General features: G+C 38.0%; 1 protein-coding gene across 1 annotated transcript; it reads left to right on the top strand.

The window, feature by feature from the left end:
* The first annotated feature begins 31,581 nt into the window (after window positions 1-31,581).
* On the top strand, window positions 31,582-48,107 carry LOC149777675 (DNA repair protein SWI5 homolog). The gene is made up of 5 exons (XM_089938721.1): window positions 31,582-31,653; window positions 34,724-34,778; window positions 35,364-35,503; window positions 42,018-42,112; window positions 47,932-48,107. The coding sequence occupies exons 1-5, from the start codon at window positions 31,634-31,636 to the stop codon at window positions 47,994-47,996; spliced, it is 375 nt and encodes a 124-aa protein (XP_089794847.1). The 5' UTR covers window positions 31,582-31,633; the 3' UTR covers window positions 47,997-48,107.
* The last annotated feature ends 23,982 nt before the right edge of the window (window positions 48,108-72,089 follow it).

The following is a 72,089-nucleotide window of genomic DNA, read 5'->3' as shown; positions in this document are numbered from 1 at the left end:
AAGTGATAAAGTAGGTTGGTGTGGATAGTAGATTAAAATGATGTTTGTTTGTTTTTTTTTTTTTTTGGGGTGCTTGAGGTGTATATTTGGGGTTAGATTGGATTGCTTTGAGTATGTGGATAGTCTATTGAAGTGATGGGTAGCATAAAAAAGTGAGCAAGTGTTTCTTTTAGGTCCGCGCGTTGTTGTTGTTTCTTGGTCATGATCTAGGTAAGATGGATTTTATGTTTTTAGGGGATGTTTTAGTTCACGTCCGCGCTTTCAGTATAAATTGAAACTCGTTCGGCAGTCCAGCTACCCTTGTTGATTGATCAACACCAAAAATGAACACGAGACTTGAGAAACTGTTGGAGCTTCATGTGCATCTGGAATATGCCAGGCGCATATTAAATGAACTGGCCGCGGAAGCCATTGTCGAGGAGGGAAGGATAAGAGAGGAGGAAAGAAGAAACAAAGAAGAAGAAGAAAGAAGATATAAAGAGGAAAGAAGAAACAAAGAAGAGGAGGAGGAAAAGGAGAGAAGAAATTTCAAAATCCCAGAGAGTGAAAATTGGGATTCTGAAGCGACATATCCTGCCTCTGCTCTCTCCCCCAAAAAGGTAAAAAGTAACTGGGGGATAAGATGTGTATGTGGCGCCAGGCCTGGAAGGTGCCACCATTAACCAGGTGCCCATGAAGTTCCAAACAAAACAGCCCTTTTCAGGGCTACCCAATACTCTAGAAAAGAAATAACTATCGATTTGCCAATGTGTGTAGGTAGAGTAGTGTGAAAATAAACACTAACTCTTTATTAATAGTGGAAGTGTATGTGTTTGTGAGTTTGTGTTTGTAAATGATGAAGTAGGTTGGTGTGAATAGTAGATTATGGGTTTCTTTATTGTTTCTTAGAGTATGTGGAGAGTATAGTTTGGGTTTGATTATATGAAATGAGAAAAGTGGGGATGTTTTCCTTCACGTCCACGCGATGTTAGGTTATGATCTAGGTAAGATCAATTTTATGTTTTAGGGGATGTTTTCCATCACGTCCGCGCTTTTTGTATAAGAACCCACAGTATTCGTGGTTCAAACCATTCTGCAAAGAATAAAAAAGAAGATGGCTTCAAACCACCTTAACAAAATGGAAAAATTGCAAAACGTCATGGACAATTTAGGAATGTTTGAGCAAATGTTGGTTAACCTAAACGAGGATCACTACTCATATAGTCCCCATAGAGTGAAGATGGAGATAAACAATTTACGAAAAATGAAGGTAATCATCAGTGATCTGTTAAAAGAAATAAAGGAGGAAAAGGAGGATGAAGAGGAAAGGATAAGGATGAGAGAATGGAATGAAAAAATTGAAAAAGAAGAAGAAAATGAAAAGAGGAAGAAAGAAGAGGAGGAAGAGAAGAAGAAAGAAGAGGAGGAGAAGAAAAAAAAGAAAGAGAAGAAGAGTGTAGGAGATAAAATAAGAACTTGGTGGAGGAAAAGAAGAAATTAGAAGAAGAAGAAGAAGAAAACCCAAAGGCCCTTTTCAGGGCCAGCCATATTTCTCGAAAAGAGATAGTCTTTGAATTGCCTACCCCTTTTTTATTTTAAAAAAAAAAAAATCCCATGTTCCATTTCCCTTGACGCTATACAGTCCCACCCTGTTTAAATTCCTTTGACGCTATACAGTCCCCTATTCCCATGTTCAAATCCCCTTGACGCTCAACAGTCCCACGATTTTTCTCCATGTTAATTTCCCTTGACGCTATATGTTCCCACGATTTTTCTCCATGTTAAATTTCCCTTGACGCTATATGTTCCCAAGGGGGTCTGTAATGCTAATTCCCATTGACGCTATAAGATCCCCCTTAACTACTGACGTCACATTCCCCATTGAACTAGCGTCTGTGCGCAGTGAATCAATGCGACAGAGTTTTCAAACATGTCGGAAACTAAGAAGACGATGAATAGGGGTACACCGACTGTGGAGACAAGAAGCGATGGTATAGCAGCGGCTACCGAAGTCAAAACGGTCCTGCTTCCAGAGGAGGCCGATTTTAGTTGGGATTTAGTCGATTTTCTTTCTTCTTCGCAAGAATTTATTCCGGTACCAGTACCTTTGCCACCTTCTCTTTCTTTACCACACGTCGAGGATTTAAAACAGAGACAGAAATAAGAATTGGAGAAATTTTTACAGCAGCAGAAAGAAGCAGAACAAGCATTTCTCCTTCAACAACAACATCAGCAGCGTGAATAAGAGGCGAGAAGAAGGAAACGACAGGAAGAAGAAGAAGCAGCAGAGAAGAAACAAGGTCTAGGAGAGAAGGAGGACAGTGAAAGTCAAACAGTGAGGTACTCTTAGACATTTTAGCAGAGTTAAGGAGTCTGAAACAAATGTATCAAACTTCTTTAATACGACCCTAAGAGAAAAAGACCTTCCCGAGCCAAACAACCCAACCCTGTTACTATGCCTGCGATACCATCCCTAGTGATTTCTACCAAATCATTGACAGGAGTAAGTCCAGAAGTAGGCATCGGCCGTGGCAAAGGCTTAAGGCAGTTAATGCTGATAGGCCTCGGCCGTGGCAAAGGCTTAAGGCAGTTAACGCTGATAGGCCTCGGCCGTTGCAAAGGCTTAAGGCAGTTAACGCTGATAGGCCTCGGCCGTTGCAAAGGCTTAAGGCAGTTAACGCTGATTACGTCCAGTTTCTTAGTTTGTTTTTTAAAAACAAACACCCAACGGTCCTTTTCAGGGCCACCCTCCTCTCTCGAAAAGATATAGCATTTATTTGTCAAAAATCAATTAAAACTAAAAATCCCGTTTTTGTGCCCCATGATGAACGTGTGTTTGTGAGTGAGTGTAGGTTCTTGTTATGATTATAAAAATCACAACCAAGAGACACTTACGTTTTCTGTCTGGTCTATTCTGGTCCAAATTGTACAATCCAATTCACAACACAGCACTTTAAAAAGTTCATAGGCTTCTTATGTGTCTTTTTTTCATTCCCTCTGTTTTTGAATTTCTTTACTTTCACAGGTTTTTCCTCCTCTTCTTCCCAACTGTCTTCTCGTCTTCTTTTCTTCTCTTTTTCTCTTTCTGTACGTGTCTGAGTTCTTCCTTTGGGGAGGGTACCTCTTCTTCCGGTTCGGAACCCCTCTCTTCCTCTGGGTCCTTTTGTTTCGTAGGGCTTTCTGAAGACCGATGTCCTTTATCTTGACAATGACAACATGTATCTTGAAGTTCTGATACCTATCTTTATGGACTGGACATTCTATAGTCCAATGCCCTTTCTTCTTACAGATATAGCACGTATTTTGACTTTCATCTTGAAAGAAGGGGGAGTAGTCCTTCGGCTTGTCTGAAATTAAAAATTTCGTATGACACTTCGCAAAGCTCTGATCAGAAGTTAGATCTGTGTGGGCTCTTCCATCGGTGTGGTCGGTTTGAGAGTAAAATAAATACTGGGAGGGAAGACACTGACCCTTTATATAGGAAGACCATAGTTTGAAATGGATAAAGTGAAACAAGTCGTTTAAAATGTAGTAATGTGACCTTTTGCAGTCAAGATGAAACGATCGCATAATTTCGTGGAGAAAGGAGAAGAAAGTAAGAGGTAGAAACATGATGTAATGCCTTGCACAGCAGCTGAAGTCTTGGCTCATATTCATGCCAGCTATTATCAAGATGACATGAGTGAGCCAGAATCCAGACCCAGAGAGTTTACACCCAACCAAAGTCAACCATTAACCCCTCAAAAGTACTACCACACTCGAAAGATGGAAATGCGCTCCTCTAGAAAAGTTAGAACTACGGCGTACACGGTGAAGTTTAAAGATTTCAGGTCCGACATACAGTTGCAGAAAGCAGAGGGGTTCATCACCGGGGTGTGAGATTCCTTGTTAACCACAACGAAACAGCAATGTGAAGCCTTGTTGGATTGTTGCACGTGTTGGCCGAATCCGAGACGCGAACCCACACAGACAGAGGTGAGATGTCAGTAATCCGTAACGGAGAGCGCTTTAGACCACTCGGCCACTCGGGGCCCCGCAATGTGAAACCAAAGAAGACGATAGCTTGAGACTTTCCATTCATCACGACAGTTTGAAGTTCCCCGTTTGGATCGAGTTTAGCCGCTCAGCAGAATTGACACCTTCTAAAGTCTTCGACAAGATTCAACACGTGCAACAATCCAACGACACGTTTCACATCACCGATGGAAAATGACACTATTCATGACCCACGTTTCTCTTCCCCAAGGGACAGGACGCAAAAATGTGTTATTGGTGACGAACTTCCCAATACCAAAAAAAGATCCTCGTTCAAATTAACAATACTCAAGACAAGACGTGTTTAGCCCGTGCTATCGTGGTGGAACGAACGTATGCCGACAAGAACGACACAGCAGAATGGAAAAGAGACAGGGCGACCTTTCAACAAACGGACTTAGCCAAACAACAAAGAGAAGCAGAACTAATGTTAAAGCAAGCGGGTTTATCCAAAGACACACCCTGTATCATTCCTGTATCATTCCTGAAATGCAAAAATTGCAAGAGGCCGTGGCTCCACGCTACACATTGAAAGTACACTCTCATAAAGTGCGTGGACCTTTGTTGTTTCGAGGCAAAGATTTCAAAGACGGAAAATACATTCACGTCTATCATCGCGATGAACATTTCGATGCCATCACCAGTATCGCTGCATTCCAGAGATACAGTTATTATTGTGAGAAATGTGACTATGTCTATAATAATCGAGAGCAACACAAGCATTGTGGATCGAAATGATCAGGATGTTTGGCCTCTCAACCCTGTCTGGACGAAGGACAAGAACGAGTGCATTGCCCTTCTTGTCAGCGCACGTTTGTCAGACTGCCTGTTACCAGCAACATCTTAAGACGCAAGGTTCACAGCAGAAAAGTGCTTGTCAACTCCTGAGATTGTGCTCTACTTGTTAACAAGGCATACGTACCAATAATGCCAAGGCACACGTATGTTCAGGAAAGAAACGATGTCACATTTGTCACCAAATCGTAGGCTTTGAACAAAAGAAAAAGAATTTCATCTTTTTCAATTTCGAATTCATGCAAGAGACGGGCATTCACATTCCTAATTGCTGTGCGCGCGAGAAGTGTATCCAAGAGCACATCTTTAGTCATTGCCCTCACTGCAGCAAGATTCCTGGAGGACGTGAAAAAAATCTTTCGGGAACCTAACACGCTGATCGATTTCGCCCAATGGATCTTGGACCTCATCGACAAGACACGGAGCCAAGAGGGCATCGAACGTGACGGAGATAGTTACAACCATGCCATGGTAATGGCTCACAATTTTTCGGGATACGATGGACAGATTCTTTTGATATACTATTTGGAGGAAAGTACCGAACGTCCTAAAGTGACTCTGAACGGAGCGAAAATCATTTCCATGCAAGCGGGAAAAGTACATATTCAATATTCGATGAGCTACTTGGCCATGCCTTTGAGCCGAATGCCTAAAACGTTTGGAATGACAGAAATGGCCAAAGGCTATTTTCCGCACTTTTTCAATACCGAAGCCAGTCAAGATGCCATTCTACCTCATTTGTCTGAGGCTAACTTCTACGACCCAACAACATGCGTACCGAAGAACGAGAAGCTTCCTACACTTGGTACCACTCACCACACTCACACCTCGGACTCCTTCGACTTTCAGGAAGAAATATTAAAGTATTTTCGTTCCGACGTGGACTTGTTACGGTGTTGCTGTGGAAAAGTTCGAGAACTGTACATGGTACACAGAGGGATCAATACTTTGAAAGAAGCCTACACCATTTCCAAAGCGTATTCCTTAGTGTGCCGCCAACGATTCATGCCTGAAAACACACTGGCTGTCATCAGCTTTCATACGACGAACTTTGTCAAACGTCACAACTCGGTCAAATTCCAACCCTGGCTACATTACTTGTACGACAAGGAAGACAAATGGATCCAACACTCCTGCAACGGAAGATGAGAAAATAACATCGGAACGTATTCGATAGGTGGCTGAGACTTTGAAAACCCCAAGATCGTGTACAAGTTTAATGGATGCTTATTTCACGGATGTCCCTTTTCCTAGCCTCAACGTGACACCAACAATCAGTTTTTACAACGGACCATGGAAAATTTGTACGAAGCCACATGTCAACGGTGGTTGAAGTTAGAACAGCAAGGATACCAAGTGGTGGAAATGTGGGAACACGCGTACGATCACAGTTTAAAAACCGATCCCGAGTTTAAACGCAACGTGGAAAGTTACAGGTTGGTGGACGCACTGAACCCGAGGATCAGTATGTACGGAGTCCTAACGAATTACACCTGTTTGCTGTACCAAGCCTACGAGGAGAAAAGAGAAGAAATCAAAAACTTGGACGTGTGTTCGCTTTATCCATACGTGTGCAAATATTGTTGCTTTCCCACAGAGCATCCGCAATTGATGACGGAAGACATCGACCTGAACAACATTCGACAATACGAATGATTGATCAAGTGCAAAGTCTTGCCTCCTACGAGCTTGTACCATCCCGTTTTACCTCACCATTGCCAAGGAAAAATGATGTTTCCCTTGTGCCGTACTTGTGCCGAAACGTGCAACCAAGACCAACTTTGTCAGCACACCCAGTAAGAACGCACCTTGACGGGAACGTGGGTCAGAGTGGAATTGTTTAAAGCTCTGGACATGAGATTCCAATTATTGGAAGTTTACGAAATTTACCACTTTCCCAATACAGGACATTACCATAAGGGTGACGAGACTCAGAAAAGCATTTTTATAGAATACCTGGCTGCATTTTTTAAACTGACACAATAATCAAGCGGCTATGATTCCTGGTGTCACACTCCCGAAAACCAAATGAAATTCAAAGAGAAATACTGAGAGCAGGAAGGTATCACTTTATACCACGTAGAGAAAAATGAAGGCAGGCGATCATATGCCAAATTTATGTTGAATTGCTTGTGGGGCAAAATGGCACAGCGACCTTGTTTACCCAAGACGAAGTATTTGAAAGAACCTTCCCGCTACTTCCAGATGATTCGCGACAAAACCAAATATATGAAACACGTGGACGTAGTTTGTGAGAATTTGATCCTGGTCAATTACAAAGAAGAATTGGACTTTGTAGAAGCTTACGAATTTGGAAATGTCATCACTGCGGCTTACGTGAGAGACCATGCTCGCTTAAAATTTACAAAGTTTTAGAACTGTTAGGAGATCGTGTCCTGTACTTTGACACAGACAGTTGCATCTACATCGATCGCCTGGAGCACTGTTACCCTAAAATCGAAGGAGCCCGAACGGACCAGCACCCTGACCACAATATAGAAGTGCACACGGAGTGTAAAGTGAAAGGATTGACTCTCAGTTATCGCACCAGTTGAGTGGTGAACATTGGTGTACTGAAAGAAGCATTGCAGTCTGGACAGGATGGAAACTTAAAAGTGACCACCTACGAACCACACAAGATTGTATGTTTAGCCTCACGCGAAATCGTCAGTCGGCCTTTGGAAAAAGTGTATCAAATCGTGAACCAGAAGCGTGTGCGGCTTACCAACCACTTCACTTTGGCGTACGGACATGTCAAAAGTGGTCAGCATATAAAAAGGGACAACATCCAAGACCGATAGTTCATTGTAACTACCAAGATAAGCGAGAAAGATGAATGCATTTAAACAGACATCATTCAAGTTCGGTTATTCTCAAGTGGAGTGCGATGCTGTGCCCTGCGACGAGAGCGATGCCGTACGCTGTGACCTCATAGATTCATTACCACATCACGGGCACTTTTTTATGACTACTACTACTACTACATCTACCATGGAAAGTGATGATGGGCGTGTCAAATATGATGGACGCAAAAGCTATGATACTCGTTATCGTGGACACTTTACTGGTTTTCATAGTGGATTTCCACCCTACATATGTAAGCCTAAACTGAGCAAATTCCTCCAGATTTCACCGTGCCCTCATCGAAATGACCCTGTGAACGACAAATATTCGTTCCATGTGCTTTTGCCTGAATACTGCAGCTATGAAAGTCATGCTCGAACCTTCCAAGGAAAATGACCTAAATATCTGGGAGGACCTACCCTCAAAGCAATAGCCAGAGCCGGATTTTTCTACTTGGGCGAAGGGGATAAAGTCAAGTGCTTCAGTGCGGTGTGTCACTTCACGAGTGGGAGCAGAAGTATTCGGCTTACATAGAACATGTTCAATGGTCTCCGCATTGTCACTTACGAGATTTATTGGGACTCTAGTCATTGAAGTGGCATACCATGGATTAAGAAACCATCTTGGCTAGGAGTCAAACTTTGGACAACACCAAGCCTAGTATTTAAACCCCATTTTAAAAGTAATATTTAAAAATTACCAAACAAACTGCAAGAGAAGATCTACACGGATGGTTGGCACGGACGTGTCAGAGCAAGATCTCTGAAGAATATTTTTTTCGAGAAATTTACAAGAGGAAAGTGAAAAAGTCAACAAACTCGTCAGATTTCTCTGGATCAAGTCTGCGTTCATCCTATTATTCCGCTTTAGACCGCTTACATTAGACTATTTTATTAACATTCTTGACCTTTGCCCTGAATGGCAGTGGTCAGAAATTACTCACTGTGTCCATTACGTTAGGTCTAGGAGAAGATTTTAAATAAAAAAAGGACAATTAGAAGCGACCCTTAACGTGGATATAAATACTGACTGACATGGTCATGGATACTTTACAAGAGAACATTCGTGGTTTGCCTCTGGAGTTGAGAGATCGCATATACCGAGAGCTGGTCAAAATACAAGTGAAACGCAAAGAACAATTGCATCCGTTACGTCACCGATGTATTAACCACTGGTACCTGAATGCTATAAGAGGACTGATTCAGATGAAAATGTTCCTGTGGTCAGACATTGTTAAACTGGAATTGGGCGAGAAGGACTGGCTTGTTGTGACTCATTGTTTTCACTACAAGGTAGACATAATGCAACGAATTCCAGAAGAAGAGTTAGACGGTTACCAAAATCTTTTACACAACGTACACTTAGTTTAAGAGAAAACTCCTGAAGGGCGTGTTGTGATGTACAAGTTAGTGCCTATGCCATTTAGATTCGACACTGGAGTATGATCATCTCCGTGCAGAAAGTACACTTATTGCCTCCAACAAAAGAGCTATAAAAACAACCTACCATGCCACGACCTTTATCAGTGACGATACAACACATTCCGCGGTAGAAAATAAATGAGAGTGCTCAAACAGTGGAGGATTACCAACACTTATTACGAGAACAGTGTCCCATTTATTGGGGTCGACGTGTGGTGTGTGTCTTAGTGACTTGCTTTCTGGAACTTCGTTTACCAGTCGATTCATTGTGGACTCTTTACGAACAGTACTTATCACCAAATAAAACACGAAAGTGGTCCCTTTAAGTGTCCACGAGAGACTCATTTTGTAAACGCCTTGCGTTTTCATCTGGATACTTCTATACCTCTACAGGAAAAAATGATTCGTCAACTTTTAGGTACTGAAGATGTGTACGACGATGTGTGTAGCTTGTGACTTACACCCTCACTTAACAGATATAAGTGATTAGAAAAATTGGGGTTTCGAGGCTTGGACCAAGGAAGTAGACAATTATGCCCAAGATGTTTTATCCTAAATTCAAACGTCCAGTGAAAAAATCAACTTTTAAACCTGTATTAGTCACAGTGCCAGAAGACGAACTTTACACCAAGGACAAGCGCCATCTTCAAGACAGGACTGTCATGGACATTCCCGAAATGCCATTCCAGGAGGACACGTGTGTGACTGTCCCCAATGTAGAGACTCTAAGAACATTACACATTGTCCCAAGATCACTTTTGTTACCATAAACATGTTGTACAGTGACTTCTTTAGATTCCACTTTGATCGGTGTGATGTGTAATTTATCGCTGTACTCAGCCATTTGACTTTTATGTATTGTTGTGTTTCGTGTTGTTCCATTTTAGAAAAATAAACGTGTCCTGAAAAAAGAATTGAAACTCTTGTATTGTCTGTCATCGTGTCAAAAGTGTCCTTCCCTACACTATGGCTACCTCTCCTGTTCTGCTGACTCTTTCTCCACTTTCAAAGTCATCGACAACACTTAGATCGTACTAATTCGTAGGACATGTTTCTTCGCCATCCCTTTAACATGTTACTTTCCGGACCTAGCGGTTCAGGAAAAAATCGAATTTGTCAAACGTTTGATCGAACAGAAAAACATCATTTGATTGATCGTCCACCTCAACGGATCGTGTGGTGTTACAAAGAGTGGCAATCGGCGTACAGTCTCTTGCGAGAAAGTCAAAGCGATTACATCGTGTTCGTGGAAGGCATTCCTGGCGAAGACGACGGGATTGTGTCTGACCCCAGGCAAACTCATCTGTTCATTTTCGATGACATTTTAGCAGAAGACGAAACGAAATTAAACTGTGGTTTACGCGCGAAAGGGCATCATCGTAATGCCAGTGCCATTTACATCACTCAAATTTCTTTTCAACAAAGTAATGCCCATTATACCATTAGTCTCAATGCTCATTACTTGGTCTTGTTTAAAAGCCCTAGAGATAAATTGCAAGTGCAAGTCTTAGCCAAATAGTTAGGAACATCTTGTCTGACTCAAGCGTACGACGATGACATTCAAAAACTCCACACTCCTAATTATTCGTGGATTTAAAACCCACCACTCACTCTTATTTGCGATTTTATACCCATCTATTTCACCATTGATTCCAAGACAGGGGGCCTGTGGTGTACACATCCCCCGTCGTCTACTGAACAACACAATCTATTAAAACCTCGGACACTTTGGGTCTGTCTCACACAACATCAACATGACGTCCCTTCAGTCTCATCTTCCCGTCAAATTGATACGTGCCTTGTACGGCATCGGTAGCGAAAACAATCAACAAATACGTGTCTTAGAAGTCAGTCTCAAAGAAGTCTTACGATGGTTTACAGTGACAGCACGTCAATTACTGCAAGGCATCATTCACATTCCACATCAAACCAAAGGCTTTTTTGACCGAAAAAAAGTAGGCTTGACGCAACTAGCTGATTTCTTCATCGACACCCGAACCAAAAAGCAAATCATTTTGAAAACGTGGAGCGGTTTTCTAAGAGTTGTTATGATTCGCTCCAGCAAAATGGGATTGTAATGCCCCTAAAGTCTTCCCCAATAGAAACACCACTCCCCCAAAAAACCAAACGAACGCAAGAGAAGAAAAAGAGCAACAGTGTCAAGACCAGACTACAGCAACATAAAAGAACAGCCCACATAAATAGAAAAAGTCCCCAGAAAAAGAAAAGCCCCCAAACAATAGCTTCTACCGCAACAGAGACACTTCGAGGCTCTTCCATTTCTCCGTTGCCGGTAATGCCTTTCGAACCAAATTTGACACCCGTTCTTCATTATTTGATGAAATAATGGAAACCCGTGTCTCCAAAACTTCTCCTCCAGCTGCGACACACTCCTCTTCTTTAGCTACAGTAGCAGCTGCTCATAACGTACCTGCCTAAAAAGTCAAAGTCCAGGAGAGATCGGACATGTTGCAGAGTTGACTGGATTTTTCAAAACATTTAGTCCGTTGCGAACCCCTCCACGAAGTTTGATGCCTGTCATCAAGTTGATACGACGTAAAGACAACCAGTGGCGAAGCATTCCATTATAAAATTTACCTGCGAGAAAGAATGGGAATCAGTGTTTTTGTGCTCCGGAAAAAATAAATATGTCACTAACCAGAAGCCATCCCTCTTCCAACCCCAAAGGAAAGAAAAGGAAACTACTTCCTCCTCGTTTAGCCAAACATGGGGACGTATTGTCCGTCCTGTCTAAATTCCCTCCACCCCTGCGAAAACAACTTATTGAAAAAGACGTCATCGATACTGTGTGCGAATGTTGTTTGAATGTCTTGAAAGGTACAATAACTTTGTCTAAACACCAGAGAAAATGCTTACCCAAACAACGTCACGTTCTTCGCCAAATGATTCAAAAGATAATATTTCGTCAAAAGATAAAAGAAAAGATGTCGGTACAATGCCCATGCTGTTAAGACCCTTCCTGAAATCAAGATAAAAAAGAACAAAGAAGATAAAAGGGACCTCTGAAGTCAAAAGATCTCAGACGCGACCATTGAAGTCAAATGGAACAACGAAACCTGGCTTTAGTGCTTTACAAACGATGGATGGATTACTATCGTTGGCAAGAACAACGGACCCCGCATTTGCCTCCCAGTCTTCATTTGGCCGATATGTTCCATTTAGTTACAACACGAATTGCAACCGTTGATGGATCACAACGATTTGTCCTAAACAGAAAAATCGCAAAAGTGCGGTCAACTATTGCAACGACTGAAACTCTTTTACCAGAAAGCTGTACACGAAACAGCTCTGTTCACTTTGAAAGATTTTAAGACCCTGATGAAATCTTCATCACCATCACCATTACCACCACCTCCAGAGGTCAAGACAGACTCAGAGGAAGAAGAGGAACGAAAAGTCTTTCAAACACCGTCAGCAGCTCCTATTCCTAGTAAGATTGCAGCGTCCTTGTTGACCCCATCCCCCACTCCCCCTCGAAAAGAAATGAAAGCTTCGGTGAAAAAGATGCTCTCCACTACTCCTTAGACAAAAGTCAAAAATAAAGAAGGGAAACTAGATGTGAAAAAAAGAAGACCAAAGCCATTCCATTACCAACATCACCACAACTACCTTCGACTTCTACTCACGTGGCACATCGGACACGTAAAGCCGTTTCTCAAACCACCATTTCTCCTCATCCAAAGTAAAAATGGAGAAAGTGTTAGCTAGCATTTACTACGATCCATCCCATCCTGCAGGTTACGGAGGAGTTCAGAAATTGTATCGTGCTGACTTAAAAGTCTCCGTTTACCTCAGTTACAACGATAGTTGCAAGAACAAGCCACATAACCTTTACACAAACTCATTCGTCGACAATTTTCGAGAAGTCGCATCCGAGTGGAGGATATCGATCATCACTGGCAAGCCGATTTAACCGATTTAGCCGATGTCTCTCATTCGGCCACCAACAATCGTGGCTACAAATAGTTCTTTTGTGTCATCGACGTCTTTTCCAAATTTGCCTGGATCGTGCAATTGACATCCAAATCGATCAGTGAGTTAGTTCGTGCCCTCAAACTGGTATTGAACAAAGTGGTCGTCACCCTCTTCGTAGGAAAACCAACAAAGGCACCGAATTTCTGAACCAAGCTTTCCAAAAAGAACTAAAGAAACGAGACAGTCACTTTTTCACCATCGAGAATCCCGAAACTAAAGCCAGCATCTTGGAACGTTTTCATCGCACCTTGAAAGAACACATGTGAAACTAATTTGCACATCAACACACTCTCAAGTACATCGACATCTTACTGCACCCGGTTCAAGCGTACAATCTCACAAACAAAGCATCGGCGTGACCCTAAGAAGTGACTCCCTACAACGAAGTAACATTTTTTGAACGCCTGTTTGCTACCCAACCGGACCACCAAATTGTTTCGTGTCACTGGTCGAGTGCGTGGCAGTCACTGTGCCGTCTATGAATTGGAAAATATGAACGAGGAAGTGTTAAAAGGAACGTTTTACTTACCCGAGTTACAAGACGTAACCAAACAAGAAGACGAAGTCTACGACATCGAAAGTATTCTCGAATGAAAAACCCGAAAAGTGGGAAGACGTCAAAGTATGTTGGAAAGGACATCCTCTCAGTTTTGATTCTTGGATCGACTCTTCGCAAGTAAAAGACTATACGATAAAAAGAAGTAACCATCATGTCCTTCAACACAGCCTCATCTACCGCTACCATCGCTGTGACCACTCCTTCACCGAGTTCATCTCTCAAAGATCTACAAAAGAAACCCTTGTGGGTGTGGTGTCGAGAACGTGTGCCTAAAACGAAAATCGTCTTTTTCTGCCAAATCTTTGTGGTGTATTGTGTCATCTGTGCGTCTATTGCCAATTTGAGTTTGCAACAAGAAGACAAACAACTGTGGACCATTTTACTGAGCAGCTGCATAGGTTACCTTCCCTAAAATACTCCTCATGCGGAAACAATGGGTGCCTTGTGTCCAATTTCATTCATCACTCCAACAATAACCACAACATAAATCCTCTTTTAGACACTCATCTGACTTCGAGTGACCCTTCGGACAGCAGCAGAACTTTGAACAATCAATTTTACTTAATCTTACTAGGTGAAAATTCTATGGAAATGTTTCCCAATCCATCATTCATCATCTACACGTTGCAAATTCAGTCAATTTTTAGTGTTCAACATTTGGTGGACACAATTGCTGACAGGTTCAAGAAAGCGTTTGGCAATGCCCTGAACAGAACCAATAAAGTGTTATGATTGAGTACAGTAAAGTTGCTCGTCGCCAAATGATCTAAGTTTCGGATACCGAAACGTTGGATATTACATTAAATGGTAGTTTGTTAGAAATTTTGAGTGCACATCGAGATGAAGTAACAAAGAATTTGAGCCCAAAGATCAACAGTAATATGGGTTTTTACAGGGTTTTTCAATCCCCGGTAAAACTGAACGAAGGACTTAACTTGATCTCTGTGTACTCTGATGCTGTGGAATACAACGTGGTGGTACACACCTCCGTATCCTTACTGCGTATGATATCCGCCTGAGAATGAATCGTAGCAGTGCGGCTTTCCACTTGATTTCTGAAGCTGCTTTTTTCCAAATACAAAACCATCATCCAAGAAACCAGAGTTTACCTGCGACGCGTGGAAGTGTTGCCTAAAGGGGGAAAATACATTAGTCACACTTTCAACAGAATTATAATAATTATTACCAATTATCCGATACGACGCGTGGAAGCGAAAACCTTCACCATTCCCTCTAACCGGCAATCCATGATCGAAGATCATCTGTTCCAAGGACAGTTATCCAAACATTTAATCATTGGTATCGTCGAGAATTCAGCCTTCAATAGATCCTACGATGGAAATTCTTTTGAGTTTCATCACTTCGACATGTCTAAATTGAAGTCAGCTGAGATGGCAAGATCATGTGTACCAGACCCTTCAAACCTAACTTTGAGCTGAAAAATTACTTGAGATCGAATTGTCCTTGTGCGAAGCCACCGGACCAACACTAGTCAAATACGTACGAGGGTTATGCAGGAAGTTAAGCTTTGTGGGCTTTTGATTTCACTCCTGACCAAGGCAGCGACGAGGGATATTTCCACCCTATAAAATCCGGCCAGATTAATGTGGAAAGTTTAAAGAAGCGCTGAAGCAGACACTGAACGTCATCCTGTATGCCGAATTTGATGATGCCATACAAATCAAATGTTTAAGAGAAGTCATTGTAGACTATTAGAAACTATGGAAGACTGTAATCTATCTTTGTGGAGAATGGAATGAGAGGATACCTTGTAAGCCTAACCCCAAGACAAAGACAAACAGGACATATTGATGAAGTCCAGAAAGCCAGAACAAAAACAACAGTTAGTATCCTGTTTTGCCAAACACCTGGCAGAAAAAGTTACGGAATTGATCAAGAAAGATTGCTATGGATGTCAAAACGATCACCCCAGAAAAATTCAACACGATAAATGTCTGATGCTGACTCAGGAAAAAAAATTGGAGTCTCATCTCGAAAGAAGCCAGTGGTATAAAGACTTGTGTGATCATTCCTCCCCCTTCGATGTCTCTAGGGATCCATCACATCGAAGTTATCTTGCCTCAGAGTGCAGAGACGAAGCGAAGAACCGGTTACTTGTCATACATTTTCAAGCAAAACGTCAGGATTGAATTGATCACTTATCATTGCCTGTGAAACAAAACAGAAAATAAACATCAACACAGAAAATGGATACTTGTGAACTTTATTACCATTTGAATCACAGTTCATACACTGCTTCTTAGAATCCTGTCGTGTGTGATAAAGATGAACTGCCTCATCGCAAACCTCAGAACACACTTGGTAGCTGTGTACTTCTCTAAAGCTTTCCGACACTAAACATTGTAGGGATGTTTTCTATCGCGTCCGGGCTTGAACCATATAAGGCGAGGTAATCTCCAGTCCGACCATCCATTGTTGACTAATCCTCCAATGAAGATCTGTCCAAGACTAACCTAGCTGAACTATGCTTACGTGAATTTACAGCGTGTCAGGCAAAACCTGAAAACAAAACCTGAAGATATAGAGAATCTCAGAATTTTTAAATTGACCGAAGACCTGATAGAAGAGTTATTCAGAGAGGAAATCAAAAAGAAGAAACAATGGACGGAGAAGCACAGACTTCAGAAAGAAAGATAGCAACAGCAATAATAGGAACCAGACATATGCTTTATCGACTGTCGTGTAGACACTGAAGAGTTCTTCTCTTTCCGAAGATGCAGGCCCTATCCCGTGGGAAAGTCTGCTGTCACACGGGGACGCAATCATATACGATAAAAGATTGCCATAACTCCTCGTTCACAAAAACAGCCCTTTTCAGGTCTACTTAACACTCTAGAAAAGACATACAAGTTCATTTTCCAATTGTATGTTAGTAAGTTAAAAAGTAGAAGTGTCTATAAACACTTAATTTCTTTGTTTTATTTATAAAATAGTAGTGTGTCGATAAGCACTTAGCTTGTCAAAATATAGTATGCGTGTTTTTTTGTTTGTAGTTAGCGTCTGTAAGTAAAAGGTAAGTGAGTATTTCGCTTAGGTCCGCGCGTTCTATTTTTATTGTGGGTGATGATATCGGTCTTGTACGTTTTGATGTCGGGGGATGTTTTCCTTCACGTACGTGCTTCACAGATATAAAGGGGGAGTGCTCATCAGTCTGGCTACCCATGGTTGATTAATCAAATGTGAAAAAATGAGCAGTAGATTCACGAAACTCTTGGAACTCCAGATGCACCTGGAGTATGCCAGGCGACTCCAGTAGGAACTGGCTATACAGGCAATTGAAGAATGTGCGATAATATAAGAGGAGGAGAGAAAAAAGAAAGAGAAGGAAGAAAGAATTCTGCTTCACCTCATGCTAAGGCCTCTGTGTGAGGGCAAGCCTAAAGTGATGATACCTCCACAGGCAGCTCCACCACAACCACGTCAGCTACAGGCACTGCCACAACAACAGTCTCCTCCACCAGTAGCATGAGTTGTGATCCCTCATATGGAAAACTGGGAGGAGGAGTTGCGAGAGCAACCACGTCAACAACAACATCATTCCCGGGTCTGGTGTAGGAGAAGACAGAGGGAAGTCTTCAGGGTTCCGCAAACTGAAGCATAGGATGATGAGACAACTGAAACCGCCTCCTCACTCTCAGCAGCTACAATAAATTGGGAGCAATATTGGAGTAGGAGATGTGTGTGTGTGTGGCTCGGCCTGGAAGGTGCCATCACTTACAGTGCATTTGGAATAAGAACAAAACCCAGCTCTTCTCAGGGTTAACCAAATCTCTAGAAAAGAGACTATTCAAGTTGTCAATTTGAGTAAGTGTGAAGCAGTGAGATTAAAAACACTCACTCCTTACTGATGAGATTGTGTGTGTGTGTTTGTGTGTGTGTGTGTGTGTGTGTGTGTTTGTATGAGCTCGCGTATCTTTGTGTGGGTAGTATATATTTTGGTTTTTTCCTCTTCCCGTGTGTGAATAGTATATTTGTGATCTTTTTTCTTCTTCCCGTGTGTGGCTAGTAGATTTTGTACTTTGTATTTTCGTCTTCCCCTGTGTGCATAGTATATTTTGGGGTTTGTGGATAGTATATAATAGTTTTTTTTCTTCCCGTGTGTGGATTGTAGATTTTGGGGTTTGTGAATAGTATATAATAGTTTTTTTTTTCTTCTTCCCGTGTGTGGCTAGTATATTTTGGGGTTTGTATGACTTCACGTACGTTTGTGTGGATAATAAATCTTGTGGGTTTTTTCCTTCCCGTGTATGGATAGTATATATTGGTGTGGGATTTTTTTGTTGATAGTTTATCTTTGGTTTGTATGAGTTGGCGTACGTTTGTGTGAATAGTAGATATTGTGTTTTTTTCTCCTTCCCGTGAATGGATAGTAAATAATTTGTGAAGTGAGCGTAAGGGATGTTTACCTTCATGTTCGTGCTTGACAAATGTTAAGTCAAGCGTCCGTCATTCTCGCCATTCTACACGGAATACTCAAAGAAGATGGCTTCTAATACAACTGTTAAAATGCAGACGTTTCAGGAAGTGGTGGACAATTTGGCGATGATAAAAGAGTTGCTGGTAAAAATGGATGAGGATCACTATTCTTACAGTCCCCATCGAGCGAAGATGGAAATAAACAATTTGAGAAGGTCTAAGGAAAAACTAAGGGAAGTGACGAAACAAGAAAAAGATAAGAAGGAGGATGAAGAGGATAGAAGAAGAATGAGAGCATAGAACGAACAAATAGAAAAAGAAGAAGAAAATGAGACGAGGAGGAAAGGGGAGAAGGAGAAACAAGAGGAGGAAAAGTATGAGAAGAGGAAAACAAAAAGTGCAGGACAGAAAATAAGAAGCTGGTGGAAGAATAGTAGAAATTAGAAGAAAAAAGAAGAAACCCAACGGCCTTTTTCAGAGCCAATCATATGCCTCGAAAAGATTTGCTTTCTTGCCTAAATGTTTTTTAGTCGGTTGTATAGTTGTTTGTGTGATATATTGATGTTCATCAATATAGGTATGTGTCGTAAATTTATGTCTCTGTCTCGAAAGAAGATCTATGTCCATCCCCGTCAAGCGCTGTTTTATTGGTATAGTTTATGAACTAGCTGAACTTACCCGCCACCCTCTACCCGCTGAACTACCTGAACTTACCCGCTACTCTATACAACAACCCAGTTTTTCCTTGTCGCTATACAGACCTAATATTCCGCATGTTCAATTTCCTTTGACACTAAACGTACCCAGGCTGTGCTTAAACAAATCTTGACCCTAAACGTGCCAAAGGGGGACCTTTAATGTCCGTAATGTATTTCATCATTGAACCTAAACGTGTCCAGGGTGATTTAAAAAGTATTGACCCTAAACGTGCCTACGACCTTTTCGACTGGGTTTGCCACTGACCCTAAACAGCCCTACTAAACAACTTACGAAATATCTTTACAATCCCAAAACATTGAGAATTACAAACCCCAAAATTAGTACACGACTAAAAGATTACATGTACGAAGTTACACACCCCGTCGCCAGCACACTTGGCTACCAGTCATACTGGTCAATTAAGCAGTCAGTATTCCAGGTAGTCACAGACCACCATTCAATTCCTTGGTCAATCAAGCAAGCAGTGCCCACCAATCGGTCAGCAACGCCCGATCACCTGCTACTCGACCAGCAACACTGTTCACTCAGCTTTAGGCTGTTATGGTTCAGCTTCACAGCTGCTATGGTCAACTTCTATGGTTAGCTCTACAGCTGGTACCACGTCGACATCGATCAGCTCTACGGCTGCAACTCCAATCAGCTGAATATACATCTTGCACCGTATACTATGCATGACACGGGCATATACGATAAAACGTAATGACGTTATATACGGTAAGCTATACAGGTTACATTATCGGCACAATGGTTGGCATCCGTTAGTCTCGAGAGATGATGAAAGTGTTCCCATGAGAGGTGTCCCGGTTGTTGGTTGTGGAAAGAATGCCAGTCATTGCTGCACTTGAAGGTTGACTCTGGTGTGTGTTGGGGATGCTTCTGCTTCCTCTTTTCATCATCTAGCAAGTGTATGTTGTCCTCGTCGGCTTTAAGACCAGTGATCAGAGAGTATCGCCAGCTGGACCTTCTAGAGCAAGCTCTTTTCAGGTGTCTATATCGATGTCAGGGGCTTTCATGTCGCGTTGCAGATATCCTTGAAGCGGAGATGTGGCCCTGCGAACGACCTTTAACCAGAGACATGTTTCGAATAAAACAAATGTCTTTGGGGATCAGTCCGTCATCCATCCGACGTACATGTCCCAGCCATCTGATTCGACGTTGGCGAAGGAGTTTGACCATTCTGCGAATCTTGGCACGTTCAAGCAAATCGTTGTTTGATACTCGATCGCACCATCTGATCCGATTATGCGTCGGAGGCATCGCATGTGAAATAAGATCAGTCTTTTCAAGCACTTTGCTCTTTGCCTTCATTCGTACCAGGTTGAACAGTCTGCCGTCTGATCGTGTGTGCAGGTAGATCCCTTCTGTTGACGTCCCAAAGGCGTGCTTGAGCAGGACAGCAAAAAGGATGCCGATAAGCGTGTACGCAAGGATTCAGTCGAAGGGGTCGGACGTTGATCCATCGTACTTCACTGTGCCTTTCGTGTCATCGTGGAAGGACTGGATCATGCTTAGCAGCTTTGGATGGCAACCACTCTTCGCCAGGATTGTGAAGAGCCCGTCTCTGCTGATCAGATCGGAACGCATTGCTGAGGTCTGTAAAGGCCAGGAAGAGGGGTCTGTGTTGTTCTCTGCATTTCACCTCAGTTGCCTAACGTAGAAGATGATGACGATTGTGGACCTCTCTGCGCGGAACCCACACTGCGACTCTGGATAAACTCTTTCAACAAGCGTCTGAAGTCTGTTAAGGATGACGCGTGCGAAGACTTTACCCACGATGCTGAGAAGGGATATGCCCTGTAGTTGTTGCAGTCGTTTTTGTCGCCCTTGTTCTTGTACAGGATTACCATGTTGTAGTAACTCATGTCCTGAGGCAATGCACCCTCATCCCAGTACTGGTGGAGGATGTCGTGCAGGTGTGTGAACAGCACGCTGAAGACTCACTTGATTACTTCTGCTGGGATGTCATCCTTCCCTGAAGCTTTACCTAAGGAGAGTTTCTCTAATTTCTTCTTTACTTCTGGCACAGTACATCTCTCTTCCAGTTCGAATTTGAAAGGGAGATTTTCAGTGGTGTTGAGGGCATCGTTGGTCACTTGGTTCTCTCTGGAGTATTGTTCAGAGTAGTACTCTACCCAACGTTTCATCTGCTTGCCCTTGTCGTGGACCGTGTCGCCTGTGGCAGACTTCAGTGGTGCTGTCACTTTCTTCGTGGGACCCATTGCTTTCGTTATGCCATCGTACATGCATCTGATGTTTCCGATATCTGCTGCTGACTGGATGCTCTGACAGAGCTGAAGTCAGTATTCATTGGCGCACTGCCGGGCTAACCTCTGAACTTTGCTTCTGGTAGACCTGTATGTCTGTAGTGTCTTCTGACAGGGGGATCGCTTGTATTCCAGGTCAGCACTGTGACGTTCTTCTATGGCTGGCATGATTGTGGTGGAGTTAGCCTCAAACCAGTCGTTGTTCTTTGACTATTTCTTACCAAAGACCCATGTAGCTGTTCTGTACACAATCTCTCAGATGTGATCCCATCTCTCTTCGGCACTACCATTAGGAGGTTTTGAATCAAATGGCTTGGACAGGGCATAAGTGAATACCTCAGCCTTGTCTGGATATGACGTCTTGCTCACACCAATGCGTGGTTTCCCCTCTTGCCAACAGCTTTGGATTTTCTTCGGCTGAAACTTTATTTTTCAGCACACCCGAGTGGTCGGTGTCGCAGTGAGCGCTATGGAAGGTAAGGGTAAGAAGCACATCCTTCGTGGCAGACCGTCTCGTAATGATCAAGTCCAGCTGGTGTCAGTGTTTGAACCGGGCATGCCTCCAAGACATTTTATGCTGTGGCTTTGTCTGAAAGAATGAATTCGTGATGCTGAGGTCGTGGTACGAGCACATCTCTAGGAGACGCTGCCCGTTCTCATTCATCTTCCCAATGCCAAACTTGCCAAGACAGGATGGCTAAGAGTCATGGTCGGCACACACCATAGCGTTGAAGTCGCCCAGTAATATCAATTTCTCTTCCTTGGGTATGTTGTTGATGACCGAGTCTAACTCGTCGTAGAACTCATCCTTGGTATATGCGGTGGTGCTTAGTGTGTGAACGTAAACGCTGATCATGGTTGACAGGCCCGGTTGTGGTGTGAAGGGGGATGGAAAGCAGTCTTCCGTTTTCTTGTTGGCAGGGTTCTATCATCCATAGCTGAGAGTTCCTGACAGCAAATCCAACACCAAACTCTCTGGCTTCATCGAAGCTCTTTCCTTGCCGGAAAAATGTTTAGTCCTTTTCTCTGAGTGACCCGGAATCTGGTAGCCGTGTCTCCTGTAGTGAGGTGATGTCGACCTGGAGTTTTGCAATTTTGTCGTTGAAGACTAAAGTCTTTCGAACATCGCTGATTGCCTGGAGATCATCTGAGAGCCCAGTCAGCATGGTCCAGACATTCCAAGTACCTAGTTTGAGGACTGGAGTTTTCCTTTTTGGTTTTCTTTCGTTATTTCTTCGTGTAGTAGTTGCAGTCCACTTGTCAGGTACTCGCATACCTTAAGCCCTACGTACCCAGCAAGGCAGCCGAACTGTGGAGGGAGGGCACCTTATTGGCCGAGGGCTGACCAGTTTGAGGCAGGTGGCAGCTGTCCATTGAGACCTGTTGGTCTATCCCACCGTCGCAAGCAATCCCTGGTGTCTGACTCTACGCCAATCGAGCGGTGACTTATAACCGGTAAAATGCTGCTTCCAGTGTTGTGTCGACGATGTGGAGCGGAGCAGAAGTGTCTTCTCCAGGGCGTAAGCCTGGGTAGGGTGATATGGAGGATCAGCTGTTGGCCATGCAACTGGTTTCTCCTTTCCACGCATCTGATGGATCCAAGGGAAAAAACAAACCGATACGTCATGGCACCAGCTACGTCGCATGACTTGCCGAGATGACACTGAAAGCAATGCCAAGTCGCCTTAGGGACTCCGTCTGCGGATTTTCTGTTGAGGTTTACTTCCCGCTTTTCCCATGAGAGGGTATAGTCGCAAGGCAGCGAAGATTTGAAATCGGAGTTTACCTTCTTCTATATGGGTGACCACCCAAGGTTAGCGAGCCCCATCTGCTCGAAGCATCTGGTTTTGAGGAGCCAGAAACTCTCCTGTCATCCTTTCTTCAGTCAATTTAAACAAGTTTCGCTGAGTTGAGTTAAGCCACTCGTGAAGGCCTAGAGCTGAATTTGGTTGTCAGAGGTTCAATCAGACGCAAGCCATTGGGGGACTTACAAGGGAAGTGGGTGCTTATCTCCCACATCCGCCCTCAGCGATGACAACCCTTGGAACCTATCGGCACAATAATGACAAAACAAGTAACAGATTCAGAAATGAACCTACCCGTGCCCGATAAGAATCCTACGGTACTTGTTGTTGTTGTTCTAGGGTTTAACGTCATTTTTAGCACAAAATATGCTATAGATGGCGGCCAGTATAACTGGTGGAGGAAGACCCCTGGAAAACCCAGGGAAGAACCACCGACCCACGAGAAGCTAGTGATAGGCTTTCCCACGTACAAACGCTAGCCGATCCTTGGACTCGAACCCACGTAGACAGAGGTGAGATGGAAGTGATCCGGAACGGTGAGCGCTTTGGACCACTCGGGGCCCCCCTACGGTACTAAATGTTTCTTAAAAATGCAACATTTTATTGCTAATATAAATCATTTGATAATCTCTTGTTAAGACAAAAACAAGAATAACAATATTTGCATTATACTACGTAAGCCGAAGCTATATAGAAAATATACAAAATTAAACGTGGTAGTACAAGAGCTAAAACTTATACATAAGAAATTAATAAATAACTCACATACCTCTACAGCTGAAGATATGCAAGTCCGTAAGTATACCACTTACTGACAAGACGTTCCGTAATGTGTAGATTTAGTCATACGGTGAGGCATTTATACGCAGACGATGTAGCCATACATCGTCTGTGCGCAGGAAGTATTCGGTTTTTCCCATCAAAAGCACGTCGCACGTGCGGCATAGGATAAACCAAACTCACTGTTTCGAAATATTATACAATATACATAAATCACCCTCGGGTATCATTGTACAGAAAAACGACACCCAAATACATGTATTTAATAAATAAAAGAATTTATAAAATTCCGTGACAGACAAGAATCAGAGATTACCGGGAGGGGGGGGGGTGTTGTCTCATTACATTTTAAATTCGTTTACCCCCTCGCATGTTCAATATTCCTACCTTATTTATGAAATAAAGATTAGCTTTATGTTGCTGTCGGGCATTCTGCGCACCTAAGTTTTCCGTCACCAATATTGAAGCAAAACGCATACCGAATTCGACCGATTGACGAAAATAAAATACTGCATTGCTTACCATTTGAAAAGAGACAATTGTCACCATAATATTCTGTTCAAAATAATATTAATTTTGGATGCACGGGATACCACTCCCTTGTTTTCATGACTCGAGATATTTCAGTCTATTCTGCGCACAGCTTTGAAAACATGTAATGTTTATCCATTGGGCTATAGAAATGAAATACATTACTTTGGACTGTTTCTGTCAGCAGTTCAGTCGAGTAAGTAGGTCAGGTTTATAGCTAATTTTATAAAATTCAACGTAACAATGTCAATAAATGGCACACCGCTCCGGTGGTTAGAGCGTCCGCCTCGGATGCTGAAGGTCGTGGGTTCGATCCCCGGCCGAGTCATATCAAAAACATACAAAAATGGTACATACATACACACAACTCTGTGCTCATAACCTAAGTAACAGAAATAAGGTAAACCAACAAGTTTTTTGAAACTTAAAAAACAATCAATTGTCAGTATTATAAAATGAATCCAAAATAATCCATAAAGAGCTGGATAATTTCCGTATAAACTTCAGAATCAGGAATACACTGGCCCTCATTAATAGCAACGTTGTCAAAATGTCGTTGCCCAGAACTCCTTGAAGTAACTAACTATAGTTCCAGAATAATATCATAGTCCAAACAATGAACACTTTCTATTTTCACTGAACCGTCCAAACAAATGTTCTCTGCAATAATATCTAAGTACAACATAAAAAACGTCTGCAGACTTGTTTTTACAAGAGGAACACACGAAATAAAAATTAATCTAAATTAGGAATGAAATCGTATTGCTATGTTCTCTCCTTGTATATACCTTCAAGAGTCTATTACAGATATATAGCGCAATTAATCCCACGTGACAGATCGTACTACTCATTCTAATATTTCAAAATACCTATTCATGTGACCTAACTCATCCAGTAAGAATAAACTTAGTTCTTCTAAGATACCACCTGACCGATCTGTCAACTTGAAGAAAGCCGAATCTCGTAAACCTGTTTGCTAATAATTGTAATATTAGTAACTGTCAACATTTACATAAGCATCTATTGATAGATCCTATAGAATTGTATGCTCTTTAACATCTTAAAGCAAACCCTATGCACGTGAACAATTTCACCTAGATAATTACTGCAATTTCTAGCCACAAAATATTACAACAATTAGACAAATTCTAGTGTTAGAAGTTATATATATATATATATATATATATATATATATATATATATATATATATATATATATATATATATATATATATATATATATATATATATATATATTTATATAATGAAACAATAAAAAATTTCCAGAAATTCAAATTCCAGAAAAGGTAATGCACCTACTAATGTAAATGTACTAGAGATGCCAGAATCGAGGGTATTGCTTCACAATTTAAAAATTAATTTGCCAGTCATGCTTTGGGGGCGGGGAGGGGGTGCATTATGTCACAATTTAAAAATGACTATATTAGTCAGACTCGAGGGTATTTTTTTTGCAACTGAAAAATTACTATTCCAGGCAATGAAAACAATTAGTAAACACAAACTAATAATTTAATTATTTGACGCATACTGGACTAATGGCACAGAACAGAGAGAGCAAAGTAAATCATGCGAAGTAAATATCCTTATGTGTAGGGAGGTACAATTGTGATATTGCGTGTTGCTCCCCTTGATGAACGACATCATGTATAGCTCCAATTCAAAATACGCAAATTATCTAAACAGGGGGAATAATCCGGGGTACAGGATATGAATACACAATTCGAAAATAAATGTAAGTAGTAATTAGAAAACAAGATTTATTTCAGGAGTTAATTAAAGTCATTATACGATTTTTAGTTGCGGCTACCTCATAACAGACAGAAACGACAATATTATGTCCAAGTACAAATGAAAACATGATTTAGACTGGAATTCAATGTCAGAGGACACACAGAAACAAGGATATAATACACGGCCTAGTTAAAATGTTACTTAGATGTGAACACAAAATACTCACACAAAACAAAATGCAAAATAGTTGTTAAAACTATAATTTTGTTCAATACCTACAAAGAAAGAACATATAATTAGAAATATTTGTGGTTGGGTAAATAATAAAACCCGATACATCAGTACCAAAACAAGTTTTTGAAAGCGTTTTGTCCATAGTGTTCATGTTAATGATGATAGAGATTGGAAACGCTATGTATCTTTTCTTTGGCTGGCTTTTTAAAACAGACGCGAAGAGCGTGTATACCGAGTACCTATTTACTGTGCTTAGAAAGGGCATAGTAGACGATCTACCAAAGAGCGTGTATACCGTGTACCTATTTACTGTACTTAGAAAGGGCATAGTTGACGATCTACCAAAGAGCGTGTATAGCGAGTACCTATTTACTGTGCTTAGAAAGGGCATAGTAGACGATCTACCAAAGAGCGTGTATGCCGGGTACCTATTTACTGTGATTAGAAAGGGCATAGTAGACGATCTACCAAAGAGCGTGTATAGCGAGTACCTATTTACTGTGCTTAGAAAGGGCATAGTAGACGATCTACCAAAGAGCGTGTATACCGTGTACCTATTTACTGTACTTAGAAAGGGCATAGTTGACGATCTACCAAAGAGCGAATATAGCGAGTACCTATTTACTGTGCTTAGAAAGGGCATAGTAGACGATCTACCAAAGAGCGTGTATACCGGGTACCTATTTACTGTGATTAGAAAGGGCATGGTAGACGATCTACCAAAGAGCGTGTATACCGAGTACCTATTTACTGTGATTAGAAAGGACATAGTAGACGATCTACCAAAGATGCAAATACTCATTTATTATCTGTTTAATCCTATCTGTTTTTTTCCCGAAAAGGTCCATGTGCTATTATGTAATCATTTGTTACCTGACTAAACGTAACGGGAATAATTAGTTTTTAAACTTCTTTTATATCCGTCCATAGCGAAGGACAAATTGCAAACCTAAATAGCAACAGTAAAAGTAGAGTTCTTTTTGTTTCATGATATATTATGTTGATTGTGTTTTTGTTGATATCAGTATGTAGGTCTTTGTTGATATCAGTATGTAGGTTTTTGTTGATATCGGTATGTAGGTTTTTGTTGATATCGGTATGTACGTTTTATCTTGTTGTTTCAGCTTTTTATTGTTAGTTGATAATTTGATTGTTTATTTTTAAGCCAATTAACAAATGGATTGTGCAATGCTGAAGACCATGTCAATAAAAAGCTTATTAACCAAACAAAACAACAACAAAAAAAAAAAACAAGGTGCCAAAACAGCTTTACCACTGTTTATAGAGTAATATATTTTTTTGAACATTGCAAAGATGTATCGTTTCTTTCTCCTTAAAATGTCTTGAGGTGTTATTCTTTTTCACAGTCTTTGACATTGCACATTGCTTTTTTTCTTCTTTAAAACTTCATTTTTTGCTTTTTAAATTGATGAGAACGTTTTTCAATTCTAGTTGCATCCTTTACCTCTTGTAAAAATAACCGTCTTTAGTAACTTTAGATTAACCTTGTTTTGTTTTGTCTTCGCTATCTTTCAGATATTTTGCAAGAAAATGTGTTCGTCACATGATTTTAAAATGATAAAGGGGTTAGTCATCGTGTCTAAGTAACTGTGCACCGAAACTATGATCTGCAAGCGTTACTCTGAGAATAGTGAAAAATAATTTCGGTTTTATTTTTCTATTAGATACATCTCAATTAACAACGGCTTGTGTTTCTGATATGTTGCCTTAGGCATGGCTGAACCATTTATTAATTTGGTTGAATTAGATGTCAAATAAATTTTCTTAGAAAACCGTTTCTTCAAAGTGTGTATTCTGCAAAAGGTGTATTTCAGTCATTTGGTGTAAAACCTCTTTGAAAATCGACTGATCTTATTTAATTGTGTGACAGAAGGGTTAACAGATACATTAAAATTATACATGACTAAAACGTAGTTATGTGTAGGTTACATGAATGCTCTTACTTATTTGAATGAAATTTTAAAAAGGTTATATGTTTTCATGTATTTGTCTTTCCACATTTTGAGACGAAGTTTCAATCATCGTCATGTTTTTGATGTTACCTTTCTTTATTTCTGTATTGCCCAATTTATGACAGTTTGTAGACTGCACTCGCCTTATCAAAATTTTCATGTACACCGTTCCAATATTTACTCTTAATCTTTTTAATGTACAGTACTTTCCTTTTTCCTCTTTATCTGTGATCCAAAAAAATTCGATATTGTAATCCTTCATTCTCTAATGCAACGTTGTTGTTGTTGATCTTGTTTTTTTTAAATATCTGTCACATTATGCAAAATAATTATATTTCCAAAACTACTCACAGCTTTCTTCCTCCTTACCACTTTCATCTGTGTTTTAATGTTAAACTGGTCCCCAGTTTTAATGATAAGCTGGTCTCCAGTTTTAATGATAAGCTGGTCCCCAGTTTTAATGATAAGCTGGTCTCCAGTTTTAATGATAAGCTGGTCCCCAGTTTTAATGATAAGCTGGTCCCCAGTTTTAATGATAAGCTGGTCTCCAGTTTTAATGATAAGCTGGTCGCCAGTTTTAATGATAAACTGGTCCCCAGTTTTAATGATAAGCTGGTCCCCAGTTTTAATGATAAGTTAAACCGGTCCGCAACTACAAAACGATTCATCATATACTCTCCATTTAGCACATACTCTCCATTTCGTACCGATTTTTATTTCATCTTCCATGATTTTTATTTCAACCATGTTTATGCCATCTTGATTGTCGTATATAACTTTTTGGATAATGATGCTGCCAACCCCCCCCTCTCCAAGTTTGACTGGTCTTGTAATAGTTGTGTGTGTGTGTGTGTGTGTGTGTGTGTGTGTGTGTGTGATTTAGATTTTTAACGTAGCTTTAAATATTTTTTAGTCATATCGCTACGATGTCTGCAGTGTGACAGTTTATAGTGATGTCTAGCATTGGGGTATCATGCCGCAGACATGTAGCATGATGCTTCACCCAGTCACATTATCCTGACACCAGGCCGACCAGTCCTAACACTAACCTCTTAATGCTGAGCGCCAAGCGAGGCAGCTGTTAGTGCCATTTTTGTAAGTCTTTGGTATGAATCGGCCGGGGTTCGAACCCACGACCTCCCGTATCCGAGGAGGACGCTCTATCCACTAGGCAACCGGAGCGGTCCTCGTAATAGTTTTAATTTTTCAAACAATATCTATCATTTTAATTGGGAGTAAATACAATGAACACAATAAAAGTACTATAGAAACAAAATGTACAGCTTTTCAAAATAAATCGCTTACGTGTCTTATATCAAGCAATATTTTTTTTAAAAAATATAAAATCAAAGGTTCTTTTATTTCTATCGAGATTTTATTTACGAAATGTTTTTATTATACGGAAACCGTGATGGTTATCTCATTGAAAAGCCTGTAGACTTCGTTGTTAATATATAAAGTGTTTTCATCGAGTTATTATGAATAATAAGGAGATAATGTCTTCTAAGCAATATATTTATACATATAAATTCGCGATTAAAAAATAAAACATATATACAAGCTTTAATCTCTATTTTAGCTGATCGAAATGAAATTGAAATAATGATAAGTTTAAAACAAAACATGCCAAAAAAAGTGAAGGAAAAATGGGAACCATTTAGGGAGTATAGTCCATCACACATAAATATTAACGTTAAATATTCATTTCTCTTTTGTAATCATCCTCCCTCTCGCAATACATAAGATGTACGATGTTCATGGACTAATTACCGTGTTATTGTTTCTTCAAACAGAGGTCCTGTTGCATGCTTTTTTAAATCTTTTTTAACAAAAAAAAAATGGATTGGAAACAAAACAAAGAAACCTAAGAAAGAGGCACAAAAATTGGTTGTAGGCAATAAGGTGTGGAATCTTAAAAATTACAAGCTCTAAATTGTTCCACATGAAACACACTCTTTAAAATGCCCATGACCTCAGCTCGAACATAGTTTACCCTTTCTAAAAGTTCACGACCTCAGCTGGGACAAAGTTGCCCTTTCAAAAAGTCCACGACCTCATGTGCAACAACGTTTATCCTTTAAAAAGTCCACGACCTCAGCTCGAGCATTGTTTTCCCTTTTAAATAGTTCACGACCTCAGCTTGAGCATAGTTTTCCCTTTCAAAAAGTTCACGACCTCAGCTGGGACAAAGTTGCCCTTTCAAAAAGTCCACGACCTCATGTGCAACAACGTTTATCCTTTAAAAGGTTCACGCCCTCAGCTCGAACATAGTTTACCCTTTTGGAAAGTCCACGACCTCAGCACGAACACAGTTGCCCTTTCAAAACGTCCACGACCTCAGCTAGAGCATAGTTTTCCCTTTCAAATAGTCCACGACCTCAGCTCGAGCATAGTTTTCCCTTTCAAAAAGTCCACGACCTCAGCTGGGACAAAGTTGCCCTTTCAAAAAGTCCACCAGTTCAGATTCAACAACGTTTATCCTTTCAAAAAGTCCACGACCTCAGCTCGAGCATAGTTTTCCCTTTCAAAAATTCATCGACCTCAGCTAGAATGTAATTTATCCTTAATCATACGAAGTGATGCAAGAAACTCCGGGACAGTACAGTTTTGATCAAGTTTTCCAGTTTTAAACAACGTTTGAACCTCCTTTTGATCAACTGTATCTTTAAGTTTTAAATTAGGGATCTAAAACTTCTCCAACGCCATGAGTTGAGAACACGTGCATTCAAGACAGATTATCTATTGCTCAAATCATTGGAAATTAATTTTCTCCCCATTGTTGCGTCTGAAATTTATTAGCCTACACTTGTTTCTAGTCCGCAATACATCTTTATCTAAAATCTATATGATAAATGCTGCCAAATGTTTTCTATTTTATTTTGGGATTTTTTTAATGTAAAAAATACATAATATTCTACTAAGTGGGAATTTTTTAGTTCTGTCCTCGAAGTAGAATAGTATTTTTTCTTCTGAGGTAGATACTGGATTTCACATACATCTAACATGTTTTCAAATTCTGTTTAGGGACATAATATTCATTATATATGACGTACATACATATGATCAAAGGGCTGGAGCAGGAAATAATTTTCCTAGCAAAGGAAGGCATTGAACACATTCACGGGAAGATTGCAGCCGTCAATTACTTCCCAATTATCTTTTTAAATGCTGCCCGACTCCTTAATAAACTGATTGGTTCCCAAAATTTGTCTCTTGATTTCTCTCATCCTTCTCTCGTCCTTCTTGTTCTGTCTGATATAGTTCACCAAAATTGGCCGACCGAACAAACAAAAATTATTATTATTATTATTATTATTATTATTGTCTTTTAATTTCTTGTATATTGTTCCTTTTATTTCTACTGCGTACACAACACCTTTATTATGGCTCTGAGATTTGCAAACCCAATTTCAGTTGTATACGGGAGGTAACTCAAAATTTTATTGCGCTGTTGGAGTAACTGCAACTTGACGTTTGGCGCCATGTTTGAACTGCTCCAGAGAAAAGGATGTCGACACCATATCGCCTGTATGCGGCATTTTATAAAATTCCTTGGTTTGATTTACGAACCACCGTGTCTTTAATATTTGTATTACAAGATTGTTTATATCCTCCATGTTCTTAAGATCAACAGCGATAGTGTAGTGGTTTCAACAAAAACAAATGCACATCCTGCGTTAGTCCGACAATATGTATCACATATTATTTATGTTTTCCAGACGCCCAAAACATAGGTATCAGCGTCGAGGTCTTACATGTAGGACTAATCATGCTTATACTCCAATACTGTATTATCACGGCAAACGGGATTTTCCGATTAATTTTGGACACGTACTGTCCAGCGGTTATTTACAGATTTAAAGCTATAACCACTAAGGACGCAAATAACTTAAGCACAATTTCATCTAAAATATCAACATTTAAAAAAAAAGTTTACAATGAAAGAGAATGAACATCACTTTTTTTTAAAGTGCATGTAATTACGTTGATCATCATATACAAAACTCCAATCGAACTTGCTATACATGCATTTTGCTTTAATAAATATATTCAGTGTATCGTCTGATGTATGATGATTATAGGTCATATACCGAGATATACATGTCCTTTCAAGGTTAAGGTTACAGTTTAATTCATGGTAGCCAATATCGACCAAATACCACGATAATTTAGATTGGTTCCCCTATGGTATGTTAATCTGGGTCAGCCACCATATGCTGTTTTATTTACATTTACGCACTTCGATTGGCAACATTTTTTTTATAGGAATAGAAAGAGGGAAAGTCATTGGAACTTTACAAATTATAAGTAAGCAGCAATACCAAAAAAATTGTATTATCTACCAATAAGAGCTCTAAATACTGTGATAATACAGCATTCCGGCTACACACTGAAAAGGTGGTGGGGGCACAGGCACTTGATTCAGGGGGAAATTAATATGTACAATCCCCAGTTAACAGTGGGTCAGTCGAACAAGGCATGTCGACTTAGTCCTACATTATTTATAAGACATCTACCCTGACAAGTATGATGCCTGTTCGGGTAAACATCATACATAGATTTTGAGCCTGATATAATTTAACAAATAAAGCTTTATTTTGTATACATCCTTCATTTTAATGTGTTCACTGAATCACAACTGAACATATTTGTAATAGATGAGCAGTTTTACACCATCCCATTTGTTTTTTTTTGTACCGCCCCTGTTGATTTAAAAAAAAAAGGCTTTAAGGATATAAAAAAATGCACAAAACTTAATCATTTCATTCACTGATTTATAAGTTCTATCCTTGCCAGGGGGTCCTGAACAGTGTCAACTTGTTGGCATTTCAAATCAAACAGAGTTTCTTTAGCAACACGGTTGCCATATTTGGATGAGCCAGTTTATGTTTTCAAGCGAAGATAAGATTTATTTCGCCATCATCAAATATCTCAATAATTCAATACGTTTTGGAGTTTCATCACTCTGAACGCATGCATACAAGAGTTATATCTAGGAGTAAAATAAATAATTCATATCAAAATTTCTCAAATCATATTTCATTTTGCTCTATATTACTATTAAAACAAATTATAATTCCTGTATTTCAGGATTGTTCTTGTATGTGAAACATGGTTTCCAAGAAAATTGTATAAAAGAAATAATATATCCAACTCATTAAAATTGATGCGAGTTCAGTTCTGATAATTGATCTGGAAGTTTAAAACAATTCCCGAACAAAGTACAAGTTGTGCAGTTCATGTACACTCTGAATATGGACTAATGAGTGTTAATTCTATGGAATTTGGTTACACATGCCTTTAAGTGGTGAATATTCACTTTATTTTTATCCTTGTACATCCATATTTAATAGATCATTATATAGAAATATATATAGCTAAGTCAATGTTAAAGTACATGCCATGGGCATTTTTGGACAAAGACAAACAAGATAGAATGCCGTGTACTATGATGTCACAAAGAAAGCTGCATATGTTGAAAAATATGTGCTACTGTGTTATTTGCTATGATAGAACTGACATCCTCTTTTCTTGACTTTAGTACCTGGCCACCAGTGTAAAGTCTTTAGCAATCAATACTTTTTATCTGGACATTTTTTGATGACATTTAAGGGTGCAGAGCATTCAACAATCAGAATTGAATAGACTTTGGTTAAACTATATAAGCATTAAATTTAAGAATAATAACTAATATTTAATTTAATGTGCCACATTACATTGTTGACATGCACTTGAATGTATTCACAGATGGGCTTGAACAATCCTGAACTGGAAATGTGCACAGTAGTTAATTCCAGCTTGGTTAGTGTGTGACAATGGGGACATAGCTTGGTTAGTGTGTGACAATGGGGACATAGCTTGGTTAGTGTGTGACAATGAGGACATAGCTTGGCTAGTGTGAGATAGTGATTAAGAATAAGAACAAACAAAAGGGGTGAATGTGTTTATTTTATTGGTTCTAACTTTTGTCAGTTATTATCCTCCATGGTTTAATGGTAGGGATGTTTTGTACTTCCTCCTTCTTTCTGTTTATTATTACATTTCTAAGTTTAAATTCAAAGTCAGATTCACAACATATGGAATAGTTATTTGGCTCATGGAATAATTATGTGGCTCATGGAATAGTTATGTGGCTCATGGAATAATTATGTGGCTCATGGAATAGTTATGTGGCTCATGGAACAGTTATGTGGCTCATGGAATAATTATGTGGCTCATGGAATAATTATGTGGCTCATGGAATAGTTATTTGGCTCATGGAAAAGTTATGTGGCTCATGGAACAGTTATGTGGTTCACATTGTGAGCATGCACAAGAGGGTGGTATATTTGGTTCCTTAGTCCAAGAAGAAGTCAGATTGACACAAATATAAATTGCAGTACTATTTCAAACTTTATTTTTAGAAACAAGGTGAATGAAGTCGTAAAGGAAATAGGCATATCATGGATATTGAATTTTGACCTCAGGGTCAAAGTCTGGGTCAGGTGGTATTAGGGTGGAATGAAGCATAGGAATTTGCCAATGAAGTTTATCTCATCCACTTGCATTCTTTTGGAATAAGTATTTTTCATACACATTTTTCATGTTATATTTACAGAACAAATAGAGCAAAGTGCAAGACATCAGGACTTAAAAGTTCCTTCAAATCACCAGTAAGTCTTGTTCTTACCGTTTAAATTCATCTAACATTAAAGAAATGTTCCAGTTCTCTTGGAGCCTTAGAGATTTTTGTTTTTTTAAAATTGCAATATTCATGCTGGTGCTGTAAATTATCTATTTTCATGGGTACATTTACCAGTTGTCATGGGTACATTTACCAGTTGTCATGGGTACATTTACCAGTTGTCATGGATTTTACTAAAAATGAGATTTTCGTGAGTGCATGAAGTTGTGAATTTGAGAAAGGGTATTATTTTAGAAAGGTCATTATTTATTGAGAATTCAGACTAGTTATTTGTATCACCTTTGAAATATGGGCAGAATGGTTCCCCGAAATCAATTAGTGTATTCATGGGATTGAGTTTATAAAGATTGCTTTGTTTTGGTTATTAATTTCTTATATTGGAATGCATGGGTTCTACCAAATTCTGCATCTGCATATTTTCTGAGTTAAAAGCTTGCTTGAAAACTTTCACACTGAGTTGACATTGATGCTATCAATGGACTACATTATGGTCACTATTTCTTGCATTCTTCGTTAAACAAGGGGAGGTAATAAGTTGATCCTTTTGGTTCAGCTGCAGTCCCGGGTGCAGTGTCAGCAGTCAGCATCATCGTCACCCATCACAGGTTCCCTTGATGATCTGAAGTGTGAGGTAGCAACTCTGCAACAAAAGTTAAAAGAAACACAGAAGAAGATAAAGGAGTTGGAAGAACAGTGAGCTTTTTCGTTTTTCTGTATATAAAAAATGTATTAACAAAATTGTAGGAAGCTGAGAGTATTTCCCATGTAAAAGTATAGCCATGGCAACCAAGTTATTTGTGATACCTCTGTCAACATGGCTACATTTAAACCATTATCTCCACTGAGCAGAATTATAATGTTGGAGCTTTTTACACACACAAATTACATCATAGCTGCCAAGTGTCCCGTTTTTTTCCATATTTGTCCCGTATTTTGGACCTGAATACGGGTGTACGTTTTTTGGGGCAAAAAAATTCGGTTTTGTATTTTAAAAAAATATTTTAAAAAATTCCTTGCAATTTTCAGTTTAGAACGGGCACTTGGTTCCATTCTGATAGAAATGTTTTGCATGTATATAGGAATAAAGTTCTAGAATATGATTGGTTCATTCGAAATCAAGGCTACAATGCGTCTTTATCCGTCATATTGGATTTCACAAAAAGTTACTGGTGTCACTGTATCTCATCTTCGTAATATTCAACTTCTAATCATTTTGAATAGGAAAGCAGAATTTTCTCCAGGAAAGACAAGAAAACAGAACTAGATGGACAATTGTGCTGTCTTATTTAGATTTGTGAAACCATCTAGTAAAGGAGAAAACTCTATGTTTTGCAAATTGTGTAATGTAATTTCGCTATTTGGCATGGAGGCGCCCATGAAATAAAGAGCACGAAAAAGCTAATAAACATCAGCTTGCTGCTTCATCTCACAACTCAGCCTGAACTTATGATGTATATAAATACCAGAGAGAACCTTGATCTAATTCGATCGAAATTCGGTTTATTAAATTTTGGAAATTATCCTTCCTCGTTCAGTTACTAGTGCTGCTGGTGATTTATTTTGCACAAGTTTTCCAGACAGTAAAATCGCAAAGGATTACTTGCATGCTTGAACGAAAACAGTTCAATAAGAAAATCACAGAGAATTGAGATCATCAATGAAAGTTGATACATTCAAATCGATAATGACTGGGGAAAAAATAAGGTGTGGAAAAGGCTACCATAAACAGCCTGTGTCTGAGTGTGTTTCACTCTTGCACCCAAATGGAACATGGTACAACACATGCATCTTTGACATTAAATAATTATGTAAAGCACTGTCCTACTTTACTGATGGTTGTATATTTGTAAATAGTTACATAAGCATTAAAATTTTAAAAATCAGCATTTGTTCTTGAAAATCAGTAGTTTTGACACAAGCAGTCTGTATTTTTGTATTCAGGGGTTTGCAGCTATGTTACATATCATATCTCAAAAGCTTGTCATCTGTACAACCTCCTATCCCTTACATGAGCACATGACAAACTTCCACTATGTTGAAAGATGGAAAGAGTCTAGGCTCAATCTCGATCCCAATCAAACCTTTTACAAACAGAATGAATGCTGTTATTGTCCTCTTTTTGGATGAGACAATGGATCTGTATGTCTACTCACCTTCCTCCCATCAGAGTGCAAGAAAGAAATTGATCTCTGAAATTATAAGAAAAAGTTGTAGAAAATGGAAATAAGCTGAGGGATCACAGAGAAGAAAATAAAATAAAAATTTCAAAGATATGAGCTACCGTATTTCCAAGAATTGTGCAAATGTCATTAAAGTGATAGCCAACATATTCTTACACCTAAAGGCTGTATCCTGTTAGAAGAAAGAGTCATGTAACTAAATCTGTCAAAATTTTTAGACAGCTTTTACTGGTACTTGTTGATTCTAATGATCAGTTACCTGGGTACCAGGTCAAAGGGAAATATATTAAATACAGGAGTTTTTGCTGTGGAAACAGCATTCTACTAATTTTTGCGATACATTCCCTTACTTTATTATGTGCTCCCTTCTTTTTACACGTTCCCTTACTTTATTACCCATTCACTTATTTATTGTGTGCTCACCATTGTCCCCCTGCATCTTAGTAACATGCTTTCCCTCACTTCTTTATTGTGTTCTCTCACTTTATTTAGCATTATACCCCTTATTAAATGTATACAAACCTGAAGTTAAGTCAACATTTGTTAATTCACAGTATCCTCTACATATCGCTACCTAATATCATCTGGTACAAAGTACAAGAATTCATCCTTATTTTGTGATAAAGTTATGAAATCCTCCATCATCATCTAGTAAATCTAGCCAGCATTAATATTTTCTGGTTTCCTGTCCTTGGCCTCACTGATAATAGACACTGAGCTTCATCGCACAATTTGTGAATTCTATTCAAGGTTGCATCTGAACACATGTCAGTTGTGCGTGAAGATCAAATAACCCACCCTCTGTTACTTGCCACTGTACCATACTCACAGGTCAGTAAAAAAAGTTGTCACGCAAGAAAACAAGCTGTGGGATTTAGGTCAAGAGGCAGACCTTGCTTGTCACTGATAAAGTACCTGTATTTGTGGCTCAATCAAAAGGACTGTCAGCATGAAAACAAAGTGGGTGCTGCCTTTACAAGCACTGGCCAGAAAGTTGTTTATGGTAAATGGGTACCCTGTGGCTCATGTTATTAACCAGGTTATTACCAGTGGGTGGATAATAGAGTAGCCGGATAGCTATTGGTATCTTTACCTGTGACCCTATTCTGGTTGGCCCTAGAGAGCCTGCACTGGTTTGGTTTATAGTACCTAACAAAACCTTTTCACGCCTCATCATAATATCCTTGTGCTAGCACAAATAGTTTTCATTATAGAGAAATACTTGTCACTGCTGAATCAGCATCTCATTGAGCAAGTGACTTTGAAAAGTGGCAAAAGTTCTGGAAATTGTCGTTTTGAGCTGGGTGATTGAAATTTCATCCCGTTACTATAAATTTATTGTCGTCACAGCAAAAAGCAGGTAGCATTTTTTGGTAGTAGTTGTGTCCATCAATGTGCATCATATTTTCAAGACCTAGCTTTATTTCTTTATTACATTCCTCCAATATTCTGAAAAATACCTCCTGCCCTCTTCTTAACAATAGTGGGAATTTTGTCCCTAAATGTTCAATTATCAAATAGACGATTATGTGCCTACCCTGATATGTTAAAAGTCTAACTTGTTCATGTCATTATAAGGCCAAACAAAAAAAGTGTTTCCAGTCAGCCAACCATCCATTTCTCATTGCTGACCCTAGCACTTTTTCCCCCATGGTTAAAAATATAATTTCCTGAAATATACATGCATAATGTTATAATAATAATAAAAAATGAACCTGACAGTCTTATTTTAAATCAAGCGCATTAAGAAACATAATTTTTTCTTGGCATAATGAAGTTCACAGGTGAGTATTGGGTTCTCTTGAACACATTTTTACTGAACACGATCTTCCAGATTCTTCCATGATCATACATAAGCAGTGTTTACACAGAACACTGCATCTTACTTTTTGGGGGCGTTGTGGACTTAAACAAAATTTTAATGTTGTGTTGACACTGCTACTAATATCTTGCATTTTTCTCTGAAAAAAATAGGCAATGGTGTCTTTAATTTGGAATAAAAAAATCAGTATGGACAGGGTAATTGGACCATTTTGGATATAGAGTTTTGCATGAGAATAACAGAATTGGTTTTCGAGTTGGCACCAAGTCAAGGAAGCCGATTATTTGTATTCTGAGAGATTCCGCAGAACAAAATGACAAATAATGTAACTCAGAAACTTACAATTTCCATGTCTTCATGGCAACCCCACCATTAATTTTCTTTTACTTTAATTATGTTAGCAATTTATGTTACTAATTATTTATTAAATGTATTTTAATTCTATTTTGAGTATTGTTATGACTCCATGATATTAAGCTATGTAACAGAAAAAGCCAAACCAACAGGTTTTGCAAAATTCAGCATAATTTATTTTCCTAGAATACAAAGTAAAAATTTAAAAGGAACTTACAGTATTGGGAATTAAATACCACAGGATCCTAAAAATGTGATGACAAGTCTGAAAGTGTAGTGTTCCGAATGAATTCCAATCTTGAATGTGCTGATGCACCAATAGTCTTGGTGTATCACAGCGATATAATCCAGAATGTCTTTGAATGAATTCACAGTAACCCCAACATAATGTTTGAGTCCAAAATATCAATGAACACTTTATAATTCCAATGACCAGTTCTAATTCCACTCAGATTATATCTTAACACAACAGTAAATACTTATACAGACAGAATTTAAAGAAGGAATGAACAGTCTTGTTGATTTCAACCTTATACAGGTGAGGCTGAATTTAAACTATCAATGCCTGCTTGAAGTTATGGTGTTAATCAGAAGTAATTTACCCATAGGATATTTGTAAATTAAGGAAGAACTTGGGCAAATTATAGTTATAAATTTTCAAATAATGATTATACATAATTTTCTAAGTGATGATATGCATGCATATTTGTGAGCTACGCATGAGTCGCGACACATGGCACCAGCGTCGGCATAAAAACGAGCACAGTGGTTCAAATTGAATGTTATTTCTTCTTTATAAATGGCATTAAAATGAAAGCGTGTAATTTGAATTGGCATATGGTGAACATTTCAACTTGACCTATGTAACAACAATCTTTTGTGAAAATCTCAATCATCTTTATGGAAAATTACCCCTAACGGTAAACGTTAATTCATTTCTAGAACCGAGGGTCATAATCAAAGCTAGGTCTTGAACTCAAACACAGGTAAACATCTGTTTATAACTTATAAACATACAAAAAGCAGGTATGAGTCAAACCTTAATCCTTGTTCATGGACAAAAATGGCAAGCATGCAGAATAAGTTAAATACACATAAGGCAAAACAAAATGTTTCCTACTGCACTGGTTTTAAAATTAGATAAGTCAGGTCATGTGTGTTTTTAAGCATATATGTTTAATGTGGATTTCTTGTGATTTTTTTTTTAAAAATGGAAAAAAGTGCAAGGGTCAGCATTGAGAAACGGACAATTGGCCAACTTGAAAAACTAGTGTTTTTTTGTTGTTGTTTGGCTCTGTAATGACACTAGGAAGTTAGATTCAGCCAGAAACACTTATTATTGTTTGCCTAACTTAAAATTCTGCTCTCCATAATGGACAAACATTAAGTGCACAAAATAAATTAAATATACAAAACAGTATTCATAGTTCTTTACATGCATTTGACATAATTTTTCTTGAAATTAAGATTGGGTTCTTTAGCTGAGGGTTGTCAAGTAGTAGATTTCTGAAACCTGTTATGTGTATCAGTATTGTATGCTTCACTTTTGACCATGATTAAAGATTGTACAGAAGAACTGTGAACCAGTCTAGAAATGGGTGAAGAAATAATAGAGTATTTACAGGTTTGGTGGTCGATAATTGGTTAACAATGAAAATTAAAATTTTAGGAAAATTATCTTTTGAGAGCTTATCCTATATGTAATGTAAAAAAAATATTGACAAATTTCTACTGATGCAATTTTAGCATTCTTACATGCTTGACTCAGGAGTACTCAGTACTGAAAGCAGAACCTAATTCATTTGGTGCAGAATCAATAACATGTGTTTCATGCACAAGTATGTAAACAAAATGCCGTGGGTCATATGGTGTTCTCCACACATAAGCTTGCACCAAGGTTAGATGTGCATGGAGAATTATAGGTCTCATCATCAGCATCCAGAAATTTTAAGTTACTGAATTTTGAATATGTTTCCATATGTTCACTATTGGAGTTGAATTAGTACCGTGTGTCCTGTACGGGTCATTTTGTAAACAACATATTTCGTAGCTGATTTTTGTCTGTGATTCTAGATTATCTTTTAAGAAAAATATTACTTGTAGATAAACCTGTATGTTTGTATTTGAGTTCAGGACATTGGTTTTTCCCTAGAAAGTTCCTGGTCTCTGATATTTGCCATGTTCTTTACTAAAGTTTTAGTGAGGGACCTGCCTTGTTTACAACTTAGAATGTTCTAGAAATGAACTTCTGACCCTCTGGTCTCTTATTGTATGTTAGGTTTTCATATAAGGTTCTAGTAAAAATAATTTTTTATTCTATCTTTAACTTCAGTTGTGTTCAGATTTGAGAGGAATCTGTAATTTAAATTATTCATTGGATTAACAGAGTGCTCATTAATACTTTCAGACTAAATCACTGTTTTGGGATTATTTCGAATTCAGCTAGAGACAGTTTGGATTACATCATTGTGATACATTAAGATTGTTAGCACATCAACACTGCTAGGCTATTGCTACATCAGAACACCACTGGAATTCATTTAGAAAAGGCTATACTTTTGGACTTGTGATAGAACTTTCAGTCATAACACTGTTCATGGAATACTTTAGGCAAGCAACAGTAGATAACTGACCCATGACAAGAAAAGTAAGGGTCACAATTTCCCAAGGTTCATCTGTAACATGGATGAGAATCAGTAGTCATGACCCTGGCACCAATCTTATCCAGGCACATTTCGCTAATCTGCCCTGTACATGGTTAGCATTTTCTCATTCTAGATTTCAGATATTGTTTTCCAACAATAACAATACAAATTGTTTCAAATCTTTTTTTAATTTGTCATTGTTTTAGGGGGTATAATGTGGAGGAGTTACAGCAACATATTGACAAGTTACATGAATACAATGAGATTAAAGATGTTGGACAGATGGTGCTTGGTAGAATAGGTAAGTTTAAATAATGATGGTGTATGCCCAAGCATGTTATTGGAGTTATTATGTCTTGCAATGTTAACATTATCATTTTGGAAGGCAGCAGAAGGGGTGACTTTCATACTTCATATCATGGTGTTGTTTCCAAGTGATAAGAAAGTCTCATGGGACTCTTGTTATAAACTTTTCACTCATCCTGTCATTCAACACAAGTGTGAATCATACAGTGGTTGGTTTTTTAGACATAAAGTTTGGCAGTTATTTTTCAAAGAAAGTTGCTTTTAACTTTTGACTAATTTTTTGTTAGTAATTGCATATAAATAGATTCGTTTATTTATCCAGTTTATGACTTGACAGATTAATTACTATATCACACTGCCCTGATAATTTGTGCATGAATGAAAGTTATCATTTTTTAAGAATATTGTGTCCAGAAAATTGTTATCTCTGTTATGTTCTGGTGTACTTGTTCAGTTCCAGAAAGGAAGTGGGCATCGAGTCATATAACTTTGCTTGTAAATGAAGAACACTTATAACGTTTTTGCATTTTGTTTTACAAATAAAGAATACTGGTTGCAGTTATGGTGTTTGTTTTTGGGTTTTTCATTGTGGCTTGGTTAAATACTGCCATAGCCTCTGACGCTTCAAGCTAGCACACAAATATATGTTAAAAGAAATGGCTGAGAGGGTCAGAGACTTTCAGGTAACCAGATACGAAGATAATGATTGCTGTATTCTTGCTGGTTAATACTACAAAGGAACCTAAGCTGTAATCATGTCAATCAAATAAGTTTCAAGGTCCAACATTCATCTAATCAGTCACCTGTCTTTTAGTGCAGGTGAGACATTATATGGTGTATTTTCCATCTGAGATTTTTATATTTCTTTGGCTTTTAAAAATGTACTTGTATGTTCATAAATTGTATGCCCTGTTGAAAGTTAATCCAGGAAATTTGTGGGTCAGGATGTTTAGATTCTTAGTGGTAGGTTACACTACAGAAAGTGGTTGATTTATTCAGGATGTATTTTGCCATCATGACTGTTGAACTGCTAAAATTTCTTCACCATGAAAGAAGTTTCTGCCATTCTGCGAATTCTGGAGGAATCACCATGTTCTCCTTCAAATCTGGGTCATTTGGAGCTTTATTCCATGATCTATCAAAAATGACCTAAACATAGTGTCCAAACTCTAATTCTGGTACTTTTTTCACCTTTTACAATCAAACTTGCAGTGATGCTGCATCTTTAGCTGAAGATGTCATGCATCATAACTGGGTTGCTGTGACCTGTTTTCTAGGTTTTATTGAAATTAGTTAAATGCTGCTGATCCATGACATAGAAGAGCTGGGGTATTGTGTGAGTTTCTTCTAACAAATGTAATTACCTGTCATACAGATTAGTATGTCATTTTTTAAATGTTTGTTGTGCCTAATTTTCAATTTTTATTTTTCCACAAATGCAACTGCATTTTGGTTCGGTTCATTTTATGCTGTCATTATTTTTAATGACTACAAGGATCAAGGCCTCTTTTGACTCGTTGTATGTCTTAGATATTCATGCCTTCATTTCTGATCAAAAGCATAAGGAAACCTTGTTTCAGATAAAAATTTTGTACACTGCATTAATCTTTGAGATTATTAAATTAATAATCAGTGAAGATATGATAGAGTTTCAGTGTTGTCCCATTTAAGAAATGACAGGAAGATTTACCCTGCTTTCCTTACAGTGTATGCCTTGAAACTGCACCCTGTTGCCATAGTAATGAAAACTGGCTCTGTTCAACCACAAGACTTTCTTTTCACAAATCAGGATTTCAGTGATATTGGTTACTTTTGTTCCACATCATGCATTTCTATTTTCAAAAATGGATGTATTTTTTGCATTGGCAATAGTTATGTGTACAAAAATATAAGAAATACAAACAGCATCGTGCTGCTGTTGCATTGCCTAAATACAAAAATTCATGCATATTCATGGGAAACTTTATTGGATAAGCTTGTCAACACTTTAGTTTTGTTAAAAATCAGATTCTGTAAATAGGCTTATATCATTCATCAAGACATATAATGTTTTTATTATGATTGTGAGACCTATGAATAATAATGAGGTGATTTTGTGTATGATTGGCTGAATGCCTTACCACTTGAAATTATTTCTGATCTGATTTTTATCAAACCTAGTAAAATACAATGAAGATGTTGGATAATTTTTATTAAGTGTGAGACCTATGAATATTAATGAGGTGATCTTGTGTATGATTGGCTGAGATTATTTCTGACCTGATTCTTATCAAACCTAGTAAAATACAATGAAGATGTTGGATAATTTTTATTAAGTGTGAGACCTATGAATATTTATGAGGTGATCTTGCATCAGATGCAGCGAATTTTGTTTACCACTTTAGAAACTGTTTGTTTTAAAGGAATTTTATCAAACTTGATAAATAGGCCTTTTCAAGGTCTTTTTTGATTATAAGTGAAATTCATAAATATTAATGCTGTGTTCTTGCATAAAATTGACCGAGAGCTTGTAAAAAATCTAGCCATTCTAGCCCTGATCAGATTTTGATCAAACTTGTGAAGTAGTCCTATTTTATCAAGATGTTGGAAGAATTTGATTAGGAGCAAGATGTACAGATATTTAATGGAGTAATGTCTGATTGGTTGAGCTAGCTACCACTCTGGAGATTGAACTCCATTTGGAAAAAAATTTGCTCTGCCTCAAGCTTATATTTTCATTGTAATGGACTGGTTGTATAACTGAAATCATTGTATATTAATGAGATATCTTGCATCTGAGTTAGTTACTTCTCTTGATCTAGAGACTATATTTCTCATCAGTTTCTGTACAGTGAGGAAAATGTGTTTATATTATAAGTTCTTGGATGACTTTGATCATAAGGAAGAGACTGCGTATATTAATTATTTCTTATTTTTATAAATAGTTTTTATCAGGATATTTTAAAAAAGCTAAAATCAATGTTATATAGTTTCCTTTTTCAGAATATTGTTAAACAGCTAAATTCAAAGGTATAAAGTTTCCTTTGTTCAGGATATTGTAAAATAGTTAAAATCAATGTTATAACGTTTCCATTGTTCAGGAGATTGTAAAATAGCTAAAATCAATGTTAGATAGTTTCCTTTTTTCACGATATTGTAAAATAGCTACAATCAGTGTTATAAAGTTTCCATTGTTCAGGAGATTGTAAAATAGCTAAAATCAGTGTTTCCAAGTTTAAGAGATAGTTTATACGTTATGATAATACTACTTAAGTAGCTTAGTGTAATGGTGAACTGTTAAGTTATGAAAGTCAGGTGAGTGATATTAGGCCTACTTGGGCGTATTGTTAGAAATGACATTGGATGTCCTGTCTCTGAGGTCAAGGTCATTGCTCCATGTTGGTAGCATTCCTTAACATTCCATTCACTTTATAACTTTTAAATTGTTTGAGATTAAGTGAAGAAATCACTTATTTTATATATATATATATATATATATATATATATATATATATATATATATATATATATATATCATTACTAGAAGCTCTCACATATTTCATTTTAGTGGTGCCATCTTCAATGTCAAGACCATAGATTGATTTGGGTTGTTTCTTTTTAAATTTTGTCACATCTTCCTTTCTACTGTCTAACTTGACAACTGGTTTATGTCAAATAATGAAGCTTGGTATATTATTTCATCATACAATGGTATGGTGCTTAAACCATTGGTAGTCCTATCTTTTAGGTTTCCATCATACAGTGGTATGGTACCTAGACCATTGGTAGTCCTATCTTTAAGGTTTCCATCATACAATGGTATGGTGCCTAGACCATTCGTAGTCCTATCCTTAAGGTTTCCATCATACTGTCCTTGTTGCTACTGAGATTAAGAGCTTTGAGTGAGGAAACCTCGTTGTTGTTGTTGTTGTTGTTGTAGGGTTTAACGCCATTTTTCAGCACACGATAGGCTATACATGGCAGCCAGTATTAATGGTGGAGAAAGAACCCGGGAAATCCCCGGAAAGAACCACCGATCCTCAAGAAGCTACTGGCAAGCTTTCTCACATACCTACATTGGCCGAATCCAAGACTCGAACCTATGCAGACAGCGGTGAGATGGCAGTGATCCGTAACAGCTGGCGCTTTAGACCACTCGGCAACTCAGGACCCCCGGAAACCTCGTATACTTATACATCATCACTAGATATTGTATTACAAACCATATTAGAAGGTTTATCTTCAAGGTCAAGGTCGTGACTCAACATTAAAATTTTCCATCATGCTTTAAAATTTGCCTCTTTCAACTACAAGAACAGACTTTAAGACTTTATAATATTTAGTTCCTTAATTATTGTCAGCATGTGTTTGATTTGTAATTTCTTGGTGGGTTTTTTTGTAATCTTGTTCTATATGTTTTTATGTGTTATATGATATTATAAAGAGCATCTGAAGATTAGGTTCTGCACTAAGTCCACGTTATTATTATTATTATTATTATTATTATTTTCAAGGTAAAGGTAATGGGTGATTATTTTAAATTTTAATACCTCATTTCCTTGTGGCTTTATAAGTTTACAGCCATTTGAGATTAATAGATGAAACTGGATAGACTTTTATATCATTAATTGAAAGTGTTTTGTGTATCAAATTGATAGGTGTATTTGTAAGGTCAAGACTAAGTTAGGGTTAAGGTTTCCTTCACACTTTCGATTCCATTATATAACTGTTGCACTATTTGAGATTAAGGGATGAAACTTGGTATACTTACATATCATCATTAGCAGGCATGTAATGTACCACTTGGGGCTCTTTAATTTTCAATCACACTTTCCTTTCTGCTCCATACATTTAGAGACGTGAGAAAAATGGATTTAAAATCACATAAGATTACATCATGCTAGAAGATGTGTTGCATTCCATATTAAGGGTGTCCTATCTTCAGGGTTAAGGTCAGAAGACAATATTTTAGTTTTTTTTCTCCTAGTCAATGGCTTCATCATAAATGGATGAAGTGCAGTATACAGATATACCATTTATAGAAGTTGTGTTGGTCCACATTTGGAATACCTCTTTTCAAGGTCATAGGTCACTATATTACAGTTTCTGTTGTTTCTGTTTCAAATTTTAAAAGCCCATTTGATGTGATACAATAGTATCCTGCAGTGTTTTTATCTCATCTCATGTCAGCCAAGTTTTTATTATCAGGTCACTGGTTATGTTCTTTTTTTTTTTACCCTTTTCTTTGCTTGTACTTTAATGACCTTGAGAAATAGCCTTCATTAACTTCCATGCCTGCCCAGTAATTCTACATCTGTGTGACTAAAGTTAATTTCCTTGTTTGCTCAATAATTATATAGATGTGTTACAAATGTCACAGATTTCATTGTTATAGACCTTTTATGACCATAACATGGTACTGGTGTGGGCGTGGGTGGGTGGAGCAGGACAAAAGTTACTAAAAATGCTTACGAAAATTGAAAATGTATAGTACTTATAAAGAAAATAATTTGCTATGTGTATATTCACATCGCAAGGAAAACTTCTTTTTAAAGACCTATAGGTAAGGTTGGATAATTCATCAGGTATGAATCACAGGTAAGATCATTGATCAGGTGTGAAGCTCAGTAATCTTCTAGAATACAAAATTTATGGGGAAATTCACTCCTTCAGTTGAAATAAGGGAGAATGTATTTGAATGTACGAGAGATTTAATGAGGAAATAAAGGTGGGGATTGAAAATATAATGCACAGTATTATGGAAATTTGTGTGAATCCCACAAATGTACATCTTTAGAATAGACCCCTGTGATATGATAATGTTCTATTTTTCAGCTGCCCATGAGGGTGTGACAACAAAGGACAAGTATGAAAAATACGGACTAAATCTGGACGACTGAATGAGCAAACAGTGATACATTCTATTCAGTATGAAGTTGTAATGGTGCCATTGATAAACCAACTTGATTCTTGTACACTGTATTTATAATACACTACTTCATGGTCCTTGACATTCCCTATCCATCAGTGTTGTACAGGTATACACTTGTAATCCCCTTTTTATCTTTCATTTCAGTGTAGCCATAATATTGTTCTGTCATGGTACCATTATAGATGTGTATGTTACATCCAAGGTTCTGTCACAATAGTTGCATAAAGAAACCAGTGAAGTTATGGTACACCACTCCCTCGATAACTCGTGCACATTGGGGTCCAGAAACATCGACCACACTATAAGTGAGGCGCGAGTTATCGAGGGACCTATAAAAAAAGCCCAAAACCAATAAAGTGATTGACGACATAACGGAGAAATAAGGGGGAGTAGGCAGATTATACTGTTGAATACTCACTTTATAATCGTTCTGAGATTAAATGTTAATAAATATCTCTTCATAACGGTGTACTTTATTATTTCCTCATAGGACAACATTAATTTCAGGATAAATTACAGTATATTGAGGCGATCATCGAAAACATTATTCCACGTGGTTTCCGTTCGCTTAACATGTGTACCACTTAACACATTGTGTACTACGTCACTAATTTTTATGTTGAATTGGATACATTGTAGTTTTATTGTTTGATCCAAATTAGACATTTTTTTTATATACAAAATATCGACTCTTTTTGAGAAACAGTGTCGATCGAACGATAGATAGATAAATATTTCTGAATGTGATAGAAGTAAAATGGAAAACAAAAAAAACAAGGGTAATCAGTACAGACGTATTTAATTGGTCTACAAATTTAAAACAACGTAAATTAGAACAAGTTAATACTTGCCGTTTGTGCCACGCTTGACAAATATCAATTCACTTTTTGAAAAAATTAGTTTTTTTTTGTGTGTGTGTGTGTTACTTCTTGGTTTCTCTGCTTCCGAGCAAAATCCCTCAGATTTCTCATCTGCATGAGCTTTACATAGTCAACATTTTGGGTCTCCAGCCACCTTATGGCAATATCAAAATATTTGATTGCTTCCTGTGCGGAGGGGTGGGGGGTGCAACATCTGCGTCTGCATCACTTTCAACACTTGTGTTACTCCAGTTAGAATCGTCTTCTGCTGCAAATTTGTTCGCTATAGAAATAATTATAGTTTCATCTGACATGTATTCGGCTGTGGGGCAATCATTGTCATCACAAATCCACTCCTCCATATCATCAAGAGAAGCGCCCATCTCAGGACCATGAGTCTGTACGAATTTCTCCCAAACAGCCTTGGCATTAATGACACCATTTTCACTGAAACATTCTTAGTCACTATCATCGTCGTTGTCTCTGTTACTGTTTTGCTTTACGTCAAAGGCAGCTCCAAGACCCATAATCCAGCACCCGAGGTCTCTTGTAATCGTTTTTTTTTTTAATGCAACAAACACTTCCCCAAGTTGTTGATCAAAACAAAGCCGGCATGTACATGTAATTAGGTTCTCACAGAAGTACTCATGGGTTTCGATGTGACGGTCGATTGACTCTTTTCATGTTTTCAATGAACAGAATATGTTGTGATTATAATGTTTACACTGAAACAGAATTAAAGGATTAGAACGTGACTTTCACACAGGAAGACGTTTAATTGGTGTTTATTTCATTCTCTGTTGCCACCTGTTAGCATTTACCAGAAGTTTTAATTGATCGCTATTTCACCAGACTGTTTATTTACAGTATACTGACAACTATTTATCATAAAAACATAATATATGATATCTTTAAACAGAGGTCTCGTTAGGATTTTAAAACAGGGTCTTTCTGCCTCTGAAGTCAATCACTAAATATTAGTACATTTTCTCACTCGGCCGCTAGTCAAAGCCTTTGAACTAACCGCCTAGCTGTTGCATCATGTTCTTTTTTTTTTTTTTAATGTACTCTTATAAAATGGCAACAGTACATCAAAGAGTCTTTCAGTCACTGAATTCTGTCATTGTAAATATCAGCACAGTTAACTGATCAACACATTTTCCAACAAAGCAGGTGGCTGAAACAGGACCGGCAAATCTTTGAATTCTCCCGAGCACCTATTACATGCGTACAGAGGACTCCTGCCTCAGTGATTTTCTGCGTCCAGATCAAAAATTGGCGTCCAAATACGCGTAATTAAGCGTTTTCGAGATCTCTTAAATTAATTCTTCTTTAGAACTTGCAAATTTCAAAATATTGATTATATTTTTATGGGCATTAATCACCATTTTCGATGATAAAACGAGCAATATATCAAGGTTTAATTTATCAATTCTTATTGTAATTTTTTCATGTTCAGCATATTTTAAAGATATTTTAAATACATTTTCTCTGGAAAAAATCGGGAGCCAAGACGGACACCGCGTTATAAGCGGGATCGCGAGTTATCCAGGCGCGAGTTATCGAGGGAGCAGTGTATCTGAACTATATTGTAATGGATTAGTCAAGCCCCATTCTCAAGTTTTATGAATTAAGATGTAATGGATTAGTCAAGGCCCATTCTCAAGTTTTATGAATTAAGATGTAATGGATTAGTCAAGGCCCATTCTCAAGTTTTATGAATTAAGATGTAATGGAATAGTCAAGGCCCATTCTCAAGTTTTATGAATTAAGATGTAATGGAATAGTCAAGGCCCATTCTCAAGTTTTATGAATTAAGATGTAATGGATTAGTCAAGGCCCATTCTCAAGTTTTATGAATTAAGATGTAATGGATTAATCAAGGTCCATTCTCAAGTTTTATGAATTAAGAAGAATTATACAAGTAATACAAGTAATTAGGAATTACAATACAAGTAATACAAGTAATTAGGAATTACAATACAAGTAATACAAGTAATTAGGAATTACAATACATGCAATAGAAATAATTAGGAATTACAATACAAGTAATTAGGAATTACAATACAAGTAATACAAGTAATTAGGAATTACAATACAAGTAATTAGGAATTATAGTTCAAGTAATCATGAATTAAGAAGAATTATACAAGTAATTTTTACATATTGAGGGTTACTAGTTTGTCATCTAGGTTAAAGAATTTTTTATGTAAACATAACATTTTTTTTACTTGTATTTGTGGACATATTAATTACTTTAAAAAATATATACTTTAGAGCCATATTAAAAAACAAAATAAACCCATATTAAGTCCAAAATATGTCATTCGTATTTCACAAAATTCCTTGAGAAACCTTGGTCTTTTCATTATAGCACAGTCATGTCGTATTCTATATCTCTGACCCGCAGTAGCAGCAGGGAGGGCGAACCGCCTCTAATTGATCCACTCATATTTCATCAAATTAAGCCTTCCTACAAAAACACAAAAATCGTGATAAAAAAAAAAGGTGTGTATCCAGCGTAAAAACAACTTTGTTTACCCATTATCGCTGGTATGTTTTTTTTTCTTTGTTGCGTCGAAGGAAAAATGTGCGATTGTCTGTGACAATTTGGAGGCATGCCCTCCCTGCTGCTATGAATTAAAAATCGTATCTAATCCGACTCGATATCTTGTTCGAGGATCATGTATATTTATTGTTATTGAGCACGGCTAAAGAAGTTTCTAAATTTATTTATATCCATATCACCACTGCACCAAGTCTGATGACTATTTCGTAACGTGTGAGTATCAACTTCGTTAAAGACAGTAAGAATATTACAGTTATCCCTGATCACTTTAGGAATTTGGGTGTATCGCTGGGTTACATAAATCACATCTGTGTTTTTGTGCCTACCTCGGGAAAATATCCTGGCAGGATTTGATTGTTTATCCAACGTCACATCATCGTACACAACTAAATTATTAATAAATCCATCAATATCTTCTACACTTGGTACTTCATCAATGTCAGTTATAAATTCAACAACATCATCACCATCGTTTAATGATTTTGCACTTTCATTAAAATCTTTTAACACTTCGTAGCATCGTTGATCGTCTACAGATGGAGCTACCAAATACTTGTCCCACTTCATCCACTTCATTATTAAATTAAGTAACAACTGCGTCTTACCACTCCCAGATGGGCCAATTATAATCATACATACAGAATTTGGTAGCGCTGCGTGATGCTTAACTGGTTCTCGTTTCCTTGTTGCAGAAAAGTCAGTGATTTCCATTAGAATAATATAAAATAAATATGGATTTATATTGTGTGAAATGCAGGGCGTGCACGCCAACAAGTGATTTAACAATCATTACAACAAAATATAATAGATCCGCGGTTTCGGGCATGTGTGAGTGATGCGGTACAAAGAAATTTAAATTTATTTCCACTGGCAAGTCAGTGCAGTCAGCATCAAGTAAAAAAAAAAACGAGGAGGTGATATTGAAGCCAAGTTAGGAAAATTACCAGGGGCTCCGTGGGCTAAATACCCAGGAGAAAAACATCTCCCAGGATATAATTATTGTGGTCCTGGAACCAGACTTGATATCAGACTTGATGACCAGGATCAACCAAACCCAGGTGAGTATCTGATAAACGCTAGAGGATACTGGAAAGGTAGCGCAGCAATTAGTAAACAAGCTGAAGCAGCAAAAGTCACACATGATACTGCAGCAGATTGGTTATCCAAACAGGCAGTATGGCAAATTTATCTACCGCGTCCTAAGAAAATTAATTTTGCACATTTTAATGTTAGTGTGCCAAATGAAGTTCATCAAGCTGATATATTATTTCTACCACATGATACCGTTAAAATCCGAAGACGTCAAATAACATACAAGTACGCGTTAACTGTAGTTGATGTTGCAAGTAAATACAAAGATGCAGAACCGTTAACGACTAAAACAGCAACTGAGGATGCTTCTGCTTTTGAACGAATTTATCAATGAGGACCTCTACGATGGCCAAATCTACTACAAGTTGATCCTGGCAAAGAATTTCAGGGTGCAGTATCATTGCTAATGAAGCAACATAATGTCACTATCAGACGAGGACATGCTTAGATTCATCATCATCAGGCAATTGTTGAGCGATTTAATCGAACACTTGCTGAGCGGTTATTTGGATATCAGTACGCGAAGGAATTCATTCAGGACAAGAGATCGCGCGAATGGGTTGCAAGATTACCAAGCGTGATAACTGCATTAAATAATGAAATAACTCGAACAACCAACGGCAATTACCCCCAAAAATATACCACAACGACGTGATTTTTCAACACAACCAGTATTGGGTGATGTCACTGTGAGATATTTATATGGACCAGGTGAACTTGAAGGTGGTAAAAAAAGAGCGACTGATCCTATTTGGAGTATTACCACACACAATATATCTAACATAATTAGATCTACAGGTAGACCCACAATTTATAGACTGGATTCAACTGCTCCTTAACGTGGATTCACACATGAACAATTACAAGTAATTCCCGAGGACACACAATTACCGCCCAGATCACTGAACTAGGACCAAAGGTGCTGGCACCTCTACGTTGATTACACTCAAGACATGTCAGCATCACATTTTGTTGTGCATGACCGCAACTACTATCTTTTCTATCTATGGTGAATTGTCTTGGATTATTACTCGAATACTGCCATAACATTATACAATTACAGCTCGCACAGTGATTATTCTGCTGTTGCTTCAGTGTCATGATAAATTCAACATCGAGGTCAAATTCTCGATTATTTTTTTTGTCACTCTGTTTGTAACCAGCTAATTTTTTTTCTCATTATATCGACTTGACATTTATCGTTGTCTTCAGCCACTGACTCATCCAAGACAATTCTCCACAGCTGAGAAAATCTTCTGACTCTGGACACAGCTAAGTAAACTAAGTTTGACCACTCGATTCGATCGTCAACGATCCAAACAACTGTATCAGAAATAGTCAGTCCTTGAGATGAATGAATCGTCATTGTGTATCCTAGCGTCCACGGGGACTTATCAGCGCGCAGTGCATCTTCAACAACATTGACATCAACTGTGACAATATCATTTAATACTAAATTCTGTTTCCCTGACTGTCCTGGTATATCAACGTCAATATTTTGTAGTCGTGTATCAGCTGGTCTATAGCACAATGGCACTGGCAGCGTCTGGAACTTTTCCCGTTGCAGTGAAAACAATTTCATCTGAAGTGTGTCTCTGACTATCTTTCTACTTGCCACTATCAAATCGTTTGGTCTCCATGTTTTCCAAAAGTCGCTCATTGAAGTCTCTGAAATTATTTTACGCATAATTTCACATTGAATTTTATTCGGTTGTAATCTGATTAATGTTTTAAATTCCTTCAACGTTGCATCAAGAGATCTATAATCATCAGACACTTCTTCATAATAATCAACAAAATCTTTTAACCACAAATGCGGAGATGGACCAACAAAAGGTGGTGGCTGACCGTGATCGCCGCACATTATCACTGCTGTGTTTTTTGTTAGCAGCCAATCAAGAAATATCTTTAATATATCTAACGACACTGTGCCTATTTCATCCGAAATAAGAATCCGCGGAATATATTTCTCTCCCATTTGGTCAGGAGTCCATACACCACCGCTGTATTTGAAAAAGCTGTGATAAGTACAAGAATTGACTCCTCGTTGTTTCATCTCCCTGGCGAGTCTGTGTGTTGCTGTTAGCACAGTCATATCTGAATTTCGAAATAATTCAATCGCTCGAGTTGTTTTACCAGAACCACCCGGTCCGTTCAAATAAACGGTTTTGTTTCTGGTGATTGGATCATACACGGACGGCGCCAACGACAATTCTGATAATTCTGATTTGCAATAACTATCTTTAACTGCAACATCAGCGGATTCACAATAATAATATAACATTTCCTTTTTTATTCTCCACGAACCCCATGATTCATCATTGCTTATGAAACGAGTCAGTGATTTTAAATATTTTTTATTGATATAAAATGAATCCGTGGCAACTCTGACTGCAGTGTCGGAAAATCTATTTATCATCGATAACAAGTTAATGGAAACATAGGCCAGCATCGAAGATCTTAAATGTGTGTACTGAGGCGATTCTCCTTCAGTGTAACTTACAGTTGTACCAAATTGTTTTCCATCAGACAAGTAAGCGTCTTCACAAATACAATGTATGTTTCTTGCAGTGGTATCAGCATTCAGCATCATCCATAATCAGTCGTGATATTTATGATCATATGAGCCGCCTTGAGTAAACTTGCCAGTTATTTTTCTGCCGAGTTTTTTTGCTGCGTCTTACTGTTGTAGAGTTTAATCTTAAGAATTTTAGGAGCTTCACCGACGATAACATCCATGGTCTGATGGGGACATTCTCGTGCATATTCTTCAATAACTTCATCGAGACTGATACATTCAGGTGTTGGTAACCAAACCTCAGTCTGTTTCTGATATGATATAATCGCTTCACTGACAGCCAACGACTTTAACATTTTACTGTCAAGCATATATCGTAATAACACTGTTGGTGCCCAACGTTTCTCCGAGAAGTGTCTACCAAACCAAACATAACAAATCGGATGAAGATTTTCAGCGAATTCAAACAATGTCACACGAGCAAATCCGGTCAGATCTAAATCGGGTAATGGGCCATTAATAGCAACTCTAGTCATTTCATGACAATGATGACCAAATCTTTTAAAATATCCAGCACACTCACCCATCCCGAGAAAACGTCCCGGATAACACACAACCATGTCTACGGAAATCATCTCGCTTATATTATACTCGGTGTTCCACAAACCGCCATGTCCGTATTCGATACAACTTAACTGAACATCTTCAAGGAACTCAGCGCGTGTTGGTCTCCACGAATTTCTCTCTCTGGCAGCGTGGGCAGCAACCGACAGAACTATAAAACAATTAGTTAATAACTGCTCAGTGTTTTCTGAATATCTCTGTGCGAGTTTTCTCATTTCTTCATGCAGAGATTCTTTACGATGTAATTCGCCGTTAGATCTTACAAATTGATCATACTCACCATCTTCGGAACTTTTAAACAACCACACCGACACAGGGTCGTTTTTGCTTATCTGGCTGATAGCATCAAACATTCCACCCTCCCCAGAGTTCTCTGGAGGGTAATATTTCATAACACGATTTCGTGGAAACATTGTTACTGCGTTAGTCCGAGCGTGAGCGTTATGGTCAATAATTTCAATCGGCGCTCCCTTTGACTTATCCGCTGATTCATATAATCTGGTTAATGTTTTTACGGTTATTGGAATATTTAATTTACTTGATAATTCAGCGACATCGTTTATTGACGCTCCTGTATCCTTAACCGATTGAGCCCATTTGTTTATTTTTCACGTCGCAGATCGGTTAAACTGTTTCCACGCTTCGCATTTGTAAAATATTCTATTACTTGCTCGGCTACACAATTTAGTCATGACTTTGTCAAGGATGAAAATCTCATTGGGGCGAGTTTATCGATGTTGGGTTTTTTTTTATCGGATAAATTTCATAAATAACCGCTGTTACAGGATATGATTGAGCATAATATGGTTTATCAATCCCAGTTAACATTCCTGGTTTGGAATCTTTACTTAACAGAGCGGTTTTTCCATTAGCAAGGACAGGGTCACGTTTGTCATGGATAATGCACGTATCGGAATCTCCTTGCACAATAAATTTTATTCTGAAAAAATATTTCTGATTATCAAAGAGGTAATTGATAATCGTTTTCGCTCGTGCATCATTCATTGTAGCGTCCTTGACGGAGTCGACATTGACTTCGTCATCGTTGCGTATAATTTTGAATGTAGACCATACGTGAGATGCTCCATCATTACGAAATTCCTTTTTGGCATTCCTGATAATATCAAACAGATCAGTCAGGGCTAGGGCTGTCAAAAATCACGAAAAACCAACCCGGGTACCCGTTGCGAAATTTAACGGGTACCCGGGTACCCGTTAGCACATGAATGACATGTACAACCGTAGACCAACTAATTGTTATCCCCATTTCTTTAATATTTTGTATGGCGATAGAGGCTAACCGTGTAATGCACTACTCGGTCTGATGCGTCCGCACCGATGTAGCTGCGAATGATCTGACCGCACGCTATTAATTAATAAATTTATTTAGAATGACCTTTGTATACAGATGGTAGGTATAATCCAACTTTTAATGATCATTGTGATCAGCCGCGTTAAATCCTTTAGAACACTCACCTTTTTTAAAGTATAAGTCCTTGTTAGAACAGACCACGTTTAATCATCGGCTTTTGACCGCAGATTTGAATTACCCACGCATGCGTGTAAAGCAGCTTTACCACAAGAGTAATTATGCCACAGTTATACCACGTGACCACGCAGTCGCAGAAGTGATATTATTTTGGAATTATAATTCTTAAGATAGTTATGACAAAAACGTAGTAGTATCAAAAGTGGAAATATCGGTATATGTATGATGGCTAACTTTCAAAATTAGCAGAGCTAGTCGACTAGAAAAACAACGAGCTGCTCAAAGATTACTTTGAGGCATTACGAAGATTTCAAGGTGTCTAGGTGATAATTGTTCATAATATAAATTGTGGGATTTCTTCGACATGTGTGTTTGGAAATCAAAGGATAACCAATCTAGATTTCATTAAAAGAGCACGCAATGTACCGATCATTTAGCACCCACAATCAATAGTTATCGTCTACAAAGAGGTTTATTACCTGTAGAACAATGCTATGTTTTAACCTTGGTATATAATGCCTCGGGGATAACGGTTTGTCCTGTTGCACAATGCCAATGAATTTTATTAATCCAAACAGACTCTCTGATATATTGTTTATTTATATTAAGCAGGGATCTGGTTTCTAATTAAAGCCATAGCTGTCACACCTGTTTGAAGTGGTTGGCGAGTGTGGCGATTTTTTTTACGGGTACCCGCGTTTACGTTTCAATACCCTGGTTTTTCAATACGGTCGGGTACCCGAGTACCCGTTGACAGCCCTAGTCAGGGCTCATCTCCGCGAGTCAGGGGTTAGTCTGTCAAGATCGAATCTTGAAGTTTTACAGGGTTTGATTGTAGATAATCTTTCAGACTCCTCAATGTACTCTGTGGTGAAAAATATAACCATATCAGCTCTGTCTAAAAATTAAAATCAAATCATTACTTTTCATTATTGTTAAATCTAATAAATTTAAGGGAGATAACTCCGTTAAGCAAATCTCATGCAATTAGTTCCCTCTTCTTGACTTTGTCTGGGTGACTTCGTCAAGGTGATTGCACAACACCTTGGGTAATATTATCCAGCGAGCAGAACTGTATACATTAACACTTCCGCGTTTGATAAAATCAAAAATTGTCAGTACAGGTAGGTGTTATTTTTTCACGGGTAATGTTTAAAATTAAAACCCAGTTCAGAACTTGTTAACTGTCTGTCAATAGTTACCTACATGATAAGTTTTAAATCGTATATTATTAGATAAAACTGTGGTGCAGTTGTAAAGCGTTTGACTCTCGTCCCCGACTTTATCAAATGCCAGTGGTTCGAGTCTCGTCACGGACATACTGTCGACAGTGCCCATTTAGGGTTTTATAATAATTGGGGGCTCCAGCAGGGCCCTCGTGTACATATCTCCTTCACGTCGAATCGTGGGGTTGTGTTTTTCACCCCTGGGATTTTGATCTGGGGGGGGGGTATGTACAACAGACAGTTTCACTTTCGCTTAGGCGAAACACCTAGGAAGTGGAGCCCCCCAAAATAAACAGTGGTGGATGGTGGATGTAAGCTCTAAGTCATATGGGTAAAAATAAAACATTCAGAAAGAATATGACCAAAAAGAAACGATCACGGGGATTGCCGAGAAGCCACAAGAAAGGTCTCTATAAGACTGAGATAAAAAATCTCTGAGATAAAAAAATCTCCAAGATAAAATCTTGGAATAAAAGTCTGAAAGGACCCCGTGGAGACACATAGGTCAGTGCAGGTGCCTATTGATAACCGCTTATCATGCCACTGTTTATTTTTTTTTTCTTTTAAATATATAACATTCATATATATATGAATTACGAAAATATCAATGATATGATTGTTGCTATAAAAAGATTAGAAGAGCGCGGATTTAATATATCTATTGAACTAAATCCTGAAAAAATCATGTCTGATTTTGAAACACTACATGAGGATAAATGCGCAGGGCGTTATATTTTGCCTGCTCAGTACAGATTTATAAAGAGTATCCAGACGGATTTATATAAATCGCTGGCTACAGTAGAAAAAGCACAAATAAATGAATTTGTTTCATTGTCTCGTGCAATTGAAAAAATTAGGTTGGAATTAGCCCAAGAATATGAAACAAGGAAAGTAATAAATACTCGCATAAAACAACTTAAAAAATGTATGTCAGAGAGTAACGAAGTTACCATTGAAGTCAAATACCTAGAAATGAAGTCAAGTACCTAGAAATGAAATCGAAAGTAAAAAAAAGTGATTATTTTGTTTTACTTCCTTGATTTCGTCAAGGTGACTTGTATCAATCTGATAATGTTTCCCTTAATCGATCGTATTTAATGCAATAATGTGCGTAATTTAGAATTCAATCTTTATTACACTTGACTATACAAATGCGTTCTTGCTGTAGTTTATCCAGCTGTGATTGTGTCAATAATAAGTCTTCGTTACCGTACGCATCAATAACCAAGTCAACTGGGCCGACTATAAACTGTGTAAATATCTTTTTGATGTAGTTTTCAAGTACTTGCTTGTCGTCTATGAAAACCCTCACATGTTGGTACATTATATAACACTCGCTTGATTAATTGTCAATCCTTGTGTGTGGATATATTTTTTTTTTACTTTCCAAATTGAGAAATCTCTAAGACTGAAAGTCTCTAAGACTTCACAAGTAAATTAATATGTAGTGTTTCATTCCGTAAATCAAGAAGGTGACCAGACTGGTCTGTTAGTTTGAAATTTATTCTGGTCAGTCACGGATTATGACATCGTAGATAGACTGGATTGATTGGCTCTTGCACGATTAGAAATCCAGGTGGTACATCTTTCGGAATGAATGAATAAAGAACAAATCCTTGCTGGACTTGATTTGATACTGTCATGTCTGTGCTGTAGCTGCCATCGATTACATCACACACAAGATTGACTGCGACCACTTCTGCTATATTTACAATGCCTGGAGATACATGTCGTCCGTCTCCTGCTTGGCTATTGTTATGTCTGAAGATATTTGACGGTGGAAGTGTTTTTCTCCATGCAGCGAGTATGTCATCAAAGAACTCATTGATTAGATCGTTAACAGATTTCTTTAACTCGAGTGCGTTATATTCTGGAAATTTAAAATTTGGCAGAGTAGCTTCTGTCAGCGAATACTTAGTTAAAAAATTTTGTCGAGGTCAATCTTTACTGGTGTCAACGTGATCGATTATCGACTGAAGTAATCGTTGGTTAAGATATTCCATATCGTATGCAAGCTGATTTAATGTTTCTTTATGTTTAATGATGTTGTCGCGTGAAATTGTTATATCAAAAAGATGTAAATGGAAGTACTGCCACAGCTGATTCAAATACATTTTCTGGTCTTTTCCGATATTTACGTTAATTTTTTTTATAACTGATTCATGCACGGCTGTGTCAGAATCATAGTTTTTATATCTAATATCATAATAATCCCACCAAAACTCTGATCCAACTTGTTTAAAAGTTATATAAGGTATTTCTTTTAACATATTGACATAATGATAATTATGATGGTCGTCGTGGCCAAGAAATTCATACTTGGAAAGTCTGTGGTACATTTGCTTGTCCGAAGTATATTCAGACTTTTTAGGTTCTGGTGGTATTGGTGGTGCCGGTGACGGAGTTTTAGGCGATCCTAACACTGTTCTGATCGAACTTTGATATATGTCCACAGCGTAGTCTGGGATGCACATTTACATTGCAGAAGACAGCGTTGGCTCATGAACAGTTATTGTTATCTTAGATTCTTTTCCTGTGATATTTTTTATTCGACGTTGTAATTCTTCATTGATTTCTTCGATTTGATAAGACCAGGTTGGTAACCCAGTGACATTCCAGTCTGGTGTACCATCTTCTTTATTTTTATTTGCAAACACAAACGAATTATTCGCTGGCAATCCACCAGACGATTTTGATCTGATATTGGGTCAACTGTGAAATACTCGTAATTGTGCTAACGCGATCTCGTTTACTGGAATGGCAGTTGGAAAATTAATACTAAATTCTGGTTTAGTAGAGATTACTGTTATCGAAGAAGTTCGTTTTGGGCTTGTATTTTCGACTATCTGTTGAAGTAATTCTGTCATTATTTATCTTTTGTGTTTTCAAATGACTGGTGTAGTCTTCGTATATCTTTGCCATTTGCGCAAATTCAGAATCTGATATTGCTGTATCGTCGAGACTTGATGATATCAGCGACGATAATTTTGAGTAGGCGCTCGTGGCTGTGTTTAGTTGTATAACATAATCATGCAATTTTGTTAGCGTGCATGAGGATATTTTTTTCGCGATAATATTAGCAACGCCTGCAATTGTCATTGATGTTGAAACTGTAACTGTGATTGCGATTGCAGTTGTCACTGGTGTTAGCGCTGATAATAATACTCCCGTAGATGCAACTATCGCGGATACTGAATACACTATTGTGTCTAGGATGATTACATGCCGCTTGTATTTTTTTACTTTTATTGTGCATTCTTTAATGGTATTTTTTAACTCTGACTGCCATTCGCGTACTTGATCATATCTATATTGTTACGCATCTGTTGACTCTGACGCCATTTATTATTTTACGCAGTAACCAATTGAGGTGTTTCAGTTACAAATTCCAAACACCACCAATAAGATGTTGCGGTTAATTTCTTATCGGCTGCTTCCAGCATAAATGTTTCTTCGGTTCCCTTGTTTAATATGATAGCTACAACCCCGGAAAACTTGTCGGTGGAATGTCGCCAGGGATACGTTGTAAATATCTCAAATTTAGTGGCACTGAACACAGACATCCTGTACACACCAGTGACTGTTGCGGTATATTTGATAGTATTATTTTGTTTAGACCATGTTGCGAATCCAGATGACACCGTGTATACTATTTTGGTAATATGCCTGGGAGTTATTCCAGATGGGATTTTAATCAAACTGGTTTTATTAACGATCTCAGGAATCCCACTTACGATATCTTGCTGTGTTTGTTTGATCGTGTCAATGTTAGTTTTGATATCAAAAAGTTTTGCGTCAATGGTGGGCGGAGTACCAAAGAATTCCTCTGCGGTTTCATTAATTTTTCTAAAGTTTCTACGGAGATTTGCAAACGCGTTTACATGAACGTCATACTCGGCCCGCAACATGGATAATTTACCGTCAACGGTGTCAACATAATTTTTCGTCGCGGCATCTTCTGGGGATGTTGGATCCGCTAACACCACTATTTTATTTTTGTTCATGTTGAGTTCACCTGTCATTGTGTCGCCGGTATTATTTAAACGAGTAGCGAATATGGTTCCGACGGTTGTAAATAGCGCGTCAACATACTTTTTCATCGCGGCATCTTCCGGGGATGTTGGATCTCTTAAAACCACTATTTTGTTACCGTTCATGTTGAGTTCACCTGTTATTGTATCACCGGTCTTTTTTACGTGTCCCCCTGCAGCTTTTTGCGTATCATCTCTTAACGCCGCAATTGATATCAGCGAATCTTTGATTTTTCCGCTGTCAGTGAACACAGGGATGTTACCCAGAGTAGCTCCAATAATCCTACAAATTATTTCATGCTATTTGATATCGCTGGTTTTTAGTTTTCCGTGTCGGTCGTGAAAAATAACAACCTCATCTGGGTCTATCCCGGATAACGATAAAAGATTGTCGATTTCATCCTTGGTCGCATATTTTGATAAATCTATATCGGTGCGCTTCACTTTTCTGTTGAGAAGAGATCTTCCGTAAATATCAACCATTATTCTTTAACGATTGTTTAAATCGACCCGTGGTATACTCGTGCACGACTTTGTGAGGTGGTTTGATTGATTTTGATATCGCGGTGAGAACATTTAATACTTCACGGCCACATATCGGAGGATCGGTTAGTGTTTGTGTTGGTAGCGTTGAGTACCAAACTTTTGATGGAATGTCTTTTGTATATTTGAGGAATTCAACTGGCGGCGCTAACCCATACGAATCAAAATAGATAATTCCACGTGAATGTATCGCGTAAGCAACCCAGTGAGTTACTGGACCATCGCTGTTATCGAGATTAATAATTCCGGTTTCTGGATTGTTTGGTTGTTGTAACTGATCTCGCATGAAGACGCCTCTGAAATTCTTTATTCGCAATTGTTTAACAGCATCAAGTAAATCAAAATTTGACATCGGTGTTGTTTTCAAAACCGTTTTGGGTACCATGAAGGCGGAGTTCCTGGAAGTCTTAGACCCCGTCTTTTTTTTTTAATCCAGATCCACTTTTGGATCCACCTGTGGCTTTCTTCGGTGCCATTCTAGCAGCTGTTCCAACAGCTCCTAACGCGGTGGCCTTAGCGACAGCTGGGACAGCAGCAGCTATCAGTGCTGGTATCGCAGCGAGAAGAGGAAATATACCACCGGTTTTAATCATGTCTTTGACGGCTTTTGGAGCAAAACTAAGTTGAACCCCAGTTTTGCTTTATTGAAATGATTAAGTTGTGTTTTAGTCAGCGATAATTTGTTTGGACCACCAGTAATTTGATCATTTTTTAGTGTTATTGTTGCCCCACATGCGTTTTTCGATTGTAATTTTTTCGCCTGACCAGAAGTCAGAGTGACATTAATGTGACTTTATGATAATTTATTTAATGCGAGATTGATCTAATTGTCTACACATTATTAAAATATTATTAAAAACATTATTAAAAACTAAAATCAAACTATTGCGAGCTCTAGTCATCTCAGTCTTTTTGTATTCATGTGAGGCATGGACCCTGACAGCAGAATTACGAAGAATCCAGTCACTTGAAATGAGATGCTACAGAACCATCCTTGGCATGTCTTACATGGACCACATCACAAATGAAGAAGTGCGTAACACCATCAGGATCGAAGTAGGCCAATATGAGGACCTCCTCACCACCGTCAAAAAGAGAAAGCTGAAATGGTATGGCCATGTCACTAGAGCCAACAGTCTATCCACAACAGTCCTGCAGGGCAGCGTCCAGGGTGGCAGAAGGAGAGGTAGACAGAGAAAAAAGTGGACTGACAACATCACAGAATGGACCAGGAAAAGTTTTGCGGAGACACAGGCATTGGCACATGATCGAGACAAGTGGAGGGAACTGGTCAGATCTTCAGCAGCACAGTGCCTCAACGACCACACTAGGTCATGAGACTGATGATGATGATATTATTAAAATAATGTCTACATGTTTTCTACTGGTGCATCAACAAATCTCATTCGGCTGCCAGCACCTTGAAGTAACATTGCTTTATCAGAAAGTATAACAGTGATTGCTCTGTAATTAGCTATAGCTCCCCTTGTCACATTAGCCCGAAAGTGCACATCAACGACAGACTGTCTAGTTAAATCAAGATGCTCTAGTGAGAAGTAATAGATTGGATAATAATTTATACAATCCAATTGTGATATTTGGAAACCAGTATAAATATTTAGATCACGCGCTACATATTTCGTCAATCGTTGATATGCACGTGCAACATGATTATTATCAAAATTTAACAGTATGTTGTCAGATGGTTCTTGATGCCCGTTTATTCTTAAAGAAATTTCTGAGACACCGAATTTGTCAAATATCTTGTGACTCCGTGTTTGTGAGTTTCTTCGTGTAACATCTTGAAGAGCAATGAAAATATCTCGCAGCGTGGAAACCCCCTGCTGTGATGCTATATGCCATGTAAATAAACCATTATTATCACTTTGAATGTTATCTGTAGTTGTTGTAAGCCACGATAACAACAATTTGCCACCTTGATCCATAAAAGAAAGCAGTCGCTGTTCTTCAGGAATTGCCGGAGTCATTACCGGCATCCACAGTGATAGTTTTTTTTTATTTTTACTTTACCAGCGTCACCTAGGGGTCGCCATAAAGCATCGTTATCGTCATTTCTTCTAACAAGCATGACCGTATGTTTTGCTCCGAAAATTACCTTTCTGACATCTGTGCAAAATCCAAAGATATGCGACAGCGGAATGGCACAAGAAAAATTTCTACGATCCCCGCTCAACATTAGTCTACGTGTAGCGAAACCTAAATTCTGCATTAGCACCATGAACCACCGGCATCACATCAGCGTCAGCGGTGTTGCCAAAGTTTCTTGGTCGTCTAATATTGTACTGATCACTGTTAGGATGATCAGAAGTGTCCTTGGCAAACATCACTGATAGACCAGCTGATCTTGTATAATCATCAGAATATCTTGCTAGACCAATTATTGTTGTAGCAACATCGACATTATTTTCAATTGACTCAATTTTGTTTCCATCAATCATATATGTGGCACTACTAAACAAGGCCATAATTCCGTTATTGACAAAACTGATTTTAACCTCAGGTCCGTATACTGTATCATCTGTTTTTATAATTTCACCTTCTACTTCAATAAATGCTTCAGCGGGTAAAAAATATCTACTTGTATCCTGAACCTGTAATTCAATTCGTCCTTGTTTATTTGGTTCTTGTGCGTCATAAGAATAATACCGATAATCACGCACTGATTCATTTTTAAGAACCGGTTCGTCTATGTCGAATGCTGGGTCGGATTTCCGTTTAAACATTTTATTGTAAACGTTATCGTCTAAAACGAAGACAACTTCCCGCCACCAGACTTGTGTTTATTTGTTCAGCCCCTTGATTTATCAGCGCTGCTAGTTTTTGATTTGCGGCTTCATTTATTACTTTACTAACATTTGCAGGCATGTCTTTGGTGGCTGGTAATTTTACCGGTGGAGGCGAACCTCTTTGAGGTTTACGTATTAATCGTGCTAGTTTGTCCTTAATTGCCCAGAATGCTTTACAGGCAGCGCTACCAACAGCGCCAGTAGCTTTATCTTTCATAACATCAATAGCTTTCATTGATAATTGTTTTGTGATTGGTATTGCTTTAGGAGCTATCCTCGCGAAGAAACCCCGAACAACATCACCGAATCTATTTCCATAAGTCATCCTGTATACGGGTACTCGTGAGTTTACAACCCTGACCATGACTGGTCTACGATGAGAACTGTGTACGATCATTTTATTTAATTAGTTATTTATTTAACTAATCGCTGACACCGTCCACGAGCTCATCAATAAGTTCTCGGTAGCTCTAGCATCCATGATACCACCTTGAAATAATCACTGACAGATACCAGCTGCTTCATTAATTATTTCTGGCGAATTATTTCCAGCTCGTTTGCCTCCGATAAGAACTTCTAACCGCGATACATCATTGATGATATTGTTAGGACAAGTAAGACCACTTCCCAAACCACTGCCAGTTGCTCCTTCTTCTGTTGTTTTCTTAAATAGTCTTAAGGGTGATCTTTCTCCTTTTGCTTTTTTAAGTAGCTCCACATACCTTTTAAGTTCTGACATCAACGTTTGCTGCGGTGAAGAAGACTGTTGTTGTTCTGTCTGTTGCAGAGGTGGAGGAGGTTGAGTTGATATGAAGGTTCCTGCTGGGAGGGTTGTTGTTCTAGTTGTTTCAGCATTTCTTTATAAAGTCTCTTTACTTCTTCATCAAGACTTCTGTATTCTAAATCATCATCTCTGGCTTGTTTTTTGTTTTTATATATGCAATATATCCACTTAATAAGATTATTATCATTTAGATGTAGATACATGCCATCAAACATGTCCTTAGCGGATCACCTGGTCCCCATTCTAATCTACCCCTGGCAAAATTCCTATATACATGTTCTGCATCTAACAATCACTTTCCTTCTGCAGTCAATGGCAACATGCTTCCCAAACAAAAATGGCTTTCCTGTCTTAAGCAGTCACTGGAATATACCAACAGTGGCTACTCTAAGATGCAAATGAAACTTTTGTTTTATGAGCAAAGCATTTGTTTAGATAAAGGCATTATCATATAAACTGATGTGTAAACATTTTATAATTTTGCTTGTGCTCACCATACTCCAGTCACACTGCTTAATGCTAAGCTCCTAGCAAGGCAGCTGTTAGTACCATTTTTAAAAGTTTTTAGTACGACTTGGCAAGGGTTCAAATCCGCGACCTCCTACATCCGATATAGATGCTCTAACCACTTTGGCCACTGGAGCGGTCTCAGAATGGAATCATAGCGTATGTTGAGAGGGTAAATAAGCAAGATCTTAAACCCATTCCCAGGGCCAGCAACTCAAACCCAAGGCCAGCAACTCAAACCCAAGGCCAGCAACTCAAACCCAAGACCAGCAACTCGACTGATTGTGAAATACATCGAAACAAATGCAACACTATTTGATTTTATAAATTTACATTTATACTTGTAATGACTTTTCAAGGTTGATTAATTATATTAGATTACCACCATAAATTGCTTCCTTAATACAACTTTGATGAGTGGCATGCTACTAGTGCAGACATGAAAGTTACATTAAATGAAGATCAATGGTATTTGCTGCAAAAAAAACCTGAGATTTTAAATTAGTTCCTTTATAGAAGAATATGCATCAGCTAGTGTGGAATATGCAATGGACATGGAATGAAACGGTTTCAAAGTGATTGCCTTGATCAAATATGAGGAATTCACTTTTTATCAATCATTGTCTTTGTGACTGGCAATATTTTGTGCTGGTGCACGCAAAGTAATCACATTCATTAACAAAATATTTTCTTTTCTATGTTAATGCCAGAAACATATAATTGTTTGTTACGCAAGGATGATACGTTAACGAGTGACAAAAACACAAGTTAAAATATTCAGTTTTTGGTACCACAAGATGAAACATATCTGGTATTAACATAGGAAAAGAAAAGTTTCTTTTTTATTATATACTAAACTTGCTCAATAATCAACATTTGGAAGAGTAAACTCACTCTTTGGCACAAAACCCTACCCCCTTTTTGTAAATTCAGCTTGCTCTCATAGCTTGGTTATATTACTCTTAAGTGGTAGGATGGGTTAACCTAATCTTTGCAGACAATTACGTTTCTGTCAATTTTGATACTATTTGACCCTATCTCAAAATAATGCAAGTTTGATGAGGTCACTTTTGCTCCCCATTTGGATCAATCATTCTCTTTATTTGAACCAGGCTAACAAACGACAATCACTTGTCAAACGTGACAAAGATCATGAGATCTGCTGTTTGTTTTAGAGGACTATTATCGAAACTGAAGCCACAGAAGTACTTGTTTGTTTTAGAGGGCCGTTATTGAAACTGAAGCCACAAAAGTACGTGTTTGTTATTTTGTTAAAAATGGGGTCCTTGTGAGAAAATGGAGACCACCTGAGTGGTTGGTGAACTATCAAATTGTAGTTCCAAAATCGTACAGACAGGAAATTCTTAGTTTGGTCCATGAAATTCTTTTGGCTGGTCATCTAGGGGTCAGTAATAGACCTTGAATCACTTTTCATGTAGGAGTCAATAATACATCACAAGACCTTGACTCACCACTGTTGGCCTAAATTTTAAAGTTATGTATGTAAATACTGCACATCTTGTCACATTTGTCAAGTGGTAGGCAAATCTAATCAGAAGATACCTATGGTTCATCTGTAACATATTCCTGCATTTGACGAACCATTTAGAAGAGTAATGTTAGATTGTGTGGGCCCCTTACCCAAGAACAAGTCAGGCAACCAATATTTGTTGACCATAATGTGTGAGTCTACAAGACTCCCAGAGGCAATTCCTTTGAGGAATATTAAAACTGAAGCAATAGTAAAAACTTTGATAAAGGTTGTTACTCATTTCGGCCTTCCCAAATCTGTCCAGTCTGATCAAGGGTCAAATTTTATGTCTGGAATTTTCCACCAAGTTATGCATGGATTAGGCATCCAGCAGTTTATATTAAACTTGAAATTAAAGTTCGATGGAGATAAAATGGAGAGAACTTTGAAGTCTGGTGACAGAGTTCTGTCTCTCATATTCATTCTTCTAAATTTTCTTTAGATTAGGTGCTATGGTCCTTACAAAGTTATTAAGAAAATGAGTGACTTAAAATGCAATATTAATACTCCTGGGTTATGAATATTTTAAAGGAGTACCAATATGTTGATAGAGATAGCCAGGTTTATCATGCAATCAAATTAGTTGTACATGCCCCCACAGTGAGGGTTTAAGCGATGGAATGCAATTGGACTGTAGTGACTTTGGAGTAACTAATCTTCGGAATTTAGAATTTATGAATAATCTGGACCAGAAACTTTCACGTCAGCAGCACCAAGAAAAGAATGAACTAAAACAGCTGTTCCTTGAATGTGATCAATTGTTTTCAGATGTTCTTACGTGAACAATTAAAATCTATCTTGATGCTGAAATTGTGGATTTTACACCTGTGAAACAGCTTCCACACCAGATGAACCCTCTCGAACAGGAATGTTTGGAAAAAATAGAAATTCGGTATTTGCTGGATAATTTTTTCAAATACCGAGTAAAAATAAGTTCACCATGTATACTTGTACCAAAACCAGACAAAACGTTAAGCGTGTGCACAGACTATAGAGAAGGTGAACAGTGTGACTAAAACATAACTTTCCACTGCCAAGAATCGATGACTGCATTGACAAAATTGGAAACGAATCATTTGTCACCAAATTTGACCTTCTAAAGATTTTGGCAAATTCCACTGACGGAAATGGCAAGGGAAATTTCGGCATTTGTGACATCTGATGAACTTTATCAATATAAAGTGATGCCATTTGGGCTGGATGGTTCACCTCGTCTTTTTCAACGTTTAATGAACATGATTACATCTGGTCTAGATAATTGTGATGTTTACATCGATGATGTCATCTGTAACGACACTTGAAAATATCACTTAGAGACATGTCTTAAACTCTTTGACAGACTCATAGATGCAAATCTGACAATTTATCTTAAAGCGAGTTTTGTCGTGCTTGTGTTACATTTCTAGGATATACTGTGGGAAACAGACAAGTTAAACTTGTAGATGCTAAGATCAAGGCTGTCTCCAAATTTTCTGTGCCTATCTGTAAAAAGCAACTGATCCAATTTTGGGGTATGGCTGGATAGTATTGGAAATTTTGTTCCAATTCTTCCATAATTTCTGAACCCCTGACAAATTTGTTGAGCAAGAAAACCAAGTTTCATGGTCTGAAAAATTTCAGGAGGCTTATTACAAGTTAATGACCATACTTTAGAGTGTACCAGCTCTTTCAGCTCCAAAATTCAGTCAATCATTTAAAATATCTGTTGACGAAAGGGATGTTGGGGTTGATACAGTACTGGTTCAAGAAGACAAAAGTGGTGTAGATCACCAGAGAAATTATTCCGCAATAGAGAATGAATGTTTGGCTTTGATATTGGCATCGCAACACTTTAATGTTTATATTAATTCATATCTCTTTTCCAATTCTTGAGTTTAGCGATCACAACCCACTTACTTTCCTTGGCAAGATGAAAAACAAATCAGAGACCATGAAGGTGGAGTTTAATGTTACAGGAATACAATATTGACATTAGGTACAGTTTAATAGCAGCTGCATTTCTCGTGTCTTGTAATATTATATATCTTCATGTATTTTTTATGTCATTCGTAAGATTTCATCTTATGTCATTTTTTTAATCACAGGTATATTTGGCTAATAATTATAAGAATGAGTTAATGCGTAAATCTTTCTTTATTAGGGGAAATATATTTATTTCATTTGCATGGTTTGTTAGTTTTTTTAAAAAACTATTCTATTATATACTGTTGGTAATGAAACATTGTGTCTAGTGGCAGACAGTGTCCAAAATTAGTGACAGTTTTAGTAAACAAATTCTTTTTTCTCCGAGGATCTCCATCTTAAGTGAGTTGTATTTTTAATATCTAGACTGTAATTATTGTTTTATTGTGATTTTGGTGATCTTGTAGCTAAGCTCTTTCTTGAACAATGAACTTTTGATCCTCGTCCTGGGTTTTGTTTTGCGTTTTAGTTTGTCATATAACTGGTGTTTTTCTAAAAGTCTCTTTGTGCTTTAAGATCTAGCAGAATCAAGTTGTATTATTGTTGTGTCCAGAAGTTAATTTGGGCTGGAATTTTTTTCTTTTAAGTGATTTTTCTCTGGAAATACAGAGTGCTCTTAAAAATAACATACTATTCTTGGACAGATTCACTGGGATTTATAGTGAATTCAAACCTAGAATTATAATAGTGCGTTTCAACAAAGGACTGTTGGTACAACACCACTTTTCAGGGCACCAAATAAGCATTAAATCTTTCAGCGTTGGATTTTTAATACGGATTTCTCGTAAGTTTATTGAAAACTTTTTTCATTAGGACTTGCGTCTGTAATTCTAGAATTATTTGGGGATTTAATTCGCAATACCGTAAGTTTTTATTTCTTCATTTTCACTTTGTATTCTAAAGAAATGAAAAGCTTGTTGCTTTCACTCTTTTCTGTTACTTATTTAAAGCGCATAGACTCTTAATATAACCCATACAACAATTTTGAAACATTCAAAGCTAAAGACTAAATCACCACCACAGACAGACTGATTACACAACTGCACAGTATATATCTAGGCCTAGCATCGGTTGCGTACGTTATATACGAGATTTTGCAGGGGTTGTACAATATTTTTCATAAAACACCAAATGCCTATTTCATAGGTTTAAAAGTATAGAATAAAAAAATTAAGACTAAAACTGGGATATGTAATAAATACAAAACCACAAATGTTTTTTTTCCGAGCCCGGGGAAATAATTAGTTTAGTACGGTGTAGGAACATACGTCTCGGCCTGACGGCCTTGACCTATTCATACGATGCATCAAACTGATTCTTTAACATGCTCTGAACAAAATAGTTGTGTATATATGTGTATAAGAGTTTACAGGAAAAAATCACCAATCTTGTCCGAATATACTCTTAAGGGGCACAAGTTAGCCAATGAGCAGGCAACAAAATATCTCGGGGGTGGAATTGTCTAGAGACCTCTCTTGGAAAAGGCAAATAGACAAGATAGTGAAAAAAGGGAACAGT

The sequence above is a fragment of the Sinohyriopsis cumingii genome, chromosome 17 (genome assembly GCF_028554795.1).
Source record: "Sinohyriopsis cumingii isolate HCF-2022 chromosome 17, ASM2855479v2, whole genome shotgun sequence".
Lineage (NCBI taxonomy): Eukaryota > Metazoa > Mollusca > Bivalvia > Unionida > Unionidae > Sinohyriopsis > Sinohyriopsis cumingii.
The sequence above is the reverse complement of the archived record's forward strand: the minus strand, read 5'-3'. Positions and strand labels throughout refer to the sequence as shown.

Excerpts from the sequence above, each read along its gene's own strand:
- LOC149777675 (XM_089938721.1), top strand. The coding sequence starts at position 31,634 with ATGTCGACACCATATCGCCT. Across the intron at positions 31,654-34,723 it reads ATGTCGACACCATATCGCCT|AACAAATAGAGCAAAGTGCA; the intron begins GTATGCGGCATT and ends TTATATTTACAG. Across the intron at positions 35,504-42,017 it reads ATAAAGGAGTTGGAAGAACA|GGGGTATAATGTGGAGGAGT; the intron begins GTGAGCTTTTTC and ends TCATTGTTTTAG.